At 43.0% G+C, this 72089-nt stretch overlaps 1 protein-coding gene across 1 annotated transcript; it reads right to left on the reverse strand.

Moving 5' to 3' along the window:
- Positions 1-3117: 3117 nt before the first annotated feature.
- LOC133561981 (metalloreductase STEAP4-like) lies at positions 3118-55552 on the reverse strand. The gene is made up of 9 exons (XM_061915741.1): positions 55340-55552; positions 55150-55257; positions 50158-50228; positions 45598-45682; positions 23999-24277; positions 20087-20181; positions 19859-20012; positions 19440-19610; positions 3118-3392 (listed from the first exon to the last, which is right to left on the reverse strand). The coding sequence occupies exons 1-9, from the start codon at positions 55550-55552 to the stop codon at positions 3126-3128; spliced, it is 1443 nt and encodes a 480-aa protein (XP_061771725.1). The 3' UTR covers positions 3118-3125.
- Between the last annotated feature and the right edge of the window lie 16537 nt (positions 55553-72089).

The following is a 72089-nucleotide window of genomic DNA, read 5'->3' on the forward strand; positions in this document are numbered from 1 at the left end:
TAAGTAGGCATGGTGACGAATGTAAATAAGGAAGTGCGCAAACAAAGGGATCGGCAGAGTCCAGAAGTAAACAAAACAGGATTTGACATGAACACAAGATGTGATCCGGAACCGGATCACAACACTATTCTATTCTATTCTATTCTATTCTATTCTATTCTATACTGTTTCTGTTAGGGTTGTCCTGATACCAATATTTTGGTACCGGTACTTTTATCAAAATGTATTTCGATACTTTTCCAAATAAAGGGAACCACACAAATTTGGATTTCTTGGCTTTATTTTGACATAACATTTTATGATACATCAAGCGTATGTTTTTTTTTATTGTAATCAAAGAGTAATTTTGTTATGAAATAAACTAGTGAACATGCTGGACAACTTCTATTTTAGTAGTAATAGCAAACAGGTTACACAGGCTCCCAATGTGACTGCTGATGTATGCAATAACACATGTTATTTAGTCCAAATTATGAGGGACAATCGGTAGAAAATGGATAGAATATTTTTGTCTACGTGTTCATTTACTGTTAACATCTTGCTTACTTTCTGTGTTAACATGTTATATCTACAGTTCTGTTCACATGTAATGATCACTTTGTATTCTGTTGTTTAGATACTTTACATTAGGTTTTGGCGATACTACAAATCTGGGTATTGATCCAAAACCAAGTAGTTACAGGGTCATACATTGGTCATAATTAAAGTTCATCCGTGTCCAATGATACATTTCCTGAGTTTATAAACAATAAAAAATGACAAAGGATTTTGTGTTAATAAGAAATATTGATGTAATACTGTAGTATCGGCGATGTATACAGGTCTTGGACTTAGTATCATTACAGTGGATGTCAGGTGTAGATCCTCCCATGGCATTTGTTTACATACAGGAGCGCTAGCTTGTTGTTAGCGGTGAGCTATTGTATCCTCCAGTGTGTAGTGAGGCATGTTTGGCTACTCTTTGTCCTGCAGGGAGGATTATAAGTAATATAGTTTATTTTTTGCCATGGAGGCAGGGATTAGGGATTCAGAAGTAGCTAAAACACTGCCGAGAGCGGTTAATCGTTAGCCGCTAGCCAGCTAGCCGTTTTTTAAAGCACCTCTTGCTGACCGGCGCTTCAGTATTATATCTTCAACTTTATTGTTAGTTTTTAAGTCAAAATGCGCCCATTCTCCCTTTTCTGTCTACACACTATGTCTGCTCGTAAGTACTCCGTGTGTGGGTGTTGCCTAATATGCACCTCTGCTCATAATACCAGCAATGTCACAGCGTCACAGCGAAGCCATTATGTCCGTAAAAAAAAAAAAAGGTACCAAGTCAGTATAATACCATTTTTGATTTATTACTACCGCAGTACTTTATTAGTACCGGTATATGGTACAACCCTAGTTTCAGTTTATTCTTATTGCTGCAATTAATAAAGGCGAACCAGAAATACATCACCACTTGTCAGTCCACAACTTATTTATTATCCATTTCTGCAATACAAACTATGAAGTACTTGTGAAATGTAATCCTGGCAGGCACAAGATATTACAACAAAGTTGAGAACTTGTTCGATTAGGTCCTGATGTTGAGCAACTCAAACCTAACGTTGGAACAAAATGCTTTTGACAATGTTTAATCAATGTTGGATTCTGACATAAAATTGACCATTAAATTTGATCACGTCCCAACCAATATTTTACAACGCAAATACAACTTTGAAACAACATGCTTTTCGACGACATTTATTCAAAGCCAGGTTGTGACGTGAAAATACCAACATAATACCAACAGATACGACAATTAGTGTCGTATCTGCTATGAAAACTTAACATAAAGCGCTCCAACAGGAGGAAGAAAACATTGAATATAAACATTTCCACACTGATCTTAGTCTAATAAAGATAAACAAAAAATCACTCAAAAACTTTGAGGAAGGAAAGATTATTAAGAAAAAATCAAAACTCAACACTTCGGTTGAACAAAGGCTAGATAAACAAAGTCGCTCCGAAGAGGAGAAAAAAATTCAACTCAAAATTACAGTGTGGGAATTCTGGATCCAAGGGAGTAGACGTGGGAGGAGGCAAGGCACAGACATGAACATGAACATGGACACTAGACAGGCACAAAAGCTCGAGACTATCTGACACAGAACAAGGGGAGGCATGGGCTAATATGGAACATGAGATTAATGGGAAACAGGTGGAAACAATCAAGGGTCAGGGATGACGTCAGAATGGTGACACAAGAAGAAGGGCCCGTGATCTGAAACAAGAGGAGTTGCTTTTCAAAATAAAACATGCAAATCACAAGACATAACAAAACAAGACAAGACATCCCTCACGGCGGTCTTACACTAAGTAACTGATATATTTTTATACAGAATTAATTTATATATCATAGCATAATATACCATTGTCTAGCTTTATCATATTGGTTTTCTCCCATCATTATGTCGCTACCTATGGGGGAAGACAGAAAATAGTGGATTATTTGGGGTTAATCACACTGAAAGACGACTGGAGGAGAAAATGTACTTATTAAAACTCATCATCGCTGATATTCTGTAAGCACAACACAATGTATTATTTGTGATGTTTTGACGCTCTGTTTGCTTGCACACCGAACCTGGTTCTGCTCGTGTTGCAACCAATTTAGAGCGTGTGAAGTGTGTTTAATCACACCGGCTGAGGGAGTGTGTTACACTACGCTGAACACTTTATTCTAATTCTGTGTGAGTGCCTTTGAGAGGGAGGCTGATTTAGGCAATGAGACACACCCAGAGACGAGCACCGCTTCAGGGATGCTCCATTTGGAGGAAGAAGAATGGAAATGATTGCTTCTGTTTATCAAAACAATGTGTGCCGTCAGGGGATATTTGTCTATTTTTTGACACGTTCAGCGAATCATACAGCACTTTCAAATCTCAGGAAAAATAGACATTTATATCCTGGAAAGGCCTGCATGATGGCTTACCTTATTTTGCTCACTATTGCATAGTCCAGCTGTTTCAAATATTCGTACTGTTGTCACGTAAAAGTGCGACACTTATCAACATTACTCATCAAAAAAGTTGCTAAAAGTATTTTTTTCTTTCCATTAACTAATCTCCCGAGTTCACCTCGGTTGAAGTCAGAGATCACAGGTTGGTGGCCTTGATCCCGCCCGTCTCCTCCTCCGACGACTGGGTCCGCTCCCAGCCCTGTCGAATGCGGGTGAGAGTGCCATCCACACACGGCAGCAGGATGAGCATTTTGAGCACCAGCACCACCGAGGGCACCACCAGACACAGCATGTAGCCTGGTGGTGTGTACCACTTGTACGTGGAGAGGCGCAGGAATTTATTCCAGCCGTAAATGTAACCATGAACAGTGCATATGAACAGGGTCACATGGCCCAGTTTGGACTGTGGAGGATAAAAAAAAAAAAGATGCATTCTCATTAGAAAAGTGGGTACATTAAATCAAGTTAATTAGATATACTTAAGAGTAGTCAATGTATTTGTCACTTCCTGTCAATGGGAGAAGACACACAGAAAATGGCTCCGCTTTGGCTACGGGGGCTTTTTTAAATATATTTTTAAAGCTTTTTTGACCACTGATTGTGATCACCGACACAGGAGAGCCGGCATCTTGGAACTGCATTTGGTCCGGTGGGAGGCACAGATTAGCTGACATAAGGCAAATTGAAAGAGCCGTTAGCCTCAAGCCAAAGGCCCAAAAGACAATTCAAATTGATTGCCTAATAACCAGAAACTACACTGAGATTGTACGGAGAGTTTGAAGCTGTTTTAAAGTGTTACCGACCACACAGAGTGATCTCAGTTGACGGGCTGACACCTCCAGTTGATCTTTGAATGGCGCAAGGTACACAATTGTTGAAATAAACAAGTTACAACTGCCGCAAGTCGCTGAAGGGGCAACTGCCATCAACAAGCTGCTACGATGTTAAAAGCTAAAAAAAAAAAACAATTTAAAATCCCGGAAACCTTCAGTGTCGTCTGGATTGAATGAGTTTTTGGACACGGTGGGAAGCAAATATTAAAGTTAACACTGCTTCGACAACGACAATGATAATAAAATCTGAAAGAAAACCAACACCTACATTCCACACAAATACTAATAAGTAGTAAGAGCCAGGATTTTGAGCATAGTATTAATGCAGGCACAATTTTTTTCTCCAACATTGGTAACAATTGTTTTTATTACACAGATGAATAAAATATTTGCGACAATAAATATAGTTGCTATTAGTGTTGTCCCGATACTAACATTTTGGTACCGGTAGCAAAAGTATTTTGAAAATTTTCGGTACTTTTCTAAATAAAGGGGACCACAAAAAATTGCACCATTGGCTTTATTTTAACAAAAAATCTTACGGTACATTAAACGTATGTTTCTTATTACAAGTTTGTCCTTAAATAAAATAGTGAACATCCGAGACAACTTGTCTTTTAGTAGTAAGTAGGCAAACAAAGGCTCCTAATTTAGCTGCTGATATATGCAGTAATATATTGTGTCATTTATCATTCTATTATTTTGTCAACATTAGTAAGGACAAGGTCATTTTCAGAGGCGGTATAGTACCGAATATGATTAATGAGTAACGCGGTACTATACTAATACTCGTTGTGGAGAGGCGGAGTCGGCAGTCCAACCCGCAAAGCAGGGCGCACTGTAGCCCGCTGCAAGATGGCAGCGAGGAGGTGTGGCCGGCTGTCTGACAGCGAGGCAGGCCCAAAATGGTGGTGAGGAGGCGTGGACTGCGAGTAAGCAGCAAGGCAGGGTGCGCCGGAATCAACCCTGCAAATATTATCAGGTGCGTGGGTCGCTCAGCTGGGCACAATTTAAATCTCCTCTCGCACTGTATAAAAGGGGAGGGGCCGTAAACGCCGACGAGAGAGCCGGAGATCACAGAAGAAGCCAAAGAGAAGCGGATACTGAGCGAGAGCGAGAGAGAGCCACAGGAAGACGAAGATGTACGCGACTGAAAAGGTGGAGCGGCAGTGAAAGCAGGACACGGCAAGGCTGAAAAGCAACCTGTAGAGACTTTTCACGTTTGAAAAATAATTCAATCAATCAATCAATGTTTATTTATATAGCCCCAAATCACAAATGTCTCAAAGGACTGCACAAATCATTACGACTACAACATCCTCGGAAGAACCCACAAAAGGGCAAGGAAAACTCACACCCAGTGGGCAGGGAGAATTCACATTCAGTGGGACGCCAGTGACAATGCTGACTATGAGAAACCTTGGAGAGGACCTCAGATGTGGGCAACCCCCCCCCTCTAGGGGACCGAAAGCAATGGATGTCGAGCGGGTCTAACATGATACTGTGAAAGTTCAATCCATAGTGGCTCCAAGACAGCAGTGAGAGTCCCGTCCACAGGAAACCATCTCAAGCGGATCAGCAGCGTAGAGATGTCCCCAACCGATACAGGCGAGCGGTCCATCCTGGGTCCCGACGAGCGGTCCATCCTGGGTCTCGACTCTGGACAGTCAGTACTTCATCCATGGTCATCGGACCGGACCCCCTCCACAAGGGAGGGGGGGACATAGGAGAAAGAAAAGAAGCGGCAGATAAACTGGTCTAAAAAGGAGGTCTATTTAAAGGCTAGAGTATACAGATGAGTTTTAAGATGAGACTTAAATGCTTCTACTGAGGTAGCATCTCGAACTGTTACCGGGAGGGCATTCCAGAGTACTGGAGCCCGAACGGAAAACGCACTATAGCCCGCAGACTTTTTTTGAGCTCTAGGAATCACTAATAAGCCGGAGTCTTTTGAACGCAGATTTCTTGCCGGGACATACGGTACAATACAATCGGCAAGAGAGGCTGGAGCTAGACCGTGTAGTATTTTATACGTAAGTAGTAAAACCTTAAAGTCACATCTTAAGTGCACAGGAAGCCAGTGCAGGTGAGCCAGTACAGGCGTAATATGATCAAACTTTCTTGTTCTTGTCAAAAGTCTAGCAGCCGCATTTTGTACCAACTGTAATCTTTTAATGCTAGACATGGGGAGACCCGAAAATAATACGTTACAGTAATCGAGACGAGACGTAACAAACGCATGGATAATGATCTCAGTGTCTTTAGTGGACAGAATGGAGCGAATTTTAGCGATATTACGGAGATGAAAGAAGGCCGTTTTAGTAACGCTTTTAATGTGTGACTCAAAGGAGAGAGTTGGGTCGAAGATAATACCCAGATTTTTTACAGAGTCACCTTGTTTTATGATTTGGTTGTCAAATGTTAAAGTTGTATTATTAAATAGAGGTCGGTGTCTAGCAGGACCGATAATCAGCATTTCCGTTTTTTTGGCATTAAGTTGCAAAAAGTTAACGGACATCCATTGTTTAATTTCATTAAGACACGCTTCCAACTGACTACAGTCCGGCGTGTTGGTCAGCTTTAGGGGCATGTAAAGTTGGGTGTCATCAGCATAACAGTGAAAGCTAATACCGTATTTGCGTATGACGTCACCTAGTGGCAGCATGTAGATGCTGAAGAGTACAGGGCCAAGGACCGAACCCTGAGGAACTCCACACGTTACCTTAACATAGTCCGAGGTCACACTGTTATAGGAGACGCACTGCATCCTATCAGTAAGATAAGAGTTAAACCATGACAGAGCTGAGTCTGACATACCAATTCGTATTTTGATACGCTCTAATAAAATATTATGATCGACGGTATCGAAAGCAGCGCTAAGATCGAGGAGCAGCAACATAGATGACGCATCAGAGTCCATCGTTAGCAATAGATCATTAGTCAATTTTGCGAGGGCTGTCTCAGTCGAGTGATTTGCCCTGAAACCGGATTGAAAGGTTTCACATAGATTGTTAAACGCTAAGTGCTCATTTAGCTGCTCTGCAACAATTTTTTCGAGGATTTTCGAAATAAAGGGAAGGTGAGACACCGGTCGGTAGTTTACCATGAGGTCAGGATCGAGGTTAGGTCTTTTAAGAAGAGGATGAATAACCGCTTTTTTGAATGCAACGGGAACAGTGCCCGAGGAAAGTGATAAGTTTATAATATTTAGCACTGATGGACCTAATAATACAAAAAGCTCCGTGATAAGTTTCCCAGGAAGTGGGTCAAGTAAATATGTTGTTTGTTTTATTCCATTTACACGTTGTAACAATCCTTCTAATGTTATTTCATCAAAACGAGAGAAACTATTTTGGATATTTGCAGTATCCGCCGTATATACAATCGTATCTGTGTTACTATAACCCCGTTGTAACTGGGACGCATTGTCTTTAATCTCCTTTCTAATAAGTTCAATTTTCTTATTAAAGAACTTCATAAAGTCATCTGCCGAATGGGTGAAGCTACTGGAAGGAGTCCCTTGTTGGGTTAGCGATGCTACTGTACTAAACAAAAATTTTGGATCGTTTTTATTAATGCGGATGAGATTTGAGTAATAATTTGTTTTAGCTAAGGTAAGCATGCGTTTATAAGTTATTAAACTATCACTCCATGCTTGATGGTGCACCTCAAGTTTAGTCGTGCGCCATTTGCGTTCCAGCTTTCTACATAATAATTTCTGAGCTCTAGTTTCTTCAGTAAACCATGGCGTACGCCTTTTTGGAGCCTTTTTTAACTTCAGCGGTGCTATACTATCAATGGTTTCGCGCAGGGCGTTGTTAAAGTTATTAGTGAGGTTATCAATAGAGCCCACATACTTTGGGAACGGTGCCATTACCGAGGGCAGTAGGTCCGCAAGAGTCGTCGTTGTGGCAGCATTAATGTTGCGGCTGCTATAGCAGTTATTATTATTATTAGCTTGCCGAACATGAGTCTGAACTTCGAATTTTATAAGGTAATGATCGGACATTACTTTAGTATACGGGAGTATCATAACTTTGGAGACGGTGATACCTCTGACAAGCACTAGGTCTATCGTATTACCGCTGCGATGCATCGGTTCATTTATTATTTGTGTAAGACCACAGCTATCAATTATAGTCTGGAGCGCCACGCACGGTGGGTCCAATGGGGTATTCATATGGATATTAAAGTCCCCCATTATAATTATATTATCGGCGTGCGTCACTAGATCAGCAACAAACTCTGAGAATTCTATAATAAAGTCCGAATAGGGCCCTGGGGGGCGGTAGATAACGGCCAGGCACAGAGGCAGAGGTGTGGCAGACTTCATAGAAAGCACCTCAAACGATTTATATTTATTATTTAAGTTAGGACTAAAGTTAAAGTTTTCGTTGTATATTAGTGCGACACCCCCTCCCCTTTTGAGGTGACGGGCAATATGCGCATTCGTATAGTTAGGAGGGGATGCCTCATTTATCGCAAAAAAGTCGTCTGGTTTAAGCCAGGTTTCCCTAAGACCGATGACGTTAAGGTTGTTGTCTCTAATGACCTCATTGACTAATAACGTTTTGGGAGACAAAGATCTGATGTTTAGAAAGCCCATATTATAGGTAGTGGGCTGTTTTAAGGAGTTGTTGATAAAATTATCCGTAGTAGCAATATTAATAATGTTGCGTTTATTATGCGCAGTGTACTTAAAGTAATTACGACCATATCTAGGAATTGATATGACGGGAATTTTCAGATTGTCTACTTGGCGCTGCGATAAACTGAACGCATCATAATTTGCCACCTCAGTAGAACGCATGTCTAACTCTGACGTAGTCATAGACACAGTAGAAAAAACATTTTGTGAGTTGTGTATTATTCTACGACAATTGCTATGTGTACAGGGATCATCCAGCCTGGCGCTGGCTAGTTCTAACTTAACTGACTCCATACCCAGGCTAGCAGGCTCTGTAATTGCCTGTGACCGGGCTTGCTCTAGTGCAGTTAGTCAAATGTGGCTCAATGCGAAGTCTATGTTCCGAGACAAGAGGATAGCGCCTTCCTGGTTAGGGTGAAGGCCGTCTCTCCTCAGCAAGCCTGGTTTGCCCCAGAAAGAGGGCCAATTATCAATAAACGTAAATCCCTGTTGTCTGCAGAAGCTATCCAGCCACCTGTTAAGAGAGACTAATCTGCTAATCTGCTAAAGTCTACACCTGCTTGACAGAATGTCATTCCTTGGTGGTCCTGAGAACCCGCACGACAGCAAGAGACTGTCACACTGGTATACCGTACAACCCTAGTTGCCATATAGTTAATTATTCATTTCAATGGCACGTTTGTGCGGAAATGTCCATGGCATGAAGTCCTTTTCAAAAGAAATCCACAAGCCTTTCATAGCGATCACTGTCAGAGAAACATGCATGATAAAAATGGAATAGATTTTGACCTCCAATGATATGAACTAAAATACATCAACAGACCTAACAAGAACGGAGGAGACGTAGAGGTGTACGTGATGAAGAACCTTAACTACAAAGTGGTAAAAAAAAGAAGGAATTTGCTACTGATAATTTTTCAGAATGCAGTACCAATGATGGAAAAGCTACTTGGAAAATGTAGTTATCCAAGTTACTCTTGATTAAGGCCATGTCCACACCAACACGGATACTTAATAAACGCATAATTATCTCTGCGTTTAGGCCTGTTGTCAACACGAAGACACATACAGTAAATGTGTCTTTAAAAATGCAGACTTTTGCAAACACTGGCCAAAGTGTCGGAATCCAAAACTCTCCGCTTAGCGTATGCTTGTACACGGCACACATGCGGACTTGTGATGACGTCACGGTTGTGTGCTGTCATTTTCAAAGCTCAACAACACTGCCTTGCTGGCTTTAATCACACTACACGATGACTTACTGTATGTTTGAATGTAAACATGCTGCTCTTTTCACTCAACATTAATAAAAAAGATGCATCAAAATTAACTTTGCGACACTCCTGGCGACGCTAATGACAGTCAGCTGTTTCAGATACGATCGCTCTCCAACCTCCACCTGATGGGACAACTTTTACTAGCAAGACTTTTTGCTCTGTGTCATAAGAAAAGTGCAACCTTATCTTACATTTTTAGTCCTTATTTTACGACAAATCATGAAGTTAGCTCACGTGTCTTGCTTCTGTTTTTGTAGACCGTGCAGGCGTGTAAAAAGCGACCAAGCAAATAAAAAAAAACATTACGTGGCGTCCTCCTTGTAGTGTGTACTGATGTTAAAGGGGAACATTATCACCAGACCTATGTAAGTGTCAATATATACCTTGATGTTGTAGAAAAAAACCCATATGTTTTTTAACCGATTTTCGAACTCTAAAAGGGTGAATTTGGCGATTTAAACGCCTTTCAATTGATAGCCTGTCGGAGCGATGACCTTTCACCCGTGACGTCACAAAATGAAGCGATCCGCCATTTTCTCAATCCTATTACACACACCAAGTCAAATCAGCTCTGTTATTTTCCGTTTTTTCGACTGTTTTCCTGTACCTTGGAGACATCATGCCTCGTCGGTGTGTTGTCGGAGGGTGTAACAACACGAACAGAGACGGTTTCAAGTTGCACCAGTGGCCAAAAGATGCGAAAGTCCCTCGTTTGTTCTGCACACTTTACCGACGACAGCTATGCTACCACAGAGATGGCAAGAATGTGTGGATATCCTGCGACACTCAAAGCAGATGCAGTTCCAACGATAAAGTCAAAGAAATCTGCAATATTGGAAAATAGACCACCACTGAAACTGCCGGAGTGCGTGAGCTATTCAGGGACGACGGAGCACGGCAAGCGATTACGGCAGCGAGGTAAACCCCCTGGATGTCTTGGCTAAAACGTGATTTATACCACTTCTTTTTCCGTCTCATTTTGTCCACCAAACTTATAACGTTGTGCATGAATGCACAAAGGTGAGTTTTGTTGATGTTATTGACTTATGTGGAGTTTGCTAATCAAACGATGCTAACATGCTATTCAGGCTCGCTGTATGTACATATTGCATCATTATGCCTCATTTGTAGCTATATAAGCATCCAGCCTTTCCTTCCACCCACATTTAATGCCAAACAAACACATACCAATCGTTGGTTAGAAGGCCATCGCGGAATTCTTCCTCGTTTTCTCCCGTGCTGCTCTCTGTCGTGATATGGCTCAATAGCTTCAGTTTCTTCTTCAATTTCGTTTTCGCTACCTGCCTCCACACTCCAACCGTCCGTTTCAATACATGCGTGATCTGTTGAACCGCTTACGGGGCTGAAATCCGAGTCTGAATTCGAGCTAATATCGCTATACCTTTCTGTAGTATACGCCATGTTTGTTTCTGTGTGGTCACGCTGTGACGGGTGGATATAACGACGGTTAAAATCAGGCACTTTGAAGGCGTTTTTCGGGATATTGCGTGATGAAAAATAAAATAAGCCACTGGGAACTGATTTTTATTGGTTTCAACCCTTCAGAAATTGTGATAATGTTCCCCTTTAAAGACAATACACATTTCATTGCACATGTACTATATCGCTATATAGATGATTAAATGCTTTATAATTCCACAACAGTTTTGCAGCGGCACACATCTGTGTGCTTTATACAGGTATTTAAACATGCAAAATGTTTTTCGTGTTGCTGAACATATTTTACCTCTATGAGTGTTAGGGTTTCAGTAGCACAGGCGTGCATTCGCTCTTTAATAATGTTCCCAGGGCACTGTGTACGTGCAGGTTGGTTTTAAAGATAATGTACATGTCATTGTACGTCTGAAGTATATCAAAATACACATAATAGGAGGTGTGATGCCACCAAGTCAGCTATTGCTGCTTTTTCAGCCATCCGATTGGACAAAATGTGCATGACAGCAGGTGTATGTGTTTGTGTGTAGACATGGACCGTTTTGAATCTACACTTGTGTGGATGGAGATTGTTTTAACCCCAAATATGTGTTTTTGAAACTCTGTGTTTGTGTAGACATGGCCTAAATGTAGCTGAACTAAAGGGGAAGTTATCCCCGGAGAATTGTAGCGAGCTACACGGCAAAAGTAGCTTGCTACATCAAAGTTACATTATATAAATATATAACTTAAAGTACAACTTTTCATCAAACAACAGAAAAAATGCTTAGTTTGATTGTTTGATTGACAACAATGCGTGATCTGATTGGCTATCGCAACTGTCTATCACTGTATGTGTCCGTTCACTGACAGTGCACAGACGCCCACATTGCTGAATCTGAAGGCCTGTGGCAAATTTGGTACAACATTGCAACATAAACTACACAAATTCAGTTTGGATAAAAACTCTATAAAATAAAAAACAACAGTGCTGGAAGGAGTATAATATGACATGAAGAGAATATGAATAGTTTTAGATATTGAGGGAAAGTAAATTAAAAAAATACGTTTTATCTTTACTTATGATCATGATTGTTAGGCCAGCAGAGAAGGCATTGCTGGCCCTGACGGCACACCACTGATATATATATATATATATATATATAGTCAGGTGAGGGTCGTATCTTTATGCGGGACTGTTCTGCCGGAAAGCAGAACGGACGGCTCCGGACCAAGGCGTAAGGTAACACATGATTTATTTATCATAAATCATAATACACACACGACAAACAAAAACGGATGCGTGCCGGTCGCACGTGGAAGCTAAGGCTAATCACTTAGCACAGAAAACAAACAAGACTAACTAGTCAAAACACTTGGCAAAAACTAAAAACAAGGCAGAAAACTGACGTCGACAGGTTGCAAGCAGCAAACACAATGAAGGCAGAACGAGTGATAACAAAGGTAGGCTTAAATAGAGTCTCTGACAAGTATCAGGTGTGCGTACAAGGCAGGTTAAAATCAAGTAACCATGGTGACGAAACAAACTCACAGGTGCACAAGGAATAACAAAAGGGGTCCAAAACTAACTGAAAACACAAAAACATGATCCGGACCACAGATCATGACATATATACAGTATATATATATATATATCCATCCATCCATTTTCTACCGCTTATTCCCTTTCGGGGTCGCGGGGGGCGCTGGCGCCTATCTCAGCTACAATCGGGCGCAAGGCGGGGTACACCCTGGACAAGTCGCCACCTCATCGCAGGGCCAATATATATATATATATATATATATATATATATATATATTCGGGATCAAAAGTTTACATACACTTATAAAGAACATAATGTCATGGCTGTGTTGAGTTTCCAATAATTTGTAGAACTCTTATTTTTTTGTGATAGAGTGATTGGATTACATCCAAATTCTACAGAACAACCAAAAATAATCAGCCCGGAGGTTGGGTCTTGGGCGCAGTTGAGTGTTCCAACAGGACAATGACCCCAAACAAAAGTGGTAAAGCAATGGCTAAATCAGGCTAGAATTAAGGTATTAGAATGGCCTTCCCAAAGTCCTGCATATACAGCTTATATAACACCATATAATTACTATACACTGAAAATGAGTCCACATATCCATTATTGTCTAAGATAGATAGTTGGCAACACAAGTGAATAGCAAGACACGTGTGTCATGGTGCTTGAGTGCTGCCTATAGCCTACTAACACCTCCGAGATGACAAGATTCTTGTTGGGGAGGGTGAATGTGAATGTGATGGAGTAGACATGTCATAATGAAAAATAAAAAGCAAAAAATAATCTCTGTTAGAAATGTATTTTCTCTATAATTATATATGGATTTTAACATTTACTTCAGTAAAAATCACAACATTTACACACAAACTTAACATGAGGCTACAGAGTATCTTACTTTTAATTAATTATTGGCTGGTCTGCTGGTCACAATGTCGCCAAAATAGTGTTTGCATTGACTTTTTTACACCATGACAATGTAGTTTGTAATCTACAGTCTGTTGAATATTTTGATGTATATGTGAAATCATTATTCTCTATAAATAAAGCTGTAAGCTCTGTATTGGAGTGCCACTTGTATTACTCTGACTCACCACACTGTGAAACGTGGTTGTGATTTTGAGCTGGCAGATATGTGTCTTATCAGCAAAATAAATCAGCATTTGTGTTTGTTTACGTAAAATGTGAACAGGTGTTTTAATTCTCTACTCTTTTTTCAATTCCACATATAAAGAGGTTTTAATTAGTGCTTTTTCTGCATTTGTTACCATTGAACTGCTTTTTTGTATTTAATAAAGAGGTTTTAATTAGTGCTTTTTCTGCATTTGTTACCATTGAACTGCTTTTTTAAATTTCCTCTTTTTACCATCCTTACCATTTTTGTAATCTTTTTTCGTAACCTCTAGTCTTTTAGGATGTCCTGATGGCAATCAGGCAATGTTACTTTACATAAAATGTGTTATTATTATTTATTAGTACTACTCTGTATTAGGGTTGTACGGTATATACTGTACCGGTATTAGTATAGTACAGCGATACTAATGAATAATATTCGGTACTATACCGCCGCTGAAAAGTACCGGTCAGTCATTTTCTACCACTTATCCCTAATGATTTTGACAAAATAATAGAATGGAAAATGACACAATATGTTATTGCATATGTCGGAAGCTAAATTAGGGGCCTTTGTTTGCTTACTTACTACTAAAAGACAAGTTGTCTTTTATGTTCTATATTTTATTTAAGGACAAACTTGCAATAAGAAACATTTGTTTAATGTACCTAAAGATTGTTTGTTAAAATAAAGCTGTGGAGGGAGATGGGACCAGCGCTGCCTGCAGGATCAAAGGTCACCGCCTCTGTCCATGGTGCTGAAGACAGAGCACCATCAGACGGGGGGGTGGCAGTGCTGACGGCGAGACACAACTGGCAGGAAGCGGCTGAGAGCAGGAGGGGAGAGAGGATACGGATGTGACTGAAATGTCACGTTCTGCAGGAGAAAGACTTGCAGAAAAATCTATGCACATTAAAAAGTTTGTTCAAATTTGCACACCTGGCTCCTGTGAAGTGTCTGTCAGTGGGACCGCTAGGAAGCAAGTTCCACAAAAGCCAATAATAAAAAAAATTGTGGTCCCCTTTATTTAGAAGAGTTCCAAAAAGTACAGAAAAGTATCAAAATAATTTTGGTACCGGTACCAAAATATTGGTACTTGGACAACACTACTTTGTATCTATACAGCCCTTAATCAAAAGTGTCTCAAAGGGCTTTACAAATTGTTATTAATGTGTGTTAATTAAATGTATATTTGAATAGTATTTTAAATCAAAGTATAATAGTTTTGTAAATGTATCGTTAGGTGTTTTCAGTAGATTATGCTTGTGTAAGTTACTTCTTTGAAACTTTCATTTTGTTAGTGAAGTCACACCGGATGTTGCGCACAGTGTTGTTTTTGTGAGGGGAAAGGAAGTGTGTTGCTGTTCTGAGCTTCAAGCTGACAAATTGAGGCTGTTTGAGAAAATAAAAAAACAGCCACTCAATTTGCCACTGCTGTCCTGTTTGTACATTAATCTTACATCAACGATGTCGTTCACAACAACACAAGCAGGTGAGATGTGTTGTGGGTGTATGAATTATTCCTGCTAGCTTTAGGTTCGATGTTCGGGCTGTGTTTCAAGCGGCTGTCTCCACATTGTTTGTCAAGGACGAGGCGTTTAAGGGTTTCAGGGATGAATGAGCATTATCGGACACATTGTTTTCTCAAACAAATGTTCCTTCTCCTCATAGTGACAATTGACTTACAGTAATGACAATTTCTGTGATATTCTGCATTTAACAGCGGATTCCGTTTTATTTGCCAATTCTGCAGTTTTCTTAATTCAGAGATCATATGGCCTTACTTTTTTTGATGAGTTCTGTGATTATTGATTGGACGTACCAGTGCGGCATCAAATACAAAGTAGCAACCGTGGTGAGATCCCAAACTTCTAGTAGACGTATTCTTTTTTTTCACTCATACGCTCATTCATCCCTTTCACTGTTACAAGCTCAGGAATTTGGACGCATTTTTTATTATAACAGTCTTATGATTGTGAACAAAACTAAATGGAAATCGAGATTAAAATTCGCTAATTGTCCAGCCATTAATGGCCAACTTTTTTAATTTATCAAAAGTTAGCGGTAAGCCAACACATTCAGTATTTTTGCCCGGTCCTCAAAAGGCGAGAAAAATCTAATCACGGTGTTTACACTTGTTTTAAAAAGCTGGTTTCAACAAAAATCATACAATAACACTAAATATTGTCGCCATGAACGCAGTTTGGACATATTCACTGAGATGTACTCACTTGTAATTTTTTTTTTTTTTTGTGAATAGTAAATACAGTCGTGGTCAAAAGTTTACATACACTTGTGAGTGTATGTGAGGGATGTCATGTCTTGGTTTCTTTTGTCTTGTGAATTGCACGTATTATTTTGAAAAGTAACTTGTTTCAGATCACTTGCCCTTCCTCTTGTGTCATCAGTCTAGTATCATCCCTGATCCCTGACCCCTGATTGTTTCCACCTGTTTCCCATTACCCTCATGTGTCATATAAGCCCACGCCTCCCCTTGTTCTGTGCCAGATTGTCTCGAGTTATCGTGCCTGTCTTGCCTCCATGTCCATGTCCATGCCTTGCCTCGTCCCACGCTTATATTTCTGGATGCTGAATTCCCATGCTGCTATTTTGAGTTTGACTTTTCCCCTCCTCAGTAGAGTGATTTGTGTTATTTATTTTTTTTCGATCGAAGTGGTGAGTAATTATTTTTTTCATATGATTCTTTCTTTTCTCAAATTTCTGAGTGAATTTTTCTTAACCATTATTAGATTAAGATCAAATGTAGAAATGTTCATAGTCATTGTTTTCTTTCTCCTGTTGGAGCGTTTTATGTTAATAAGTTTTATAGCAGATACGGCGGAAATTATAGTTCGTCTTTGTTTTTGTGTTCTCCTCCTTTTAGGAGTGATTCTCGGTTGTTCTTTTTGTTTTTGGAACCTTTTTCGCCGATAGTTTTTGTTATTTGTAGATATTGTTTTACTCTGACTCTGGAGGTAAAAGAGCTGTCAAAATAAAAGCCTAACGATGTATCCCTTCTGTGAATCTGAGTTCAATTCTTTGTCCAAGCCTGACAGTGAGGGACATAATTTCATGGGTGTCTTGAGTTTCCAATAATTTCAACAACTCTTATTTTTTTGTGATAGAGTGATTGGAACATATACTTGTTTTTCCACCAAAAAATTATGAGGTTTGGTTATTTTATGAATTTATTATGGGTCTGAAAATGTGACCAAATTGACTGGGTCAAACGTTTACGTATATACTGCTATACAAGCTCTACACTGACTACTCTAAATTATAGCCAAGTTTTACTCCATAGTTATTACATAATTATGTATTATGCATGTCACAGGTTGAACAGAAGGAGTGAACAAAAGTGATATTAGTTATTGTGAAACTGAGAAGGGTTAGGATAAAATGAACTCTGCTTCTTCCTACTCCTTTTCAGATATGCTGAAGTGTGAAACAAACTATGTGACGTACCAGAATTTAACCTTGAATACATGTTCAAAATAAAGTAAAACCATAACCATAGCCAGAGTTGTATCCCTCGAGAGGACGTTTGCTAAATATTTGGAAGGACCAACCTCAACAAGAAGAACACATGCATAAACCTTTAGGCATAACATATGTCACATAGCCAATGTTGCTTTGGACTAACGTGATTTGTTTTTGTAGATGGATCAGACTACTCTCCCGCTGACTTCATGAATAGAAATAGTCACATTGAGTTTAATAGTGAAATAAAAAATCCCTTCTTCCCAGCTGTTGCAGAATAATTGGTGTTGTGGCCTGTGTGTCCTTTGCTGTTTGGTTATTGTTAATCACTTAGTCTTGTGCGTCCTTACACTACGCTCCTGCACAGCAAACAAATATAATTGCAGTACAGTTGTGTCCTAAGACGGTCATAATGATATTATTTTACTCACAAATGCAAGTCAAGTGAAAAACAAACACACTTGCATGATGAATATTCAAATCCGAAACATCCTCTTGTTGGCACGTGTGATCACAACAATGATCTATGCAAATCCACCTCACTCGTCTTGTTTCTTTTCTTCTCTTCTCAAAGGATCAATTATTTTGACCTCTCTAAAGGAGCCACTTCCTCGCTATCGCTCCATCTGTGCACATGACCTTTACCTGTGACCTGTATTAGCAGAGGGTGGGTGTGGGGATTTTACCTGCGATCATAATTCAGTCTAATGAATAACTTAACATTTCAAATGCAGAGCTAAAAGTAGCCAAGGCATTCACTATGCGTGCCCGTGTTCGGGAGTTAGTTAACTAGGCTCTGGGGAGCAAAGAGCCCATGACGCATTGCTTTTACAGCACTTTCATAACTCTGATAAGAAAAACTTGGAAGTTTAATTGCAAATGATCATAAAGGCTATTAAAAGAGAATTTGCTGATAGTAAGCGTAGGATAAGAACAATAGCACTAGGGTGCGCGTCATGACTACAAAAACTTATCTTTTTTTAATTTAATATTTTAGTCCTACAGAATGGTCTCTTATCTAAAAAAATGATAACTCATCCCTTTTATCTCTGCTTCTTTCTGATGCTTGTCACAGTCTTTCTTTTAACATTAGATAAATTAAACTTCAAGATACCCATGACAATTATTTTACTACAACAAATTCAAATACTATTATAAAAATAGCCCTGTAATGAGGTAGCGACTTATCCAGGGTGTACACCGCCTTCCGCCCGAATGCAGCCGACATATACACACACGCGCGCACACACACACACACACACACACACACACACACACACACACACACACACACACACACACACACACAAACAGTCATTAAATTGAGAAATACATTTTTAAATTGTATAAAAAACTGACTTAATAAAAAACATTATTTGTATTTAGTCTGAAAATAACACACCAAAATAACTAAACACAGAATAACACATATCTAGATACAGTATATGCACATTTTGCACAGCCTCTGTTTGTTGTTATTCCTTGGAAATACAGGAAAACAACTACATACTTAAATAATAATAAATGTTTTAACATGTAGTACTATACATTTTTGTCAGTCAATTTTTAAAAGTATGGGTGCCGATAAACAAACACATTAAAAAAAAAAAAATATATATATATATATATAAAAACATTATACTTACAACAACATCGAAACAATATTTTAGTCATTTCTAACGCTGCTCATGTATTTCCACATCTGGTATAGAACAGGGGTCGGCAAACCGCTGCTCTTTTGCTTCCCTGTTGTGACTTTATTTTCAAAGCTGATATATATTTTTTAAACACCACAGTGGGGGAAATGTACATTTTCTAAAATATTTTTTAATTTTCTGGTGACAATGTACTGGCTGAGTCCTGATGAGTTATTGGATGAGTGCAAAGAAAGACATGGGAAGGAAAAGCGTGTGTTTGTGTGTACGTGTGTGTGTGTGGGTGTGTGTGTGCATGCGTGTGCGTGTGTGTGTGTGTGTGTGTGTGTGTGTGTGTGTGTATGCGTGCGTTCGTTCGTGCGTGCGTGTGTGTGTGCACGTGTGTGTGCAGACGTTGCCTTCTTGAGTGTGTGACAATGAATTCATCAATATGTGAAAACAAAATATGTGCAAATATGCTCTGACCTGAATGAAGCTGAACTCTCTCCAGCTGAGTGAGCCTCCAACAGAGGGCAGCGACGTCAGGCCAAGCAGGACATAAAGAAAGAAACCAAGGATGCCAAGTACGTAGAAGGAGTCAGTTCCCCATGCTTCTGTGTTATCGAAGTCAAACGGGGTAGTTTTGTTGTTCTTCATCTGCAAAGAGGGAATCAATCAATAAATCAATGTTTATTTATTTAGCCCTAAATCACAAGTGTCGCAAAGGGCTGCACAAGCCACAATGACACCCTCCGTTCTGAGGGCAAGAAAAAACTCACAACCCAGTGTGATGTCAATGTGAATTACTATGAGAAACCTTGGAGAGGACCGCAGATTTGGGTCACCCACATCTTAACTAGAATATACCTCTTGTAAATCTATTGATCAGCTGCTAACACAAGTACCTCGTCCACCACACGAGAGATGAGTTTATGCCTGACAGCGTAGCGAATAGGAATGATGAATGTATAGATTGCATGGAGAAAGGCAAACCCCAGCGCAATCAGGCCCATCTGCTTCCTGCACAACATCCAACGGTCCAGCCAGTTAGGGAAACGCCTGCATGAAGAAGTTAGTTTTGGTTTTAGCCATGCACATCCTGCAGCTTGCTTAGTGGACTTTTAAATGATTACCTGTACTTTGTGCCTCTGTATAGCTGAAGGAAGGCGGCGATAACGCCAGGCAGGTAGCATAAGGACAACATGACAAGTGAAACGATCGGGAAAACCTAAAGGATGAAATTAAACACTATTATAGGAAAGGGGACTTAAAGGTGACTGTAAGAAGTTAGGTTAAACGTGTGTGTTTAAATTTAGTTGAAACTAGACATCATTGACAACATCTAAATATTGTTGATTGAGAAAACTTAATATGTTGCACAATTCCTGGTAAGGATCCTGGTAAATATCAAAAGATAAAACATTCAGATCAACTATTTACAGTATTGAGATATGCCTTTATTTATGAAAAGTACACAGTATCTTTTGGATTATAAATCGCTCCGGGGTAAACATCACACGGGCCGAAAATGCAAAATAAAGAAGGAAAAAAAACATATATAAGTCGCACTGGAGTATAACCTGCATTTTTTGGGGGAAATTTATTTGATAAAATCCAACACCAAGAATAGACATTTGAAAGGCAATTCAAAATAAATAAAGAATAGTGAACAACAGGCTGAATAAGTGTACGTTATATGACGCATAAACAACCAACGGAGAACGTGCCTGGTATGTTAACGTAACATATTATGGTAAGAGTCATTCAAATAACTATAAGATATAGAACTTGCAATACGTTTACCAAACAATCTGTCACTCCTAATCGATAAATCTGATGAAATCTTCTTCCTTGATGTCACTTCTAAACAACTCTGCCAACTCCAAAGGTATGCGCCGCTTCCTCTTGTCATTTTCTGCTGCATATTTCACGACGTCCAGCTTGTAATCTGCAGTACAACATTTCCTTTTCGGTGCCATTTTTGTTCAGCCCTTCTCAGTTTTTATAAGTTACCGCCAACGTTGAAATGATCCATTTCAATAGCTACTGTATGGCAGTAACATATAGCATATAGCAGTTAGCATCCCATGACCCACAATGCACTTCTGCCATGACCCTCCCCCGCCAAATTCTTATTGGTTGACGTGTGTGTGACGATTGCTGACATTTTCTTCATCTCCTCCGCGAATGAGATAAATAATATTATTTAATATTTTACGGTAACGTGTTAATAAATTCACACATAAGTCGCTCCGGAGTATTTGTCGCACAAATATGAAAAAAACTGCGACTTATTATCCGAAAAATACGGTATACAATATAGACCACGATATTACCATTCTACCAGATGAGAAGGGAAAATGCATTTTGATCCTCAACAGTACGAGGGAAAGCTGATTGCTGAGGAGGGATCCAACTACTGAACACACAATAATATCATTGACTCTATTCAGAAGCTAGAGAAAGAGGAAGGAATCGGCCACCACATGTACTATCACCTGTACCCAAGAGAAGCAACATTTTGCATTGATGGCCTTCTGGAAATTCACAAGAAAGCAGCTCTGAGGAGCACTCAGGGTTATGGCCAGCAGCAATAACTTTGCCACCATTCTTACCCCACTGGTTGTAAACATCCCAAACCATATCCCCTACTTATCCACAGACTTTACCAACAAAATGTGAGACTTGCTGAAGATGAAGTCTTGAAGTGGTCATGGAACGAATGAAACAAGAAGACAGTCTTCAGGAGAGAACCAACCTTACTCTCCAGTTTAGGTATGTGACCCAATTCAACTTTTCCTTAGCACCACTTACTTTTAACTTTACAAGAAAAACATGGCTGTAGAAGTACCAGGTAGAGCCACTGGTTCATACTGTTGACAACACATGGGCTAAGACAAAATCCTGAAAAGGTAGATTCACCTTGGAAGACATCAAAGAAGACACATTGCCTTTTTTAGAGTGCCAGGTGCAGGCATAGAAGCCCCACACAGACCAGTACCTCATCTTTAACTCCTATCAAAACCCTCACGGATAGAGTAAAAAAATATACTCACCACTTACAAGGAAGACATAAAAAGCAGATACAGACAGGATGGCTATTTTTTGAAGGTATACTAACTGGGCCTTTGTCAAATCCGAAATGACAAGAAGGGCCACAACTATCGACCCCGAAGTGAAATATGGCGGTCCCAGATGTGGCATACCAATGCATTTTAAACCTACACAGTCAGAGAAAAGCTGCTTCACCCCAAAGACAAAATTCCTCGAAGCAAACTAAGCAATGTTGTCTGGATATGAACTCTACATTGGACAGACCAAACAACTCTTACACAAATGCATTGCACAGGCACAGGAGCCATTTCTTCGGATACAGAGTCATCAGTTTATTTTAATCTTGAAGGGAAGGAACATTACTTTGAATTTCCAAATTTTGAATAAAGAGGACTGCTGCTTTTAAAGATGTGTCAAAGAAGACATCTATGTACTAGGGGCCCTTGCTAAAGAGAAGGCTTATGTCATCACCTGTCATCTGTTTTGTAGCAGTGTCCTGACATCCCTCCCCGAGAGATTGCCTTCTTCCACTGTAGAAAGGACCACTAATGAGATGTTTTGCCACTAAACAGATCAATGGCTCATTGCCATGCAGAACTGTCATTACCATACTTGCCAACCCTCCTGGATTTTCCGGGAGACTCACAAAATTCAGCGCCTCTCCCGAAAACCTCCCTGGCAAAATGTTCTCCCGAAAATATCCCGAAATTCAGGCGGGGCTGGAGGCCACGCCCCCTACAGCTCCATGCGGACCTGAGTGAGGACAACCGGTTTTCACGTCCGCTTTCCCACAACATCTGCCCATTGACGTTATTACTGTAGAATGATCGAGGGCGAGTTCATGGTTTCTTATGTGGGTTTATTGTTAGGCCATTTCATTAACATCTTCCCAGCACGGTAACAACACACAACAACAGCAGTCCGTTTTCGTCTACCGTAAAGCAGTTCGTCTGCCATAAACAGCAATGTTGTGACACTCATAAAGAGGACAATACTGCCATCTACTGTACGTGCATATGGTCAGAAAGACAAGGATGGAAAATTCAACCCTTAACTCAACAATGAGTAAATGAGTGTTATGTGTGTGTAAATTTGTAAAAAAATTAACACTTAAATTCAAGTTTTCCTTTATATATATATATATATATATATATATATATATATATATGTATATATATATATATATATATATATATATATAATGCATATAGCTAGAGTTCACTGAAAGTCAAGTATTTCTTATATATATATATATATATATATATATATATATTTATGAAATACTTGTCAAAGTCAAGTATTTCCTATATAGTGAAGTGAAGAGAATTATATTTATATAGCGCTTTTTCTCTAGTGACTCAAAGCGCTTTACATAATGAAACCCAATATCTAAGTTAGATTTAAACCAGTGTGGGTGGCACTGGGAGCATGTGGGTAAAGTGTCTTGGCCAAGGACACAACGGCAGTGACTAGGATGGCGGAAGCGGGATCGAACCTGCAACCCTCAAGTTGCTGGCACAGCCGCTCTACCAACCGAGCTATACCGCCCCAATATATACGATATACTTGTCAAAGTCAAGTATTTCCTATATATATATATATATATATATATAGGAAATACTTGACTTGGTGAATCTAGCTGTAAATATACTCCTCCCCTCTTAACCTTCGCCCCCAACCACGCCTGCCCCACACCCAACCTCGCCCCCGACCCCCCACCTCCCAAAATCGGAGGTCTCAAGGTTGGTAAGTATGGTTATTACCCAAGCAAATCCAAATGCCACACCTAAAATGTAGAACTGAAGAAAACTTGTGGATTAATGGTGGAATGTTTTCAAAAAGCAATAAGGCTCCACTTGTCTCGGTTTGATTGTTGCTGATTAGTAAAAATGTTAACCGTCAAAAGCATACTGGCTAAACTGAACAAATCAACATCAAAAGGACATGTTCCTACGGACATTTCCTAGATAAATGGATGGCAAAATATTTACCTTGTTAGCTAGTGACACCATGATTCTGTAGGAGATGTCTTTCCCTTGCTCCACATATGCGTAGATGACATCTCTGATGAGCAGATAGAAATAGAAGAAAGCGGTGAGGCTGACAGCAATTCGGAGAGGCAGTCTCCACTCTGGGAACAGCCGCAGGGGGAAGTCCTCTAGGTCTCTGGCAGCAGAGAGAGAACCTCTGTCCAAAACCGTGAGACCCATCTTGGTGGCCACCTCTGCTACGGCCTGTTTTGCTTCTGCGCTGTTTCCACACAGGTAGACCTACATGGAGTTATTGTACATTACACCATTATGATATAATTTTAGAAAGGTTCATAGAACAGACATACAGAAAATGGCATTACTTCTAATCATCAACCCATTTAAAAAAAAAAATCTTAAAGGTGATATCTGCATTTTTTCACAGAGTAAAACAGTTCCTTGATGTCTTAAGGTACATTGCCGATTTCTCAAAAATTTGGATGAGAAACTCTCTCATCACAATTTGAACACGGCACCAATGCAGACTGCCACGATAATACCACGGATCTACAGAAAAACCCTCCACTCCACTCCAACCGCAGTGCCCTCATTTAACTCCTTGATGAGCCTGTGATGCTTCCGTGTTTAACGCTGTCACCTCTGGGGAGTTACCGTGTTCACATTGTGACGATCCAGAGGAAAAATGTGAGTGGCCGACACAATATTATGATGAATATTACTGTGCAAAAACAGAGGCTGTCTTTCTTTACACAGTGAAATGCGTTTTGAACATTGCTCCCTGCGGTTCTCAGGGTTTATGGCAGAGGAGTGACGGTTGACCAGGTTTTAATGATAGGTGTTAACACAGTCTTTGGCGCAGACTGTCAATTTCTAAACTGCCATTCAAACCGTAATGTGTAAACACCTTCTTAAATAACTTGTCTGTAATATGTATTGCTCTCTCTCCCTGTGACAATAACTACAGCACTATTAAAACACCCATGCCCAGAAAAGCCAGTTTTGGAATTTGTGAGTGTTCTGTTAAACAAACCATGTCACCCACCTTAAGCAGTCAGAAGCAAGCGGGCAACTCTCACTACACAACGCATGTTTCACTCACAAAATTCGGAAGCAGATTCGCCCTAAAGTCCAGACATTATAAACTTAAGCTTTGGAACAACATAGCTGTAGATTCCTAATGTAGCCCAAGCTTGACGCTCCTCTACTTTCTCCTGCTCCGCTTGCTGCGGCAACAACAAACAAAAACTCCAGACGCTCCTCTTTGTTTTGTTTAGTTTACTTATCAACTTAAAAAACGTAAAACAATAACGATGTGAGGACAAATGAATGGCAAAATAAAGCTAGTTTGTTACAGTAATGAAGAGTTAGAAAAAGTAAGAGTAGGAAAAAGAAAGAGTGAGTTCAAAAAACTGTGTGGCTCGATTCCACCGCACTTGACTGCCATTACCCATAACACCTTGTGTCCAAAAACCCCCTTACCACACAGATCCTCCCAATTTATGCAATTAAAATAGTTATGTCATCAAATTATTTAGACAAATGTAATGATTACAAATAAAGTGAGCCTTATAATTACTCTACACCAGGGGTGCCCACACCTTTTCTGCAGGCGAGCTACTTTTCAATTGACCAAATCAAGGGGATCTACCTCATTCATATATATCATTTCTATTTATTTATTTATAAAAGAGACATTTTTGTTAACAAGTTGAATGTGATTAATGATAATACAAGCATTTGTAACACATAGAGGTCTTTCTTTCATGAAGACACGAATATAAGTTGGTGTATTACCTGATTCTGATGACTTGCACTGATTGAAATCGGACAGTAGTGATGATAACGTCCACATTTTTGAATGGAGGAGAAAAAAAGTCCTAATTTCTGTACAATACCACATGAAAGTGGTTGGTTTTTGGCATCTCATTTATCCAGTTTCCATATACTTTACAAAAAAAACATAGGCGGCAAATTCCGTAGCTTGCTTGCTTGTGCACGCCAGCTTTCCGAGACTCTTATTTTGTTAGCGGAGGGAGCATGACGCAGCGTTTTTATTGTGAAGATAGGAAATATGCAGTCGGTCTTTTGAGTTTTTACGGAAGGTACGGCGCGACAGTCTGTTGAAATATAAAGTGTTTCTCGCCTTCCTGTCGGTCATTTTTTCTTAATAATGAAGCCTGGCTGGCGATTGACTGACACACCCTCCGCGGTCGACCGGTAGCGCGCGATCGACGTAATGGGCACCCATGCTCTAAACATTCAATAAATACATTTTCGTATAATGCTAAGAAAGTAAATCGTCCCCCTTTGGCTAAGTAAACATAAAGCGCCTTCCATAAAATGTAAATTAACTTAAACAGCATTTAGGATCCTACATTACCGTCCCCTAATTGTTATCATTGTCCTTGAAACAATTTCTTAAACGTGTTAACTCAAATTCAAGATGCCTAAAAAGCCTTAATACTTCTCAAAGAAGCTCGTAGCCCTTTGCCCCATTCAACTCATGGTCTTTGCTTCATCGCCATACTTTATTTATCTTCTGCTTCCTGAAGAAGACATAACTTTGTAATAGGGCGATGAAGCTTTTTAGTTTTAGTTTTCACTTTAACTTGACGAACAAGTCCGTCTCTTCCAGGAAAAGTCTGAGAACTCTTCCATGTGGCCAGGAATTTCTGGGGGAAGTATCATCCACAATCAGCACCACGTCTCCAACACGAAAATTTCTTCTAGGTGAAGACCATCGCTGACGTTCTTGAAGTTGCGCTAGGTATTCCTTACACCAGCGTTTCCAGAAGATATCCGCAAGCCATTGTACTTGCTGCTTGTAGTTGTTCGGCATTGCTGCGCGACTCAACCTTCCGCCAACTCTTTTAACTCCATCTTGAAGAATTGGATTTAACTTGAAAAGTGAAGTACTTTTCTTTACTCTTTGATTATTCTCTAGCATCGCCCAATCTTCTTTGAAACTTTGTCATTGACAGAACTTCACAATTTCTGTTTCTGCTCTAGTTATGTCATCGTAAGTCAGACACTTTTTCCTTCAACGTCTTTCTTGAATTCAAGCATCTTACTTTCTTCTCCTAATGTTCTTAGTTCTTTTCTCTTTTCCTTCAGCTCTTTCAGCAAATCTGTGAGTTTTAGAAACCAGGCTACAGCCCGCTTCAATGCTGTCCAAGAAGAATAATGGTTCATCCACTGATCCACAAAATCTTTGGCTTCTTGTGTCTGAATGACGTATGCATGAGTCAATCTTTTGACCTCTAGGTCGTCCATATCCAGTATTTCAGGATCTGGATTTTTAGGCCACTGATTTTGTAAGCTGAGCAAGAAACTTGGTCCTGAAAACTAATTTTTCAAAAATGCTTCCACGGTCTGTCCTCTTGAGACGTTATCAGCGGGAATCAGAGTGGTGTTAATATATCTCCACTGAGATGCCTGAGATTGCTCCAGGATTGCTGTGACCCTATTTGCAACGTCTTGTATCGGGTACACTCGTATCAGGTACACTCACTGTTCAAGTACTTGAGCACCGCCGTGCTATCTGTCCAAAAGCTAGACTCCTGGATCTCCAGCTCAAGCTGTTCTCTCAGAAGCTTATCCATCTTTGTAGCAACTGTGGCTGCAGTCAATTCAATTCCACTCGAGGAATAGTCAGAGACTTTATGGGCGCCAGCCTCGTCTTTGAAAAGCGCGTCAGCAAACAGCTTGTGGTTCCATAGGCCTCTTCACTTGCGTCAGCAAAGTGATGAAGCTGTGCAAAGGCTGGCACACCAAGCTGCTTTAACGTGACGCATCTTTCAACTCCAAAAATTTAAAGCTTTGACAGACTTGAGATCCACTTTTTCAATCTCTCAATCACTGTGTCGGGCAGGTCTTGATCCCAAATATATTTCTGCCGACATAGAGCTTGTAGAATTATTTTAGCAGGCAATATTACAGGAGCCAGAAAGCCCAAAGGATCAAAAATTTAACTTACTATGGAAAGCAATCCTCTCCTAGTGTATGGTCTATCGTTGAGGTTGATCTTGAACTTGAATTGTTCTTGGATTTGGCACACTACTGGATGCCTAATGTTCTCTCCACTCATCCAAGTCCTGATCCTGAAAACCTTGTGCTTTTTCCTTTTCTGGGATCCGGTTAAGCAACTTCCTGCTGTTGCTTGACCATTTTGTCAGCCGAAATCCTCCTTTTCAGCCGAAATGTTCCTCTCTGAGCTGCCACCTTATCGTGGTATAGGCGTTTGCGTGTCCCAATGATCCTAGGAGCTATGTTGTCCGGGGGATTTATGCCCCCTGGTAGGGTCTCCCAAGGCAAACAGGTCCTAGGTGAGCGATCAGACAAAGAGCAGCTCGAAGACCTTTATGAAGAAGACATATCGAGGAGCCAGATTTCCCTCGCCCGGACGTGGATCACTGGAACCGTCCTCTGGAGCCGGGCCCAGAGGAGGTGGGGCACGATGGCGAGCGCCTGGTGGTCGGACCTGTTACCACAGCCCGAAAAGGGAACGTGGGTCCATAGCAGGGGCCGTAGAAGTCAGGTGTGACGTGAGCTGGGCGGCAGCTGAAGGCAGGGAACTTGGCGGTCCGATCCTCGGCTACATAAGCTAGCTTTTGGGACGTGGAATGTCACCTCACTGGAGGGGAAGGAACCTGAGCCAGTGTGCAAAGTGGAGAAGTTTAGGCTGGATATAGTCGGACTCACTTCAGTGCACAGCAAGGGCTCTGGAACCAGTTCTCTTGAGAGGGGCTGGACTCTCTTCCACTTTGGCTTTGAGACGGGTGGCAATTCTTGTTGCCCCCCATCTCAAAGCCTGCACATTAGAGTACAACCCAGTGGATGAGAGAGTAGCCTCCCTCCACCTTCGGGTGGGGTGACGGGTCCTGACTGTTGTTTGTGCACTAAACAGCAGTTCAGAGTACCCTCCCTTTTTGGGTATACTCGAGGGAGTACTGGAGAGTGCTACCTTGGGTGAGTCCCTTGTTCTGCTGAGAGACTTCAACGTTCATGTTGGCAACGACAGTGAAACCTGGAAAAGCATGATTGGGAAGAATGGGCGCCCGGATCTGAACCCTTGACTGTTAGCCACTCCATGTCTTCTGTTATGTAGGCTTCGGCTATCTTTAAGTAAATCACCAAAATCTCCTTTAACATTTGCTTTGCTTTAGTGTAGCCTGTTGAAGATTCCATATGGATGCAGCTCTTGACCAACTCATTTGGGCATCCATTTGTTTACTGTAGCAAAAATTGAAGACGATCCCGGTTGTCACTAGTGCGGCTTTCAATTCCATGTTCTATGGCCCCAATAAAGGATTTTTATTCCAGGGGGTTCACCCTTGAATGTTCGAATGGAAAGATCTGGAAGTAGAGATGCCTTGTTGTGATTCCTCACAAGATACTCCGTGACATTGGCTTGCTGAGAAATTGCTTGGCAAAGCCCATCAAGTGTTTGTGCCTGTTGTTCTTTAATTTCAGTCTTTGGTGCAAATGCAGTCATTTGAATAGCTGTGGGGGGAGCATTATATCTAATGCTACGGGTTGGTAAGGTGGGTGGTGGTACTTGAGTGTTGGGGCTAGTAAGTCTTCTAAAATCCTTCTCATCAGCTGTATTGAGATTGTCTTCTTTTTGTGTGTTTTTGTAGTTTTTTAAAACCTCCATTTTAGCGTCACATTCAGCAAGTGCGGTTTGCATTGCATACATTTCCTTTCCAGCTTTTATTGCAGCTTCTGGCTGTTTTATGGCCAACTTCTCTTGTAAAGCTGCCGCCTTTGCTTTCAATGATGCACACTCCATTTCCGCCTTTATTTTGACAAAAGATGATCAAGAACGAGAACTTCTGCCTGCGATGAGGTAGCGACTTGTCCAGGGTGTATACCGCCTTCCGCCCGATTGTAGCGGAGATATGCATTAGTGCCCCTCGCAACCCCAAAGGGAATAAACGTTAGATAATGGATGGATGAGTGAACTTTTGCTCGGTGATGCAGCTTTACTTTGACTTCTAGCTGTACGCTTTGTTGATGTAGATCGACTATCTGCAGGTGACACTTGTTTATTGCATTCTTCCGCTTGCTCAACACGCTTAAAACATATATCCTCCATTCCCCACATTTCCTGAAAAAGTCCTCCATCATTGTATTTTTTTGGATCAAACCAGTTGTTTTGATCTTCCACAAATTCCTCATCAGACATGAATTTCTGAACATAAGAATTAAGATCCCAAAATTCTTGCTGCAAGCCACTAAAGTCCACAAGAAGCTGATTTTTTACAGCGTCCACATTAGCATCCTCCTCCATTAAGTGCTCAATCTGCGTCATCAAGCGAGTCAACTGAGGCAGTACGCTCCTGCATCTTTCTCGCCTTGTGCTCTTCTACAGCCTTCTCTGTCATTTGTACTGTCCTTTTTCCACTGTCTTGTGCATCCATAACAAGCCAAGATTTCCACAACGAGTCAATAAAAACGCCGCACCGGGATGAGCTTCTCTGTCTCTCGTTCACTTTCAATTGGCGTGCACTCACGTAGGTTTGTTCCTATGAGTCCCTTCCAGTATGTAGTTCCACGAAGAGCAATTTTTTGGACCAAAATGTAGATTCCTAATATAACCTTAGTTCACACTCCTCTACTTTCTCCTGCTCCGTTTGCTGCGGAAACAACAAACAAAAACTCAAGACGCTCCTCTTCGTTTTGTATAGTTTACCTATCAACTTCAAAAACGTAAAACGATAACGATGTGGGAACAAATGAATGGCAAAATAAAGCCAGTTTGTTACAGTAACGAAGAGTTAGAAAAAGTAAGAGTAAGAAAAAGTAAGAGTGAGTTCAAAAAACTGTATGGCTCGATTCCATCGCACCTGACTGCCATTACCCATAACACCTTGTGTCCAAAAAAAAACCTTACCACACAGATCCTTCTGCCATATATGCAATTTAAACAATTGCGTCATCAAATTAGATACATGCCTACTCAGTGGCCTAGTGGTTAGAGTGTCCGCCCTGAGATCGGTAGGTTGTGAGTTCAAACCCCGGCCGAGTCATACCAAAGACTATAAAAATGGGATCCATTACCTCCCTGCTTGACACTTAGCATCAAGGGTTGGAATTGGGGGTTAAATATTCAGAAATGATTCCCGGGCGCGGCACCGCTGCTGCCCACTGCTCCCCTCACCTCCCAGGCGGTGATCGAGGGGATGGGTCAAATGTAGAGGACAAATTTCACCACACCTAGTGTGTGTGTGACAGTAATTAGTACTTTACTTTAATTACAAATCAAGTGAGCCTTATAATTACTCAATGCATTCAATATATGCATTTCAATATAATGCAAATAAAGTAAATAGTCCCCTTTTGGCTGAGTAAACATAAAGCACCTTCCAAAAAATTTAAATTATCTTAAACAGCCTTTAGGCTCCTACAATAGCTTCCCCAACAGGAACCACCAATAATTGGAAAATAAAATGGATCTACTGTTTTCTGACGAACTTTGCAGCTCTGCTCAACTTTGATATGATGATAAGTCTTTGTCGTTTCTTGCGAAGGAAGAATATGACGGCTCTTTACCAAGGTAGTTGCAAAAGACATTTTCTTACATAGGCTGCTCACAAAAACATTGACTTGGCTGTGTAATTTTCAACCGATCACAACTGAACTGTTCGGTTTGTCTTAGAAGAAGTGTGGCATCTCATCCATGTCAAGCTGAAAATACAATGACCTGGATGAATGAAAACATCCATAGAAAAAAATACTGTATGCCTACCAACGTTTTAAAAACTTTGATTTTCCATAGAATGTTTTCCTAATGTGTTGAAATGCAAATCTAAATTTATGAGCATAAAGTGATGAAGCCTACAGTACTTCTTGGACGTCTTCTTGGACAAACCTGAACAGTCCAGTTGTGATCGATTGAATGCCCTGAGAATACAATTACTTGGATAAATGAGAACATCCATAAACATTAACATAAATAGTTTTTTACAAATGTCAATTCTTTACCCAACAGCCATACATGTGTATAAACGGGCTAAAACATTAAAATGGCTCTAAAAGTCTCCTCTTCTGTTGTTTCACACAAACCAAGTAAAAGTAGAAGTGATTTTTAATCATGTTGCACTCAAACGTTTTGATGAACTTGTTTGGCTGTTCCTGAAGATTATAGGATGGCAGTTAGATTGTAAATAATCAAATTTATTTACTTGTTCTCATGCTTTCTGAACTCATTATGTTCACTGCTCGCTGTACATATTCTACGAAGTCAGACCTGCGCTGTTTCAATGTACATTTCTCAGATGATGCAATAGTTGATGACGGATGTGCTGATATCAACCAAACCTAATCCCCTGCCCCCTCTCCACATCCCACCCCCCGGATTGTAAATCATGTAAATATTTCAATGTACCGTATTTTTTCGGACTACAAGTCGCAGTTTTTTTCATAGTTTGGCCGGGGATGCGACTTATACCCAGGAGCGACTTATGTGTGAAATTATTAACATATTACCGTAAAATATCAAATAATATTATTTAGCTCATTCACGTAAGGGAATAGACGTATAAGATTTCATCGGAGTTAGCGATTAGGAGTGACAGATTGTTTGGTAAACGTATAGCATGTTCTATATGTTATAGTTATTTGAATGATTCTTACCATAATATGTTACGTTAACATACCAGGCACCTTCTCCGTTGGTTATTTATGAGTCATATAACGTACACGTTTTCAGCCTGTTGTTCACTATTCTTTATTTATTTTAAATCTCCTTTCTAATGGGTTTGGGGTTTTATCGAACACATTTCCCCAAAAAATGCGACTTATACTCCAGTGCGACTTATATATGTTTTTTTTTCTTCTTTATTATGCATTTTTGGCAGGTGCGACTTATACTCCGGAGCGACATATAGTCCGAAAAATACAATATATTGTAGCGGTTGATTTACGGTTATAATTCGCCACACCTAGTGCTTGACTTTATTGTTATTATTCACTCTACTGTTCGATTGTGCACATGACAATGTTGTTCTGTTTCACTGTACTGTTCAATTAGGCACATGACAAGGTTGTTCCGTTGCAGGTAATTCGGTGCGGCCCCTTTAAGTGGCCGTCAGGAGATTCTCCCAAAGGGGGTGGGTGTTGTTGTTCCCGCCATTTTGAGTGTTTAAGATTCATTCTTGTTTGTTCTGAAAGATTAAAGGACGCACACGTGTTTGTGTGTCAACGATACTCGAAGTTGTCTTGCTTTCACGCTACAAGCACAACACTGGTGACCCCGACGCTTCACTGAACGAATTCAGTGAATTTTTTTTCGACCATTACGGCGAATGCAGTTTCTCTGAAGCTGCCCGAGTTCTGGGAATATTCCGCGACTGTATGGTTTGCCCAGGCCGAGTCACAGTTCACCCTGCGAGGTATCACCGAAGACGACACTAAGTTCAATTATGTCGTGTCCTCCCTCGGGAGCGAGACGGCGTCCAGAGTGGCTAGCGTCCTTACGCACCAACCGGAGAGGAACAAGTACCTGACGTTGAAGGCTCACCTGTTACAGACATTTGGACTTACCGACGCGGAGCGAGCTCGCCGCCTTTTTTCGTTGCAGGGGCTTGGCGATTGCAAGCCCTCTGAACTCATGGACAAAATGCTAAACCTCTTGGGTGAGCACAGACCAGGATTCCTGTTCGTGCAGCTTTTCCCGACACTCCTACCTTCTCAGGTGCGGGCTGCTTTGGCTAACACCGCCATTTTGGACTGCCGCGAACTAGCTGCGTAAGCGGATACGTTTTTTGTAGCCACCCAACCGACCTATGTGGCTGCATTTCTTCCGGCTGAGGCAGATTCATCCACTATCGCTGCTGCCGCTGTGGTAGCGGCGCCCCCCAGGCGGCAACCGGATTCTGGATTATGTTTTTTCCATGCAAAGTTCGGGACAAAAGCCAGGCGGTGCCGCCCCCCCGTGCAGTTTTCGAGGACCGCCGCCGGGAAACGCCGGGGCCGGCGCTCAGCAGTAGCCATGAGTGTCGGCAGTACTGGCAGGCTGCTCTTCATCCAAGACTCCCCCTCTGGACGTCGGTTCCTGTGTGACACGGGCGCGCAGAGGAGCGTCCTGCCAGCATCAAGGTTGGACATGCTGTCTAAGTCACATGGGCCCCCCATGGAAGCGGCCAACGGCAGCCCTATCCGCACTTATGGAATACGGTACGTGGAAGTGTGTTTTGGTGGACAGCGTTTCAGGTGGAACTTTGTGACTGCTAAAGTGACAGTGCCGCTCATCGGTGCAGATTTTCTCTGTGCTTTCGGCCTCCTTGTGGATGTTAAAAACAGGCCTTTGGTGGATGTAATTACGTTCTGCTCCTACAAGTGCAGTCTCAGCGCGACAGACTCAATCAGACTTTCCAGCATGCTACCCACAGCAGACATTTTTCTGTGCCTCCTCGCCGATTTCCCCACCCTGGTGCAGCCCACGTTCTCGTCAGCTACCACCAAACATGGTGTGGAACACCACATTATCACCACGGGCCCCCCTGTGCACGCACGAGCCCGGCGCCTGGACCCCGCTAAGCTTTCCATCGCCAGAGCTGAATTTGAGACCATGGAATGCCCCGGGATAATTCGCCGCTCAGACAGCCCGTAGGCGTCGCCCCTCCACATGGTGGAGAACCCCAGAGGTGGTTGGCGGCCTTGCGGGGATTACCGCAGACTCAACGAGGCGTCTACCCCGGACCGTTATCCGGTCCCCCACATACAAGACTTTTCCGCCAACCTGGCTGGTAAAACTGTAAGGTAGATCTCGTCCGGGGCTATCATCAGGTGCCGGTCCGCCCCTCTGATATTCCGAAGACAGCGGTAATTACCCCATTTGGACTGTTTGAATTTTTACGCATGCCTTTTGGCCTTAAGAGCGCCGCACAGACTTTCCAGCGGTTGATGGACTTTGTTTTGCGTGATTTGGCGTTTTCGTTTGTCTACTTGGACGATATCCTGGTAGCGAGCACCTCTCAAGCCGAACATGTGACCCACCTCGGGACTCTTTTTCAGCGCCTTAGGCAACACGGGCTCATTGTTAACCCGGTGAAGTGCCAATTCGGGGTGTCTGTGATCGACTTCCTCGGTCATCGTGTCATGGAGTGCGGGGCAGTTCCCTTCCCAGTGAAGGTTGCTGCCATCGCAAACTTCCCCCGCCCACTCACGGTTAAGGCTCTTCAGGAGTTGCTTGGCATGGTAAATTTTTACCATCGTTTCATTCTCCGGGCAGCTGACCTCTTGCGGCCGCTGTATGATGCTCTTAAAGGAGCTGCTCCCAAGCACATGGTGGACTGGTCTGACACGCGGCACAGTACTTTTGTGGGGGTCAAGTCTGCTCTCGCTGACGCTACCCTGCTGGCACACCCATTACCCGATGCTCCCATTGCAATCACCACGGACGCGTCAGACTATGTCGTAGGTGCAGTGCATGAACAGTGGGTGGGCGGCACTTGGCAACCTTTGGCTTTCTTTAGCAGGCAGTTGCGCCCCTGCGAACGGAAATATAGCACATTTGACCGTGAGCTCCTCGGCCTCTATCTGGCCATACGCCATTTCCGTTCGTTGCTTGAGGGCCAGCCTTTCACAGCTTTTGTGGACCACAAACCGCTCACTTTCGCGATGGCCAAGACAGCTGAACCGTGGTCGGCTCGGCAACAGAGGCACCTCTCCTACGTCTCAGAGTTCACGACAGACATCCAACACCTTGCTGGTAAGAGCAATGTTGTTGCTGACTGCCTTTCCCGAGCCGTCGCTGGCGCTGTCCATGTCGGGCTCGATTTTGCTCAAATGGCAGTTGACCAGGCCGACGACCCTGACATCAACGCTCTGAAGGCTGCAACCACAGGGTTACGGTTGTCTGAGGTCCCTTTTGAGGACACAGGGGTTATGCTCCTTTTTGACGTCGCTACCGGTCGGCCACGGCCCCTAGTGCCCGCCTGTTGGAGGCGGCGCGTGTTCGATTCCATCCACGGCCTTTCTCACCCGGGGGAGAAACCTTCCCAGCGGCTAGTAGCTGCAAAATTTGTCTGGCGGGGATTAAAGAAAGATGTTAGGGACTGGGTTTCCACCTGTGTAGCATGCCAACGCTCAAAGGTGCACTGCCACACGTGGGCTCCACTGGCACCGTTTACGGTTCCGGAGCGTCGTTTTGACCATGTCAATGTGGAGTTGGTCGGCCCTCTTCCATCCTCACGCAGCTACACATACCTCCTCACGATGGTCGACAGGATCACCCGCTGGCCGAGGGCGGTACCTCTGACGTCCGCCACCTCCGCAGAGAATATGCCATAAGCAGCGTGCATATGGCATATTCAATATAGATTAGCATGGTGGTAGTGCATTTTGAAAAAATTAGCCTTACTTTTGAGTGCTTTCTTTCAGGCTAAGTGTTAGAGCCTGTGCCGAGTCTTATGTACATCGGTGCCTGGTTGTACAGACAAAATTCGGTTGGTACTATGAAAGTAAAACGTTTGGTAGCCATTTCTGCTGTGTATTTTGCATTACTGTACTTTCCGACTGTTTTTCTATCTATCTCCAGTATCTGGATGCAGGAGGAAAGTTGAAGCTTGGGACACACGTAAATCTCCATCTGAATGTAAAGTGAGAGAAAGAGCGAGAGACAGAGAGAGAGAGAGAGCAGTACTATGGTTCGTACCCCTGTCTATTGACCGTCTATTTTTCTTAGTGATGGTGAATTCTGGGGGGACGTGTGTAGCGGTTGATTTACGGACATAATTCGCCACACCTAGTGCTTGACTTTATTGTTATTATTCACTCTACTGTTCGATTGTGCACATGACAATGTTGTTCTGTTTCACTGTACTGTTCAATTAGGCACATGACAAGGTTGTTCCGTTGCAGGTAATTCGGCGCGGCCCCTTTAAGTGGCCGTCAGGAGATTCTCACAAAGGTGGGGGTTTGTTGTTCCCGCCATTTTGAGTGTTTAAGATTCATTCTCGTTTGTTCTGAAAGATTAAAGGATGCACACGTTTTTGTGTGTCAACGATACTCGAAGTTGTCTTGCTTTCACGCTACAAGCACAACAATATACTCTAAAGATTAACTTGTGTGATGACTGTATTATGCTGATAGTATATATTTGTACCAGAAATTTGATTTACGTGGATCCCGACTTAAACAAGTTAAAAAACTTATTCGGGTGTTACCATTTAGTGGTCAATTGTACGGAATATGTACTGTACTGTGTAATCTACTAATAGAAGTCTCAATCAATCAATCAATCAGTCATAAGCGCATGACAGCACTACTGGTATATTGGTTCATGTGCAGGAATATTCCTGGAGTTTTTTTTCCCTTCACGTTGGAGAAGTGCAAAGCAGGTGATACAGTACAGAACACGCGCCACTCAATCACTAATCCCATTTCTAGAGCTCACCTTATTACTGAAGCTTATTACCACTCTTGCTGCCCGGTGATAAGGCGATTAAGATGTTGGGAGATGAAAGGGGAAAGTTTTTGTGTGTGTGTGTGTGTGTGTGTGCATGTGTGTATCTAAAAGAGATGGAGGTTTCAGCGAGCTGGTGGAGGATGGACGGAGAGGCCTACAGTTTGACAGGCGAGTCAACTGAGCAGTTTTCCCTTAGGTGTGTGTAAGTGGACCGGGCAGCCAGCCATGTCTCCTTACATTACGGCAACATAACAGCAGGGGACAGCCGACAGACTAAATCTCCATCTGAATGTAAAGTGAGAGAAAGAGCGAGAGACAGAGAGAGAGCAGTACTATGGTTCCCATCCCACTGCTGGTCACGTAATTGCCGATGTTCTTACACTTGTGGCATGTTTAGGTTGCTTTTTGAGAACTATAAGCCCTGTAATTTTCATTTGCAGTATCTGAAAAAAAGTCAGTACAGCCCTCACATTTTAGCAACTGAAACAAAACAGTTGAAAACTAGAGAAATAAAACTCAGAGGTATTAAATAGGGGGTCTGCGGCTTTTTAAGGCAAGGGTTATTTAACCGGTGGAATTACATCATACCGGAGTTCTTTTCAAAATGTGGACGACAAACATTTTTGCAGCGAATTCTGAAGAACAATATAGTACTCCTGTAAAACTTGGACCATTGTAAACATATTAGCAGATATTTGCATTGGAATTTAACCTTGCTAGCAAACATTGAACACTGGGGCCCAAACTTGTAATTGACATAGCTGAGACGTTCCTCAAGGCACCCTTTTAAGTCCTGTCCTTTTTGGAAGTTCCATTTTTTTTTTTATAATGTGATTTTTGTAATCAATGTGTTGCTCTAGCTTGTTTACTTTTGATGCAGTAATGAGTTGTTTTTTTTAAACTTTAGTTATACTAGTGGTGTTCCTCGATGTTCCATTTTAAGTCCTCTCTTTTTCATCATTTAAGCTTTCAACCGGTGCCTTGTGAATTCAGTTACAAAAACGTCTGAGAGTCTTACATTTTTGCAGCATATTCCTAAAACATTAGAGTGCCGTCAAAGAGATGATCTTTTACTTGCTTTTTTGCAAGAGGTCTCTGGCTCCCTATTTCTCCTACTTTGTTCCTTCATCTTGTCTTGCCTTAACTTTGTAAGAGCCTCTCTCCTAGCTGTTCTCTGAAATCTGAAATCTAAAACCTGGAATTAATAAACTGGTCTTTCAACTCACTTAACAAGATGTTATGAAGTTTTAGAACCTGTGTGCTTCTTCAGGACTCTTGGGAGAAGTAGAGTGTCATGTCCCGGGCAGTTCTTTCCGTCAAAGATATTGAAAATATCTATCTATTTGGAATAGTGATAACAGTTTATCTGCTGAGTGGATTGAGTGTTGTTATGGACCATCGACAAATTCGGAAGACAATGGTAACTGTTCAAGGAACCCAATGGTTGCCTTTCGTGATGGATTTGGATAGAGCTGTGCATGGACACTCAAACTTTGCTGATCTCGAAATTTAATTGCAAATTGGATAAGATCTCAGAGACGCGTTCGAAACTGGACAACTAGAGCAGACAAACCAGTGTAATGTGATTGCGCGCCCTGTCCAAAACAATCTACAATTCGGCTTCCTCTGCAATGGCCTTGGTAAGGCCATGCTATAACCCCCACCAGCGAGACCATTGCAATGAAAGACAGTCTGAAAATCAATTGATCCTTCTTCAAACACACCTGGGAAGATGACTGCTCCGGGACAGGACGCCGAGCTGAGCGACCTCCAGGCTTATAGACATGGACTACTAAACAGATTTGCACACATGCACCCACCCGCATGCTTTTGCCGTATCTACCTTTTTTAACCTTTAAGGCATTTTTTTTGCTTTATTATTGGTCATAACTCTGGTATTTTTTTCCCTGAAAGGGTTTTTTTCATGTCCTTTTTTAAATATGTTTTTCTTTCAAATTTTTATTAATAACTACAGTACACTGGGAACATTTTTTAATCCATTAGGGTAGTGGCAGGATGCAAAAGTCCAAAGAAAGTTAAACGTGTATAAAGAAAAAAAACGGACTTCGCAACAGTCAAACCTTGTGAGAAAAACTTCACCAAAATTTTGTGTCCGATATAATTCCTAACATCAATTAAAACAAAGTGTAATTTTATTCTACAAAATCAAAGCCTGAAATTAGAAACGGGAACAATGCATCAAATTAGTTTAATTGCTTATCGCATTTATATTAAGGCCTGCTCATTACAATTTTATACAAGATATACAATCTCTACAAACTAATGGAGGAATATCTCACTCCATTAGTTTGGGGTCCTTTGCTTCGAAAATGTTAGAATGTTAGGCAAAACATGGTTAATGTCTGCCTCAGTCACATTGAAATTCATCAAAATCATATAAAACACTGACAATAAAAATGAATTTAAGAAATATGTGCAGAGGGACAAGCACTACAAAATGGATGGATGGATGATTTCCCAACTATTGGGGCTGCGTCATGTGCACTTTGTCGGGTCTTTGCCATGATGAGGGTGAGTCTACGTGCTAAAACGCTGAATAAATGATTGTGTGAGTGTGTTGTATTTATGTAAAACAATGTACAGTATTTGTTCCATCGTGACCTGTTGGGCAATTTCATTAATACGATATGACAAAGCTAAATTTATCGGTGGCATGAGAAGCTTGTGAACCAAGTAAAATCCATCAATTAGCCACAACATTAAAAAAGTGCAGGGTTTAAATGGAAATAAAAAATGTGTGTCTTCTCGTCCAAAAAATATTGCATATAGGATAACATAGTCCGTCCAATCCATCTGTCCATATTGGCATACTATCATACAGTTGTATGATTCAACCAGTTTGACACTGGAATTCATTATTTTCTTTTGAGGAAAAGCAAACAAAGTCAAACAAATACATTGTTTTCGACCTCAGATGGTCCACTGTATTGAAATATACATATTTTTAAATTGGGTGAGGTACACATGTAATCATGGAGGGATTCCACTTTGCAGTTATTTTCAATAAAAATAGAGCACTGCAGTGGTACGAGCATGCAGAATGAGGTGTGTAAGTGTGTTTGTGCGCATGTGTGTGTGTGTGTGTGGGGGGGGGGGGGGGGGGGGGTATTTTTTGTGTTGAGAAAGATTTGAGGCAGATTCAGGTTTGGTCTCCAGAGGTTCCCCTCATGTTTTTGTTTCCCTTTGTAGCAGCGCAGTGGAAGCTCCAATAAACACTGGTCTTTCAACTTTGTAACATCACAAAGTGCATTAGTTTGTGTGTTCTTACAAGTACTGCCCTCATTTTTCTCATACCGGTGTGGAAACATGGAACAATCAATAACGTGCAAGACATAAGACTTATAACTTGTTTCTCATATTAGTGATTGACTTCTATGCAGGATTTTAGGTCCTAAAGATAAGAGATGATATTGGAACACGGCAACAATTTAATATGATGTTGTTGTGCTCGTAGCGTGAAAGCAAGACAACTTCGTGTATCGTTGACACACAAAAACGTGTGCGTCCTTTATTCTTTTAGAACAAAAACCCACTGACTTAAAACACTCAAAAATGGCGGGAACAACAAACCCCCACCTTTGGGAGAATCTACTGACGGCCACTTAAAGGGGCCGCGCCGAATTACCTGCAATGGAACAACCTTGTCATGTGCCTAATTGAACAGTACAGTGAAACAGAACAACATTGTCATGTGCACACTCGAACAGTACAGTGAACAATAACAATAAGGTCAAGCACTAGGTGTGGCGAATTATGTCCGTAAATCAACCGCTACACACGTCCCCCCAGAATTCGCCCTCACTAAGGAAAATAACGGTCAATAGACAGGGGCACGAACAGGTCTACCAGACCGGGTGCGCCGGACTGGTACCAACGCCGGGGAGTTAGCAGGGGGAACCGGAATGGAATCTGCACAGTCCAAGGTACCGAGGGATTGCTCAGAAGGATGCAAAAAGTCATTATGAGGCCCAGGCAACGCGGGCGGACGACCCCGGCGTGGGGGTACAGCTGTGGTAACCGGCTGACTAAGATCTACGTGGGCCGCTTTCAGCCGGTCCACCGTGATCTTTTCAGACCGACCCCCGATATCCAAGAGAAAATGTTTGTCCCCGCTCTCTAGGACGCGAAATGGCCCATTGTAAGGGGGCTGAAAGGGGCCGCGGTGGGCGTCGTGGCGGACAAAAACAAAAGCTGCACCCCTTAAAGAAGTGGGAACATGAGACGGCGTAAGTCCGTGCTGAGAAGTGGGGATGGGGGCAAAACCCTTGGCAGCATCGAGGAGAGCAGCTCGTTGCTCACCAGCGGACCAAGATGCCGTCGTGTTAGGAATGAAATCACCCGGCACACGCAGGGGCTGCCCATACACCAACTCTGCCGAGGAAGATTGCAGGTCTTCCTTGGGGACAGTCCAAAGGCCCAGCATTACCCAAGGGAATTTGTCTACCCAGGCGCTGTCCTTCAGGGACGCCCTAAGCGCTGCCTTCATGGATCTGTGAAATCGCTCACACATACCATTGGCCTGTGGGTGATACGCCGTTGTGTGGTGGAGTTTCACTCCCAAGCTCTCGGCCACAGCGGCCCAAAGCTCAGAAATGAACTGCGAGCCCCGGTCGGATGATATGTCCGACGGGGTACCGAAACGGGCAACCCACGTACCAATGAACGCGCGTGCCACCTCTGCGGAGGTGGCGGACGTCAGAGGTACTGCTTCCGGCCAGCGGGTGGTCCTGTCAACCATCGTGAGAAGGTATGTGTAGCTGCGTGAGGATGGAAGAGGGCCGACCAAGTCCACATTCACATGGTCAAAACGGCGCTCCGGAACCGTAAACGGTGCCAGTGGAGCCCGTGTGTGGCAGTGCACCTTTGAGCGCTGGCATGCTACACAGGTGGAAACCCAGTCCCTAACATCTTTCTTTAATCCCCGCCAGACAAATTTTGCAGCTACTAGCCGCTGGGAAGGTTTCCTCCCCGGGTGAGAAAGGCCACGGATGGAGTCGAAAACACGCCGCCTCCAACAGGCGGGCACAAGGGGCCGTGGCCGACCGGTAGCGATGTCACAAAGGAGCATAACCCCTGTGTCCTCAAAAGGGACCTCAGACAACCGTAACCCTGTGGTTGCAGCCCTCAGAGCTTTGATGTCAGGGTCGTCGGCCTGGTCAACTGCCATTTGAGCAAAATCGAGCCCGACATGGACAGCGCCAGCGACAGCTCGGGAAAGGCAGTCAGCAACGACATTGTTCTTACCAGCAAGGTGTTGGATGTCTGTCGTGAACTCTGAAACGTAGGAGAGGTGCCTCTGTTGCCGAGCCGACCACGGTTCAGCTGTTTTGGCCATCGCGAAAGTGAGCGGTTTGTGGTCCACAAAAGCTGTGAAAGGCCGGCCCTCGAGCAACGAACGGAAATGGCGTATGGCCAGATAGAGGCCGAGGAGCTCACGGTCAAATGTGCTATATTTCCGCTCGCAGGGGCGCAACTGCCTGCTAAAGAAAGCCAAAGGTTGCCAAGTGCCGCCCACCCACTGCTCATGCACTGCACCTACGGCATAGTCTGACGCGTCCGTGGTGATTGCAATGGGAGCATCGGGTAATGGGTGTGCCAGCAGGGTAGCGTTAGCGAGAGCAGACTTGACCCCCACAAAAGCACTGTGCCGCGTGTCAGACCAGTCCACCACGTGCTTGGGAGCAGCTCCTTTAAGAGCATCATACAGCGGCCGCATGAGGTCAGCTGCCCTGGAAATAAAACGATGGTAAAAATTTACCATGCCCAGGAACTCCTGGAGAGCTTTAACCGTGAGTGGGCGGGGGAAGTTTGCGATGGCAGCCACCTTTGCTGGGAGGGGAACTGCCCCGCACTCCGTGACACGATGACCGAGGAAGTCGATCACAGACACCCCGAATTGGCACTTAGCCGGGTTCACAATGAGCCCGTGTTGGCTAAGACGCTGAAAAAGAGTCCTAAGGTGGGTCACATGTTCGGCTTGCGAGGTGCTTGCTACCAGGATATCGTCCAAGTAAACAAACAAAAACGGCAAATCACGTAAAACAGAGTCCATCAACCGCTGGAAAGTCTGTGCGGCGCTCTTAAGGCCAAACGGCATGCGTAAAAATTCAAACAGTCCAAATGGGGTAATTACAGCTGTCTTCGGAATATCAGAGGGGTGGACCGGCACCTGATGATAGCCCCGGACGAGATCTACCTTAGAAAATACAGTTTTACCAGCCAGGTTGGCGGAAAAGTCTTGTATGTGGGGGACCGGGTAACGGTCCGGGGTAGTCGCCTCGTTGAGTCTGCGGTAATCCCCGCACGGCCGCCAACCACCTCCGGGCTTCTCCACCATGTGGAGGGGCGACGCCCACGGGCTGTCTGAGCGGCGAATTATCCCGAGGCGTTCCATGGTCTCAAATTCAGCTCTAGCGATGGAGAGCTTAGCGGGGTCCAGGCGCCGGGCACGTGCGTGCACAGGGGGGCCCGTGGTGGAGATGTGGTGTTCCACACCATGTTTGGTGGTAGCTGACGAGAACGTGGGCTGCACCAGGGTGGGGAAATCTGCGAGGAGGCGCAGAAAAACGTCCGCGGTGGGTAACATGCTGGAAAGTCTGATTGAGTCTGTCGCGCTGAGACTGCACTTGTAGGAGCAGAACGTAATTGCATCCACCAAACGCCTGTTTTTAACATCCACAAGGAGGCCGAAAGCACAGAGAAAATCTGCCCCGATGAGCGGCACTGTCACTTTAGCAGTCACAAAGTTCCAACTGAAACGCTGTCCACCAAAACACACTTCCACGTACCGTATTCCATAAGTGCGGATGGGGCTGCCGTTGGCCGCTTCCATGGGGGGGCCATGAGACTCAGACAGCATGTCCAAGTTTGATGCTGGCAGGACGCTCCTCTGCGCGCCCGTGTCACACAGGAACCGACGTCCAGAGAGTGAGTTTTGGATGAAGAGCAGCCTGCCAGTACTGCCGACACTCATGGCTACAGCTGAGCGCCGGCCCCGGCGTTTCCCGGCGGCGGTCCTCGAAAACTGCACGGGGGTCGGCAGCGCCTGGCTTTTGTCCCGAACTTCGCATGGAAAAAACATAGTCCAGAATCCGGTTGCCGCCTGGGGGGCGCCGCTACCGGGGCGGCAGCCGCGATAGTGGGCGAATCTGCCTCAGCCGGTAGAAATGCAGCCACATAGGTCGGTTGGGTGGCTACAAAAACTTTATTCGCTTCCGCAGCTAGTTCGCGGCAGTCCAAAATGGCGGTGTTAGCCAAAGCAGCCCGCACCTGAGAAGGTAGGAGTGTCAGGAAAAGCTGCACGAACAGGAATCCCGGGCTGTGCTCACCCAAGAGGTTTAGCATTTTGTCCATGAGTTCAGAGGGCTTGCAATCGCCAAGCCCCTGCAGCGAAAAAAGGCGGCGAGCTCGCTCCGCGTCGGTAAGTCCAAATGTCTGTAACAGGTGAGCCTTCAACGTGAGGTACTTGTTCCTCTCCGGTGGGTGCGTAAGGACGCTAGCCACTCTGGACGCCGTCGCGCTCCCGAGGGAGGACACAACATAATGGAACTTAGTGTCGTCTTCGGTGATACCTCGCAGGGTGAACTGTGCCTCGGCCTGGGCAAACCATACAGTCGCGGAAGATTCCCAGAACTCGGGCAGCTTCAGAGAAACTGCATTCGCCGTCATGGTCGAAAAAAAATCCACTGAATTCGTTCAGTGAAGCGTCGGGGTCACCAGTGTTGTGCTCGTAGCGTGAAAGCAAGACAACTTCGTGTATCGTTGACACACAAAAACGTGTGCGTCCTTTATTCTTTTAGAACAAAAACCCACTGACTTAAAACACTCAAAAATGGCGGGAACAACAAACCCCCACCTTTGGGAGAATCTACTGACGGCCACTTAAAGGGGCCGCGCCGAATTACCTGCAACGGAACAACCTTGTCATGTGCCTAATTGAACAATACAGTGAAACAGAACAACATTGTCATGTGCACACTCGAACAGTACAGTGAACAATAACAATAAGGTCAAGCACTAGGTGTGGCGAATTATGTCCGTAAATCAACCGCTACAATGTTCTATCTTCCAAGGGGCTCTGTTACAATACCCTTGGTAGCATTGTATTATTGCCACTTTGATTCTGCTCACATCTTTTTACTGTTTTCCCCTTCTCCCCTCTCACCTGTTTTCCTGTCAGAAGACCATTCTGCAGAGCCCAGGCAGACAGAGTGTTCAGGCCTTTCACCACAGTGGCTCCAGGGACCAGTCTGGCGAACACATAGCAAAGAATTTAGCTGACATTTTTTAACACTCCTCTCAAAAGAAGAGAAGGGGGCAACAATAGAACTTGAGGGGTCTGAATGTCACAAATCAATGTCTCCACTTCAACTAACTCTACAGTCAGTGAGCTGTCCTGGCACCAGAGGAGTGGGTTTTAGTTTCTTCAGGATTCATTGGGCACCTTTTGATGTCCCTCGTTCTAAAGCAGCCATTCAGAACACTTCTTTTCTATTTAACAATGACCTGATTAATATAACTGTGCTGTCCAGAATGCGAATCAGAATAAAAATTTAAAATTCGCTATACTGTTGTATCTGGTTGTCTTACACTTCTAAATTGGATTTGTAAGTATGCATTTATTTCAGTTTTTTCTCAGTGTGTCGACATTGTCTGGAAGTAGTCAATCGGAATTAATTTGAATGTCTTGTCTTTGGTTGAGCCACACCAAAATTACCAAATTTGGAGGTGTTGAAATCGCCATGAAAAATTTCTAATGCTAATAAGCAGCGTGCATATGGCATATTCAATATAGATTAGCATGGTGGTAGTGCATTTTGAAAAAATTAGCCTTACTTTTGAGTGCTTTCTTTCAGGCTAAGTGTTAGAGCCTGTGCCGAGTCTTATGTACATCGGTGCCTGGTTGTACAGACAAAATTCGGTTGGTACTATGAAAGTAAAAAGTTTGGTAGCCATTTCTGCTGTGTATTTTGCATTACTGTACTTTCCGACTGTTTTTCTATCTCTCTCCAGTATCTGGATGCAGGAGGAAGGTTGAAGCTTGGGACACACGTGTTGGTAATGACTAGTTCATCATAATAACTGATTGCACTCGCCTGATGTTGCAGATTCTTTCTCTGACGTCTTCCAGGCACATCTCCTCACTACTTATACTTTTGATAGGTATTTATTTTGTTACTTTGTATTTTTTGTTGTACCTCGATTCCCTTCTTTCTCCTTTTTTCCCTTAGCTAGTATTTTGTTTGTCTACCTGTTTTCTTATAGCATTGACTTTTCTTACCAGTGCCATTGTTTTGTGTTTTATCTTTCTGTGCTCATATTAAATACTTTGTTTGCACGCACAACTCCAACCCTTCTGCTTCTGTTGTCTGCTACAAGAACGTAACAGAAAGAACCAGCCAGACGGATAGACACATCTCAAGCGGTCTCAAGGGGGTACTCCATAACCAATCACTACGCCTACACCAAGCTTGGCGCCACTCTTCCTAGTCCTCCCGCCAAGATGTTAAAATGGAGGTTCTAGAAGCTCAGTTTTCTGCAGCACTCACTACGCCCCAGCCCGGCTCACCACCAACTTGCTGATTCCTGCCCTTTGCTGTCTCGACCTGAACGCTTTTCTGGAGACTCTGGCGATGTCCATCCATTTCTCATCTAGTGCCAGCTGCACTTCGAACCTCAGCCAGCAGCAGCGTTCCAATCCGAAAGTGTCCGCATGGCTTTCACTACCTCTCGCTTGTCTAGAAGAGCAGTAGCATGGACCTCGGCAGAATGAATTTGACAGTCAACGCTCTGTGGCTCTATTTCTGCATTTTCAAAGGCAATGGAAAATATCGTCAAGCGGACTCCAGCGGGAAGGGAGGCTGCTCGGGCTCTCCTACAGCTGCAACAGCAGCACCGAAGGGTGTCTGATTACGCCGTTAAACTCCGAACACAGACAGTTGAAAGTGACTGAATCCCTGCCGTCCTCTTTCTGCATGCCACCTTGGAGTCAATCGGGACTATGTTTCTTCTGGCGCAGCGTTTTTGGTGGCCCTCCATGAGGACCAACGTCAAGGACTTTGTTGCAGCCTGCGCAATCTGTGCACGCAGTAAGCCATTACACCAGAGGTGTAATGGCTTGTTTTGCCACATCCACGACATAGGGTTTCTCAGTTATGGCACGTCGCCCGGGGGCGCCCGATTGCTAGGTCATCCGACAGTTTTCCTTCCTCCCACGCCACTTTGGCTGGACCCCTAAGGCCACTGTCAATGTGGCACTGGATTTTGTCACAGGATTCCTTCCATCCAATGGCAACAGAGTCTTTCTCACAAAGTTGGACCATTTATCCAAAATGGTCCACTTCGCTGCATTACCTAAACTCCCGCCCTCCCTAGAAACTGCTGATCTGCTGGTCCAACAAGTGTTTTGTCTGCACGGGATTCCTGTTGGCGTTGTCTCAAAGAGAGTGAACCCATTTGCATCAGCTTTGTGGAAGGGGTTTTGCAAGTTGTTCGGGGTCTCAGATAGTCAGGGGCGCTGAAAAGGGGGGGTAAAGGAGACAGATTCTAGGGGCCCATGATGGAGGGGGGCCCTAATGATGATGAAATTGTATGAAATTATGTGTTGGGGGCCCTGTAAAGATTATTTTCATGGGGCCCAAAATCCCTAGCGGCGCGCCTGCAGATAGTCTCTCATCTGGCAAATATCCACAGTCGAACAACCAGACACATCGAGCCAACCTAGATCTGGAGGCAACCATACAACCTGTTTCCTGGGCTCTGAACCTTTCCTGGATCGAATATGCCCTTATCAGCCTTGTTCAATACCGCTTACGGTTTTCAACCGCCTGCATTTCTATCATTGGAGTCGGAGTCTGCCGTGCTGTCTGTTGCCGCCCACCTGCTTCGGGCTCGCCTGGCCTGTCGCAATATCAGAGCTGTACTGTCCCTCACCTTTGAGTACAATCAGAGACTGGCAAATCGTCTCCAAGTTCCTGCACCGCAGTACAAACCATGGGAATATGCACAGATTCACGCAAGCGCCAACCCAGATTCCCACCAACTTTATAGTCACTATTTGTTTTGTTACTTTGTGTTTTTGTTTAGGCCTGATTCCCTTCATCTTCCTCTTAGCTAATATTTTTGTTTGCTACTTTGTCTACCTGATTTTTTGTGGCTTTTCCCATTTGTGCCATTGATTTATGTTCTACCTTCCTGTGCTTATATCAAATATTTAGTTTGTACGCACAACTCAGCCTCTTCTGCTTCTGGGGTATATATATATATATGTATATATATATATATATATATATATATATATGTATATATATATATATATATATATATATATATATATATATATATATATATATATATATATATATACATATATATATATATATATATATATATATATATGTATATATATATAGTGACTGAAAATCCTTGTGACTTACAAGAAAAAAATATGTGCTTTAGGAGAATAAAGTCAATGTTATGCTCAGTAAACCAAGAGTATTAAATTTAATGGGAAACTTAATGAGAAAAAAACTATGGACTACAACTAAACTGCATTTATGTTATTATGGGCATTTAAATATTTGATATTTATGTAATGGAATGGAAAACTTTTCTTTGCAAGACCATGACTGTTTGAAATCACAATACAGTATTACTTTGCTTTGTTTTTCATTAAGTCTCTAATAATCATGTGTGGACTCGTGGAATATAGTACTGTATAGTATAGCATGTATAGTACTGTCATATAATATTTAAAATACATATGAGGAAGTATGATATAGAAAACTAAGTCTTCACATACACTTCCAATTATTCCACTTGGCTACTTGGTCAACTATAAAGTTTGGTTGCTCAGTTTTAGTCACTGGTTCATAATCTCTTTGACCTTGGGGCCCAACTTTTTTACTACCCAGGGGAGTGGTGCCCATTTAATTATTAACATTGGAATTTGTAATTTTACTCTTGATTTTAATCATATGCATCAATTATATCTAACATAATTACAGTTTAACAGGATAAACCTTGTCGAATGATTTGAAAGCATGTGTTAATCACAAAGTTTATTATAAAGTTTTCGGTCAGACCGATTACAACAATAAATACTGCCAAAACTGACAAAAAAAATTGGTACAATACATTTACACACAATTATGTAGTACTAAAATAAATACATTCCAACTAAATGAATAATAAATAATAATTGATATGTTGCTTAAACATTATGTCATTGGAATTTAAGTCCATCCATCCATCCATTTTCTACCGCTAATTCCCTTTGGGGTCGCGGGGGGCGCTGGTGCCTATCTCAGCTACAATCGGGCGGAAAGCGGAGTACACCCTGGACAAGTCGCCACCTCATCGCAGGGGTGGAATTTAAGTGAAAATGAAAATACAACTTCACCACTTTAGTCGGAATTTTGGCACTCAAGGAACTTATCTATGACTTTAGCTCCAGATTTCTGCTGCTCAAAAAGTGTATTACATCTGAGTACCACTGCCGCCCATACGACCCACAGCTGACAAACAGATTATTTTGCCGGCCTTTTAGAAGGCGGTGGCGTCCCAACAATGGAACAATGCCCTATGTTTAGGAAACACTGGTTTAAGTGATAAAAGAGGCAAATTAGGGGGGAAACTTCCATTTATCAAACACAATTTGAATACAATGATTAAATATTTATCAAGAACATTTCACTCATCTTTTTTCTTCATGAGAGTCTGTTACCTCTGCAAGTAGACAGCGTTGGCTTCTGGGTATATGTCTTTCTTCAGGTTGTTACTGAGGTCCACCAACACCTGCAATAAACAGGTGCAAGGATCAGACGGAATTAAGACATCAAACTAGAGATGTCCTATAGTATCGGGCTACCGATATTATCGGCCGATAAATGCTTTTAAATGTAATATCGGATATTGTCGGTATCAGTTTCAAAGTTATCGATATCGGTTTCAGAAAGTAAACTGTATGATTTTTTAAAACTGCGCTTTATAAAGGGACATAGGGAGTAATACAGAGCACCATTAAACCTTACAGGGACTGTCTTTGCATGCCAGCCCAGTCACAATGTAACTACGGCTTTTCACACACACTAGTGAATGCAAGGCATACTTGGTCAACAGCCATACAGGTCACACTGAGGGTGGCCGTATAAACATCTTTAACACTTTTACAAATATGCGCCACACTGTGAACCCACACCAAACAACAATGACGGACACATCCGCACCGTAACACAACATAAACACAACAGAACAAATACCCAATATACACCCCCGCTGCCCCCTACGCCCCTCAACTCAACCTCACCCCCCCAACCCCGCCCACTCAACAATGCATGTCCCAAATTCCAAGCTGCTGTTTTGAGGCATGTTAAAAAAAATAATGCACTTTGTGAATTCTATAATAAATATGGCAGTGCCACACTTGAGTTGATTTTTTTTTTTTTTCGGAAAACCTTGTTACATTGTTTAATGCAGCCAGCAGGGCATCACAATACAATTAGGCATAATAATGTGTTAATTCTACGACGGTACATATCGGTATCGGTTGATATCGGCATCGGTAATTAAGAGTTGGACAATATTAGAATAACAGATAACGGCAAAAAAGCCATTTACGGACATCTCTAATCAAAACCTCTTTTTCACTTTGCAAGAACTCATAACAGATTTCAGAATTTGACCAAACCCATGAGCATGCTTTGACTAACAAAGTGGAAGTGAGCGCAAAAGCCCTTTGTGGATGGTAGGAAGCATTAGTTGTATCAGAACTTGAAATCTTTCTTCAGTAAAAGAAAACAAAATGTGACCAATAAAATGCTCTTTTTGTGTGTAGTATTTTCAAACATTTAACCTCAATATTATCATTAGTCTCAATTCAGCTCTAGGAGGAACAATAGTTTTGTAGTTCTAATATGACCCCTTTATTTACGTATGTTACAAATTATTCTTAATGGTACAATGTAACCTCACATTGGACACTTATTACGGTGCACAATCTAGAGAGAGCTAGTGCAAAAGCTGTATGAATAACTATGTTATTTATATGTAAATTTATTTTATAATCATTACCATTTGACATTACGGTTTGAGCCTGATCCACAATAACCTACAATTATAAATAATTTACTGTCAGGCTTGTCCCTGACAGTTTTATTTTGTTTTAGTTTTTCCTCTGTGTATGTCTTTGTTTCCTGTCAGCGCTTTTATTTTGGTAATTTCCTGTTTTTTTCCCTGAGCGCTGTTTCCATTCCGCTGCGGCTGATTGGCACCTGGCCGCACCAGGTGTCAATCAGCCCGCTCTTATTTAAACCTGCTTTGTCCTCCAGTCAGGGCTGGATTATTCTGTCAGGTTGAGTTTGTGACGGACCCCAAGATGCAGAGAGGGCGGCAGGCATTGTGCAGGTAAACATGATTTAACTTAACACTAAAACAAGAACAAACAAAAGGGTACAAACAAAAGGCGCGCACAAGGCGGAGAACAAACTTGGCTATGAACAAAAACTAGCACAAAGGCTAACTGTGGCCTAGAAACAAAAACACTTACTGTGACGCGAAGGAACTATGACATGATCAGAATGAACAGAAGTAGACACAGCTACAACGATAAGTATTAATGACATTGATAGGCAGTGGTGACAAAAAATCCAGCACTGACTGGAGGACAAAGCAGGTTTAAATAAAATTGGGCTGATTGATAACAGGTGTGGCCAGGTGCCAATCAGCCGCAGCTCAGGGGAAACAGCGCTCAGGGAGAAAAGGAGGAAATGACCAAAATAAAAGCGCTGACAGGAAACAAAGACATACACAGAGGAAAAACTAAAACAAAACCAAACTGACAAGGACAAGCCTGACATTCACAATGAATTCATTTACGTGGACCCCGACTTAAACAAGTTGAAAAACGTATTCGGGTGTTACAATTTAGTGGTCAATTGAACGAAATATGTACTGTACTGTTGAATCTACTAATAAAAGTTTCAATCAATCAAAAATAGAGTGTACTATTAGTAGGCGTGTTGCGGGTGATCTACTAAGACTGCATGTACAATTGATTGGTGCTGTCACAGTGCTAACACTCATTTCCTTCCACATTCATGATATCATGGTCCTACGTGTGGCATATTGCTATGTTTAAAAACAAACAGCAGAAAACTATAAGATGCACAATTTTTTCTTGGTATTATACAAGCAATCCTGCAGTGCATCTAAAATGGAACCCACTTTTTAGCATGCTGATGGTGCGCCCCGGTAGATGCTGGCTTTAATTCCAATAATGCGCAGGAATGATCGAGAGCAAGAAAATGCATATTGCGAGAATTTTATCAATAATAATCTCTTATATTACCAAACTAATACAATGCCAATAAAAACACCAGCATACACCAAAATTAATTAATTAAATGTGTTTTATTTAGCCCTAAAGTCACCCAGTTAGCTATGCAATTTGAAAATGATATTGTTGAATAGACAATGTCTATTATTTTATTTATTTCTGACAGTCCAAATATGACACGTAAATGTAGGAAGTTTTGTTGTCTGTCTTTGCAGCGCGATCACATCTTTTCCCCAACATTTAATACATAACAGTGCCAGTTTGCAGATACATATTTTAATGTGTCAAATAAAGATGTTAAACAGAACAATTTTATTCTTGATAAATCACAGTGTATGTGCTAAATTATTATATTTGCTTCTCCTCCTCTCAGTATTGTGGTCATTCTGATAATCAGCATACATTTCGGATTTACATGAAGACAGACACGCTTAATGAATTGCTGTCTCTATTTTGCTCTTTCTAAAGATGCAATCCTCTGCGCATTAGCTTATTAGATCAGCTTTGTTAGTCTTATCAAGTTTGCATGTGTTTTAATACTCGCAAACCTATAGTAAATCAGCCACTTTATTTTTTGGTGCGCTGTACTAAGGCTGGGGTTGGCAACTTGAAACGTTGAAAGAGCCATAATGGATCAAAAATAAAAAAAAACAAAAATGTCTGGAGCCGCAAAAAATTAAAAGCTGTAAAAAAGTGTTATAATGAAAGCAACACATGATGTAATTGTCTATATTAGCTACATTAGCCTAATTTCAAAATGACTATGTGTCGCAGGCTGAAGCAAATCTTTGTCGACAGAAATGTTGAAATTTTTAGTATTTATTTTACACATTTTTACAACATTAGACATCATAAGTAAATCAGAGACTACTCACAAGGTGAGCTTACTTTTGGAAATTAATGGCTTTTAATGGCCAAAGGTCTCCACGGAAATGGCAGGCTGTTTTCTTTTGATCTAATGATTAAAATCTTTGGCAAGCTAGGTAATGTTTGCTGTGGTCTGGAACAACATGGCACACAAACAACTATCTGAAATGCAGCCAATATTACATACGGATAATGTGTCATGAGACTTGCAACACTAAATTGTATACAAAGAGGATAAAAGGGAAGGATATTAAATGATCTCAAATATACCTACAAATGAGGCATAATGATGCAATATGTATTTCTAATCAATGCTATCCTAAATAGCATGATAGCATTGATTAGCTTGCAGTCATGCACTGACCCAATATGATAACAATAATAATAATGGATTAGATTTTATATCGCCATTTTTCTACTATTAGATACTTAAAGTGCTCACTACGAAGTGGGAACCCATCATTCGTTCACACCTGGTGGTGGTCGTAAGCTACATTTGTAGCCACAGCTGCCCTGAGGTAGACTGACGGAAACGAGGCTGCCAGTTTGCGCCTACGGCCCCTCCGACCACCACTTATAATTCATTTATCATTGATTCACCAGTGTGAGCGGCACCGGGGGCAAGGGTGAAGTGTCCTTCCCAAGGATACAACGGCAGCGATTTGGATGTCAAGAGGCGGTGAGCGAACCTGCAACCTTCAGGTTTCTGGCACGGCCGCCTACTCACTACGCCATATCTCCCCTTAAATATGCTTGATTAGCAATCCAACAAGTTGTTAACATCAACAAAGTTCACTTGTGTGCATTCATGCACAGTATAAAATGTTTGGTGGACAAAATGGGAGAGGGAAGGAGTGTAAGATTTTACATGTAAAAAAAAAAACTATTTGGTCACAGTCCACATTGTGGTGAGTTCAAGAACCGCCAAAATTAGTAGGACAAAACGATCTTCAACAAATGCTCTCATCAGTGAAGCATACACACACACATATTAAATAGTGGGCTTTGTAACAAATGGTAAGGTTTGTTTCATGTTTGTTCTCAAACAAAAAATACACTAATATATATATATATATATATATATATATATATATATATATACATTTTTCCCCATCTTCTTCCATTTTCAATCCTTTTTTTAAAAATGCTCCCCTAGGGGTGGCATTAAAGAGCCCCCTGCGGCTTTTGAGCCGCGGGTTGCTGACCCCGTACCAAGGGTAAGCATATTAAAAACAAATCTGGTGCACCGTGATGCAAAACAGAATATATTGTTTAATGGATGCATCTGTGGCAGCGGAGTTATTTTGCAGAGGAATCTTTTTTTTTTTTTTGACACATTAGTCTCTTATATACATAGACACACCTAATACTGTGGAATGTAGATTTTGCATCCTGGATGATTACAGTGAAAACGCTGCACATGAATCATAGTTGTTTGTGTTCAATGAAAGTTTGCTGTTCAGCCACTAACTCAATAGTAGGTGTATTGCACCATTAGAGACAACATCCATTTACCTTTCCTTTCAGATAAGTCGCCAGCGTCTCCATGAATGTGTAATGTTCTCTGTGAACACAAATGAAGATGAGTCGCGCCGCCCTGGCCGCCGCCTCATGGCTCATCACCTGCACGCCGCAAACAAGCGTGATTTACTTGCACAAACATCTATTATTGTTAATAGCCGCTAAGCACCCTTATGCGTTGTACCTCAGCTCCTTCGGGCAAAGGGCCGCAGCTGTGAGGTCTGCGGCTGCCATACACCACCCTGCAGCCCGTCTGCAGCAGGCGCAGACCCAGGGAGCGGCCCAAGTCCCCTGTCCCAAAGATGCACAGCGGCTCCTGTTCAACTCCTACTCTCAGGGGGTGGAGGGTCACCTGCACCGGCTTGGCCTCCTCTGATATACCACTCGCCACGGTCATGTTGATGATGCTGGCTTAGTTCCCTCTTCTGTTGTTATATAGCGCTGGAGTCTACTACCTGCCTCGCCCTCCTTGTCACGCAGTGTACACAAACGTGACAGCCAACCACAGTTGTGTATCATCGCTTGAAGATAAGGTCAACCAAGGCAAGGTGTTTATTACACAGCTAATCTCTCTTCATGTGTGTAAGAGTGTTTGTGAAGTCATTCCATGTGACTCGGCACTTCACCCTCCAACCTGTGTGTGTGTTTATGTTTTTATTGATGATTGCACATCAAGACTGTCTGACGTCGCCTGACTTTGAATGATTAAGGGTATGGAAACATCTCGATTGACCTCAGCTTTACAGACTCACCAGATGCTTCATCAAGAACTTTGTCTTCATTATATAGAGAGATTTATCAATAACTCACAAAGGCTGCAAAGATAAGAAGAGCACTTCAAGACTTGTGCCAATGTGTGGAAAATTTTTCATCAGCGTACTAAGAGATCAGATAAGATTAAACTTAATCTGAACATGTTAAATGAAATTACGAGGGCTGTGATATAAATCAAATTCAGGTGACACTTGTTGACATTGTCAAATCTGAACGGCCATTCATACATGTCCACTAAAAGAGAGATGTCTACCATTTCATTGTTTTTCATAGTAATTCTCCATTTTCCTACTGAACCCCAACACTAAACTGCAGACAGCTACTCCAAAACGACACACTAATAAGAAAACTATTTCATATTGAAGTCAGCCCTAATGAGGAAAAGCGCTGCGGGACGTGTACCATGCGGATCCAAGACAAATGCATTATTGGCAGGAAAAAATATGTGTACGTTAGTTTTTCCGTCGTTATCAGTCGTTCAAACTAAGCCAGACGTACAATATGTTGTGTGCCAAGTTGTCAAAACAAATGAGAAGGTTTTACAGCCATAAAACATGCTTGAAGTCTGGAGAAAACTGAATGCCGACCAACACGCTGGATTGTAGTCAGCTGGAGGCCATCTTAATGAAATTAAACAATGGATGTTCGATAATTTTTTGCAACTCAACGCTAAAAAAACGGAAATGCTGATTATCGGTCCTGCTAGACACTGACACCTATTAAATAATACCACCTTAACATTTGACAACCAAACAACTACACAAGGCGACTCGGTGAAAAATCTGGGTTTTATTTTCGACCCAACCCTCTCTTTTGAGTCACACATTAAGAGTGTTACTAAAACGGCGGTCTTTCATCTCCGTAATATCGCTAAAATTAGTTCCATTTTGTCCACCACTGACGCTGAGATCATTATCCATGCGTTTGTTACATCTCGTCTCGATTACTTTAACGTATTATTTTCGGGCTTCCCTATGTCTAGCATTAATAGATTACAGTTGGTACAAAATGCGGCAGCTAGACTTTTGTGGCGTCTGCGGTCCCCTCCAAGGTTTCTCATTGTATCCCATTGGGTTGACTTTTTTCTTGCCCTGATGTGGGATCTGAGCCGAGAATGTCGTTGTGGCTTGTGCACAACGACATGATTTAGGGTTATATAAATAATCTTTGATTGATTTGAATGATCAGAGCAATCGAACATTTTGTCCGTGTCGTGTACAATTATTATCAGGTATGAAATATGTTTTCCACACTACTATATCGTGTATTTCATGATCTGTCTTTTTTTTTTTTTTTTTTTTTAAATAACCTTATGAACTATTAACAATCAATCAAACAAACCAACAGCAAATAGTAAAAAAGTAAAACAAAAGAGAAAAAAAAAGACCCCCGGCATGGTTAACAAACTTTACTTTTGATGGAGAAGTACTGAAAGAATAATTTCATTATTGTAGTTTGAAGAGATGGAGAACATAATTGTATCATATTAAGAGGTGTACCTAATAATTGTACAATCTAGCGCTGTATCGTTAGACTACCATAACAATAACTATATTGTTAAGTTTGTACCAAAAGTAAACCTATTATACAGCTTTGTGTTGGATGTGATTAAAATTTGCTCATACACCAAATGAGTCTACATATTGGTTGTATGTTTTCTATTGTTACTTTATATGTCACTATAGTGACGACTGGAGTTTTTTTCCTCATTCGACGAAAAGGAATTCTGCTGTTATTCAGTGCCGCCTTCTTTTATACCTTCTCGTTTCCACGCTCCACACTTGTGACACGTGGGAGCTGCGGGCCCGCAGATTCATTATCATTTCAAAACCCACTCTTCCAACCAAGTGGCTGAGACAAGAATTTGTGCAAATTTAGTGCTCGTGTCCCCCCGGCAAACGCATTTGCAAAGTTGTGACACGAACAGATGCAACAGTGCAGAAATGAAGCGCCCGCACATATGTAACTGTTTTGTGTGAACACACACACACACACAAACACACACACGCGCACACATTACAGCACTTGACTGCGTGTGTGCGTGTGCACTAATGTGGATCGGAAGACCAGTGGCATTACAATATATCAAGTTTACTGACTATTCACTCCTTTCCACGTAGAGGCAGCTCAAACAGTGTATTTGCATACAAAGCAAAATGTATGCATTACCTCAGGAGCATTTACGCTCAAGTCCATAACAGAAGCATTAATGTGTACCTTAGGGGGTATCTTAGCAAAAATGAGAAATGGTTTAATGTTTAACCTGAAGGCACCAATTTACTTGTAGCACTGTTCTAGCACACCTAATAGAAAATATATCCATTCACTTAACTCATTTATTGCTCTGCCTTTGTGTCATCCGTCTTTTCCTCACTTACTCCTTACTTACTCAAAACCACAAAAGCTCTGCTTTTGGTTTGGTAGAAGTTTATTTCCAACAGTTTCAATATGATACATCACATATTTTACATATTTTAATTGTTATTTGTTTCTATAGAAAATGTCTGAAATTGCTTTTCCTTAATGTGAGTTCATTCTTGCTGTAAATGAACAAGGCTTTTACTCACTGAGCAAAATCAACAATCCCTCACCCGATTGCACTTTCCAATCAAGCCTTCTTCAAGGATCTATAGCGTCGAAATTGCTGAAATATCACAAAATTCTCTTAATGTAGATTTTGCACCTGAAAATTAATCTGGCAGTCAGTTCCCATCAGGAGACTGTACTATATATGTACCATTTATACGTGTACTGTATTAATAGTTCCTTAAAGCTACCCAAGTGCCATTGTCTCTGACATAACCAAAAGGCTACCTAATGTCCTGGCTAAACACTTCGGGTTTGTGCACAAGAATGCGGTGGACGTCAGAAACCTGAGATGTCTGAAATCCTAAAGAAATACTTTAATAAACTATTTGAGAGTGATGATGAAGTGGAAATATCTATATTCATCAATGGATCTCTCCCAAAGATAAACAGGAGGATAATTACATTCAGCTGCTTCAGCTAAATACATGACTACCCAGGTCTGTGGGTCCAGAGAACTGCATTTATTGACAACTTCAATCTCTCCGGCCAATGAGAGGATCTGTTTCAAGAGAAAGGCCCACACCTGGACATAGGTGGAGTGAGACAACTGATGGATAATGTCCTTCATGTTCTGAGACATCAGACTAGGCCTGGATCGGATCCTGTGCCGCCGCAGAGGGTAGAGATGGGGAGCGAAGGAACAACTCAGCAAAGATTTCAGCTATAGTACTTACAGCACCTTGATTTAATGGATGAGTCTGTCTGCCTCCCACGTGGCAGTCTAGCGCATCTGAAGACTATCCTCAGGGGCCTGCAGGGTTTCAACAACAACAACAACGAACACAGCACCTCTAGAATCTTCAACACAGGATTCCGATGCAGCAACTCTTCCATTATCATTACCACGCTCCTTACTGCAAATCTGACTCCCACATGCTGCATCTACACCCTTCAGAGATGCTTCACTGTCTTTTTCATTCCCATTTTTACCCACAAGACTTTAAATCTGGGATTAAAATTATGCCTCATACTCCGAACATTGTACGATCAAGGATACTGTCATCAAAAAAGTATTTTGTGATTGCTTGTTCTCTGCTATACCTATTTAATCAACCAAAGCTCCTCCAGATTGTTACTCGCCAGCGGTGACCGTAGCTGTTATTTCCAACAGTGTCATGTTGTTGTCTAGGATGCTAAGGCCCATCCATGAAGGGGCGACTCTCAACTCTCACTTTTGGCTAAAAGTAGCTGATGAAAATACCAGCGGCCACACCCCTATAAACCTTCTCAGTCGAGGGGCCAAACCAAATGAGGAGGCTAGAAGAGTTTTAGGAACCCACTGGCTTAAACCATTGCTTTTTCCACTTTCCAGGGGAGTCATGGAAGAAAAGCATGAGCAAGCAGAGATGGCCGGGGTCTTGGTACCTTCGGGAGATTCAACCCCGCCCTACTGACTACTAAAGAAGAGAGTGGTGCTGTCGTTATGAACCCGAGGACTGAAGATGGCATGTTGGACCCAAAACCACATTGGAACCCTGATGGCAACCATAATGGAAGGTCCAGCGCTGATGTTGGGGAAGTAACAGCAAGATCACTTTAAGTTTAACTCCTGTTGTCTCAAGAAGCAGCCACAAATGTTTTCCTACAAAGGGGTGAGTGACCGCATTCTGCTGGTGCGCATCATGGTATTCCCCTTCGACATCTACATGATACAGATATATGCTCCGACCGAAGATGATTCAGATGAGAAAGTGGAAATGTTCATAGAACAAATCCAACATCTACTGTTGGAGTGTCCAAGAAAGGACATTGCCATGGTCATGAGTGACAGCCTAGAAGAAGATGTTTATGGGCCCTATGGCCTGGGATCACCCAACGAGTGAGTGTAACCGTTGGGGGAGTTCTGCCAAGACTATAGTCAGTTTATCACAAACACCATGTGAGGCGGCGCTATACATGGATGTCCCCAGGAGGACTGTACAAGAACTAGATCGACTACATCCTGATTGGTAAGAGATGGCGGAACAGTGTCATCCACTGTCAAGTGTAGCCCTGATGAGACTGCTGATCAAACCATAAAAGTCTCAGGCTCAAGATCAAGAAGTGTGGGAGGAAGAAAAGGAGATCCCGCCTTAACGTAGATGGACTAGAAACACTAACATTACGGGAAATCTACAACAAATTTTAAACGATAACAATTCCCCAGGAAGAAAGAAAACCGGATGAGTTCTTAGTTGAAGACGCTGAGGCCATCAAAGCTAGCCGGAAAGCAAACCACACATAGATAACACAAGAGACACTTGACCTGATAGAAAGGAGACATGAGCTGAAAGTGCAGCGCAACACTAAAAGTGGTGATCAGCTCTAAAGGGAAGTAGACAAGCAAGTGAAACGGGATAAAAATGCTGACCAATGTGCTAAGATGGAGCAGGCACTAGCTCAACAGCTCAATCAGGAAGTCATTAAAAATCATCAAAAAGCTAAGGAAAAGCTTACAAACCAAGCAAAGAAACAGAAAAAACGAGAACAATCAGTAGTTACCGACCTTCAGAGCATCCTACAGCAATGGAGACAGTACTGTGAGCAGCTGAACGATGACAGCACACCACACGTCGATGCTGACGATGAGCAGGATACACATTGTGAGGGGGCAGAAAACGCCCGTTTTTCTGAAATTCTGGAATCGGAAATAGAACATGCCATCAAGCGTCTACCTAAAAGCAAAGCAGCTGGTGTTGATGATATGCCAGGAGAACTCCTGAAAACCAACAAACCTTAAGTAACAAAGACCTTGTGTTGCTTCTGCAACAAAGTACGGTCTGGAGAGAAGCCTACACACTGGGTAGCGTCTGTATTCTTCATTATCCCCAGGTACTATTGTTCAGAGTATCGTACCATCTACCTGATAAGTCATACCTGCAACATTCCACTGCACATCCTTTTAAATCGTATGAAAAAGGTGTCGGATCAAGAATTTGCAGAGGTACAGATGGGCTTCAGGAAGAAGGTCGGAACTACGGACCGGATATTTAATATCAGGATTCTAATGGAAAAAGCATGGCGAAGTAATGTAAAGCTTTATATGTCTTTCACAGACCAATAATTTTAACTAAGTAAGGTACAAAACCCTCTGGAGTGTCTTGGAAATAGTAGGAGTCCCCAAGTATATAGTCAACTCACAAAGTCAGCTCTACAGATGTCAACAGGCAGCAGTGAGAGTGGAGGATGAGCTGACTCACTGGTTAGACTTTACAAAAGGTGTACGGCAGGAGGCCTGGGCTCGCCAATCTGTTTCAACTTCTACTTGGAAGCAATGAAGACAGAGTCTGCAGTCGAATTCTCAGGGATTGGTGTGATCATCAACGGGAGGATCATTAACAACCTAAGATTTGCAGATGATATCTTAATCTTAATTGCAACCTCACAGAAAAAACTGTGAGAACTACTGGACCGAGTATATACTGTTTCAATGTATCACAATGTAGAGATCAGCACTAAGAAGACTAAGGTCATGGCAGCAAGGAAAGAACCTGTAGAATTGAAGATATTTTCCCAGGCAGTCCAGCTGAAACAGGTGTCAACCTTCAAATACCTGTGAGCCATAATCAACGAAACAGCGAGAAGCATCCATCCATCCATCCATCCATCATCTTCCGCTTATCCGAAGGGATAAGCGGGTCGTGGGGGCAACAACCTAAGCAGGGAAGTCCAGACTTCCCTCTCTCCAGCCACTTCGTCTAGCTCTTCCCGGGGGATCCCGAGGCGTTCCCAGGCCAGCCGGGAGACATAGTCTTCCCAACGTGTCCTGGGTCTTCCCCGTGGCCTCCTACCAGCCGGACGTGCCCTAAACACCTCCCTAGGGAGGCATTCGGGTGGCATCCTGACCAGATGCCCGAACCACCTCATCTGGCTCCTCTCGATGTGGAGGAGCAGCGGCTTTACGTTGAGCTCCTCCCGGATGGCAGCGCTTCTCACCCTATCTCTAAGGGAGAGCCCCGCCACCCGGCGGAGGAAACTCATTTCGGCCACTTGTACCCGTGATCTTATCCTTTCGTTCATGACCCAAAGCTCATGACCATAGGTGAGGATGGGAACGTAGATCGACCGGTAAATTGAGAGCTTTGCCTTCCGGCTCAGCTCCTTCTTCACCACAACGGATCGATACAACGTCCGCATTACTGAAGACGCCGCACCGATCCGCCTGTCAATCTCACGATCCACTCTCTCCCCACTCGTGAACAAGACTCCTAGGTATTTGAACTCCTCCACTTGGGGCAGGGTCTCCTCCCCAACCCGGAGATGGCACTCCACCCTTTTCCGGGCGAGAACCATGGACTCGGACTTGGAGGTGCTGATTCTCATTCCGGTCGCTTCACACTCGGCTGCGAACCGATCCAGTGAGAGCTGAAGATCCCGGCCAGATGAAGCCATCAGGACCACATCATCTGCAAAAAGCAGAGACCTAATCCCGTGGCCACCAAACCGGATCCCCTCAACGCCTTGGCTGCGCCTAGAAATTCTGTTCATAAAAGTTATGAACAGAATCGGTGACAAAGGACAGCCTTGGCGGAGTCCAACCCCCGCTGGGAACGTGTCCGACTTACTGCCAGCAATGCGGACCAAGCTCTGACACTGATCATACAGGGAGCGGACTGCCACAATAAGACAGTCTCTGAGCACTCTCCACAGGACTTCCCGAGGGACACGGTCGAATGCCTTCTCCAAGTCCACAAAGCACATGTAGACTGGTTGGGCAAACTCCCATGCACCCTCAAGAACCCTGCCGAGAGTATAGAGCTGGTCCACAGTTCCACGACCAGGACGAAAACCACACAGTTCCTCCTGAATCCGAGATTCTACTATCCGGCGAAGCCTCCTCTCCAGTACACCTGAATAAACCTTACCGGGAAGGCTGAGGAGTGTGATCCCACGATAGTTGGAACACACCCTCCGGTCCCCCTTCTTAAAGGGAGGGACCACCACCCCGGTCTGCCAATCCAGAGGTACCGCCCCCGATGTCCACGCAATGCTGCAGAGTCTTGTCAACCAAGACAGCCCCACAGCATCCAGAGCCTTAAGGAACTCCGGGCGGATCTCATCCACCCTCTGGGGCCTTGCCGCCGAGGAGCTTTTTAACTACCTCAGCGACCTCAGCCCCAGAAATAGGAGAGTCCACCACAGATTCCCCAAGCACCGCTTCCTCAAAGAAAGACGTGTTGCTGGGATTGAGGAGGTCTTTGAAGTATTCCCTCCACCGATCCACAACATCCGCAGTCGAAGTCAGCAGAACACCATCCGCACCATACACGGTGTTGATAGTGCACTGCTTCCCCTTCCTGAGGCGGCGTATGGTGGTCCAGAATCGCTTCGAAGCTGTCCGGAAGTCGTTTTCCATGGCTTACCCGAACTCCTCCCATGTCCGAGTTTTTGCCTCAGCGACCGCTGAAGCTGCACACCGCTTGGCCCGTCGGTACCCGTCCACTGCCTCCGGAGTCCTATGAGCCAAAAGAACCCGATAGGACTCCTTCTTCAGCTTGACGGCATCCCTCACTGCTGGTGTCCACCAACGGGTTCTGGGATTACCGCCACGACAGGCACCAACAACCTTGCGGCCACAGCTCCAATCAGCCGCCTCGAAAATAGAGGTTCGGAACATGGTCCACTCGGACTCAATGTCCCGCACCTCCCTCGTGACATGTTCAAAGTTCTCCCGGAGGTGTGAATTGAAACTCTCTCTGACAGGAGACTCTGCCAGACGTTCCCAGCAGACCCTCACAATGCGTTTGGGCCTGCCAGGTCTGTCCGGCATCCTCCCCCACCATCGCAGCCAACTCACCACCAGGTGTTGATCGGTAGAAAGCTCCGCCCCTCTCTTCACCCAAGTGTCCAGAACATGAGGCCGCAAATCCGATGACAACTACAAAGTCGATCATGGAACTGCGGCCTAGGGTGTCCTGGTGCCAAGTGCACATATGGACACCCTTATGTTTGAACATGGTGTTTGTTATGGACAAACTGTGATGAGCACAGAAGTCCAATAACAAAACACCACTCGGGTTTGGATCCGGGCGGCCATTCTTCCCAATCACGCCTCTTTCACTGTCGTTGCCAACATGAGCGTTGAAGTCCCCCAGTAGGAAAAGGGAATCACCCGGGGGAGCACTTTCCAGTACTCCCTCGAGTGTACCCAAAAAGGGTGGGTATTCTGAACTGCTGTTTGGTGCGTAAGCACAAACAACACTCAGGACCCGTCCCCCCACCCGAAGGCGAAGGGAAGCTACCCTCTCGTCCACTGGGTTGAACTCAAACGTGCAGGCTTTGAGCCGGGGGGCAACAAGAATTGCCACCCCAGCCCGTCGCCTTTCACTGCCGGCAACGCCAGAGTGGAATGGGGTCCAGTCCCTCTCGAGAGAACTGGTTCCAGAGCCCTTGCTGTGCGTCGAGGTGAGTCCGACTATATCCAGCCGGAACTTCTCTACCTCGCGCACTAGCTCAGGCTCCTTCCCCGCAGTGAGGTGACGTTCCACGTCCTAAGAGCTAGCTTCTGTAGCCGAGGATCGGACCGCCAAGTGCCCTGCCTTCGGCTGCCGCCCAGCTCACGATGCACCCGACCTCTATGGCCCCTCCTATGAGTGGTGAACCCATTGGAGGGATGACCCACGTTGCCTCTTCGGGCTGTGCCCGGCCGGGCCCCATGGGGACAGGCCCGGCCACCAGGCGCTCGCCATCGTGCCCCAACTCCGGGCCTGGCTCCAGAGCAGGGCCCCGGTGACCCGCGTCCGGGCGAGGGAAATCTGAGTTCATTTTGTTGTAATTCTATAGAAGTCTTTGAGCTGTTCTTTGTCTGATCACTCACCTAGGACCTGTTTGTCTTGGGAGACCCTACCAGGGCGCATGAAAGCCCCCAGACAACATAGCTCCTAGGATCATTGGGACACGCAAACTTCTCTACCACAGTAAGGTAGCGGCTCAGAGAGGAGAGAAGCAGCCCTGAGAAAAAAATCACGCTAAAGAGGAGCACAGACAGCCCTCGGTTCGCCGTATGTCATCTGGAGGGACAGAGCTCTACCAAGCTGAGGATCTTAAAGGCTTTGGTAAGGCCCATAGTGATGTACGGCTACGAAATTGGACTCTGCATTCGAAGGATATACAGAAGATACAAAACCCAAAACCAGTGAAGTTGGCACGTACTTCCCAGCCTATAAAAACAGAATAAAACTGTTTGCAATTCCTCTTCAACTTATATTCAGTTAACTGCGAAGAGAAGATATTCAATGTTCGAACTGAGAAACTTAATCTTTTTGAATTTACCGGCAGCAACACGTTGCAAAAAAGTTGGCACTGTGTGATATGGCTTTTTCTTTTAACAGCACTCAGTAAACGTTTGGGAACTGATGAGACCAATTTCTGGTGGAATTATTTCTCCAGATTCTCTGAACCTTTTGATGATATTACAGACCTTCGATGGTGAAATCCCTAAATTCCTTGCGCTAGCTCGATGAGAAATGTTGTTCTTGAACTGTTCGACAATTTGCTCACACATTTGTTTACAAAGTGGTGACCCTCGCCACATCCTTGTTTATGAATGACTGAGCGTTTCATGGAAGCTGCTTTTATACCCAATAAAGGCACCCGCCGGTTCCCAATTAGCCTGTTCACATGCGGGATATCCTAATTAGTGTTTGATGAGCCATCCTCAACTTTCTCAGTCTTTTTGATACTTGTGCCAGCTTTTTTGAAACATGTTGCAGGCATCAAATTCCAAATGAGCTAATATTTGCAAAAAATACCATTTTCCAGTTCAAACGTTTAGTTGCTTGTCTTTATAGTCTATTCAGTTGAATATAGGTTGAAAAGGATTTTGCAAATCATTAGATTCTGTTTATACGTATGATTTACAGATTTGAGTTTTGTACAATCCTTCGAGATGTTATAGGAAGCTACTGAGGATCAGCCGGACAGAACATCGCACTAACACCTCAGTTCTGATGGATTTGGGGACAGAAAGGATGCTGCTTACCATGGTGTAACAAGGAAAACTACAATACTTTGGAAATATCAACAGAACCCAAAAATATTTGACACAAATTCTCCAAAGAAAAAATATGTGGGTCAAGAATCAACATGGGAAATAGAGTGCCGACATAAAGAGCTGGACAGGGAGGTCTCTTGTTGAATGTACCAACACGTCCAAGGACAAGCAAAATTTAGAAAGATTGTGCTGAACGCTTTCACAGCCGCTGACTCTCGAGTCGAGGATGGGACAAGGTGAAGTTGAAGGATGTAGCTAATGACAGGAAAACTAAAAAACTCTGTTCTAACTCAGCATGTGAACAAGTTACACGCTACTATTATTACTAAGGAAGGAATTTTGCAATTTCAAGTGTAAATGTTGTCAATGCTGCTTAATCAAATCACTGTTTGGGTTTACTTCGACTTGTCTTTTAGTCCCAAACCAGTATTTGGGTCTGCAGTTGTTTTAACAAGATTCATAAATGACAGCATATGTACACTATTGTGAAAATTATTAGGTTTAAAACACCCTGTATTCTAATGTTGATGATCGATATTATTGATACCATTGCTCCTGTCAAGTTTAAAACGATGAAGGGTATGCAAAAAGCACTGAACTGAATTGTTAAAGCTCCAAATTTACTGTGCGATTTACAAAAAAAAAAGACAACTCCTGTATACAACTCCTGTATAATTTGCCGATATTCTGCTGTATCGGCCAAACCCCAGCAGTGCAGGTTGGATAGGCTGGGAAGTACATCATTGACAGCTTGAACCAAGAACTTGATGCGGTGTGGCTCTGCCCGGCAGAGGTCAGTCCACGAGTTCTTCCTCTCCGCAACTTGCTCCCATCTTGTCCAGGCGCCTTGCTGTCTCTTTCCCACTGCTCTGCTGGATCTCTCCTCATCCACAACTGCTCTCACCTCATTCTGATAGATAGATATATAGTACTTTATTGATTCCTTCAGGAGAGTTCCTTCAGAAAAATTTAAATTCTGGACTAGTTTCCTCTGCTCCTTTCCTCGAGCCTTGTCAAAACAAGGGGTGCGAGGGTTCATAGTCCAGCCCTTCCTCTGGCCAGTGTTCCCACCAGGACTCTGTGGCGTAGTTGTGACTCTACCTGCTCCACTGCAGCCTCTGCTCTCCACTTCCTTGACCATCTCTCGACAGCTACTCATGCCCCAGATACTTCTGGGTCTGCTAATTTACGGAATTGCAGAATCTTCCTTGCACGCAAGACCTTGAACTCCTCCTCAATTGGTTTCAAAGGGAGTGTCAGTTTGCAGGTGTTTCCATAGAGGGTGATGTTGCTCAAGCTCCTCGGCAGTCCTAACCATCTTCTCATGTGGCGACTGACTCTCCTTTCCAGATCTGAAACGGTAGTAACCGGGAACTCATAGAGAAGCAGTAGCCAAAGTATTCTTGGCAGAATCCTGTGCTTATACACCCACGCCTTGAATTTTCCTGGCATGCCCGTCTTTCTCAACACCCTTCAGCCATTCCTCTAGCTCCTCACAGGTGTTCTTGATGGAGGCTGAATCCTTAAGACTGCTTACGAAGGACTTTTCCAAGCTCTTTATCATCTTCTCAGAGATTGTAGGGATTGATGTTCCTGCGATAGAGAAGTGGAACTTGTCTTGCACTCTGCCCCTTTTCAAGACCAAAGATCTTGACATTGTTGGCTTGAATGACATCCTGGCCCATCCCATTTGCCTATCTAGCCCCGTTATGATCCATCTGCCTCCTGGCACAGACTCGGTGGTTACCGTCAGGTCATCCATGAAGACACAGATTGGAGATTAGCGGATCCCAGACTTGGACTTGGGACCCCTGCACTCCGGTTCTGCAGATTTCACCAATATGTATATCGCCAGAGTGAACAGGATCACTGAGATGGGGCAGCCTGTGTTAATTACAATCTCCAATCTATGCCACTCAGATGTTGTTGATCCAGCTGAGACTCTTAGGCTGAAATGGCTGTAGTAATCCAGGATGAGCTCTCTCACTGCAACTGGAACATGGTGACTCTCCAGTGTTTCGAGGACCAGTTTGTGGGGCATTGAGCCATAGGCATTGGCCAGGTCTAACCCAAGCCCCACCAGATCGCCCTTGCTCTCCCTGGCCTCTGTGAGGAGCTGCGTGACCAGGACAGTGTGCTCTAAGCACCCTAGTACACCAGGACTTCCGCTTTTCTGCACAGAAGTGTCGATGTATCAATTTTTGAGGAAGAAGTCAGCCATTCGCTTGGCTACAATGCTGAAGAAAATCTTCCCTTCAACACTAAAGCGAGATTATTCTGAAATGGGTGATGTTCTTGGATTCCACACTCCTTCTGCAAACCGCCACTGCTGTGCTGCTTTCCCTCTTCTCCAGATGACCCTCAAGATCTTCTAGAACTGGTGTAGCAACTTAGGACAGTGCTTATAAACCTTGTAGGATGTTCCGCTTGGTCCTGGTGCTGACCTGCACCTTGCTTTCCGCACCACCTCCTGAACTTCTTTCAGGAGTAGCTCCCTCTGATCGAAGGCCTCAGTAGGCTGCGGTGGTTTTATTACAGCCTTGCACTGTCCTAGCTCTTGGTCTCGGGTGGGGTCACTGAAGTTGTCGTGGAGGTGTTTGTCAACTTCCTCCTTCTATCAGGCCAGGCACCCATCACATTTCTGTCCGAGGAGCCCCTTCATAAAGCTGAATGGGTTGTTGATGAAAGCACTCCCTTCCTAGCCCTCTCTCTCCGTCGTCTCATGTGTTCTGCTCTGCGCAGGATTAGGAGCCTCTTCCTGAGCATGAGACAAAGCTCAGCCAGTGGTGCACACTCCTCTTCACTGGCTGCCTTGTGCCGTTTCGTCAAGGCTTTCAGTTCTTTCCTGATGTTGTGGATTTTAAGTTTTATATAGGCACTTAAACATTCAAAAGGGTTTCCTTGGCTCCTTAGTGCATGCTGATTTTGGAAATAATGTACTGCACATTATATATATTTGTATATATTTACTGTGTATATATATATATATATATATATATATATATATATATATATATATATATATATATATATATATATATACATATATATTCATCACAGACAGAATTATAATGTTGCTGAACACATTATAATTCTACGTGTGTTGGGTTTCAGCAGCACAGGCGTGCATCTGATCTTTAATAATGTTCCCAGGGCTCTGTGTAAAACTAATCCAGGCCTCTGTCTCCAGCAGGACTGTAGTGGCCTTCTCATTGGTTTCTCTAAACCAGTGGTCTACCGGGCCGCGGCTCAATTGGTACCGGGCCACAGAAGAACTTTTTATTATTATTATTATTTTATTTATTTTTTTATTTTTATTTTTTTATTAAATCAACATAAAAAACACAAAATACACTTACAAATAGTGTAACCAACCTAAAAAAAACTCCCTTTTTTATGCCTAAAAAAAACAAACAAAAAACAACAACAACAAAAAAAGTAATGGTTTTCATTGCTCATATATAAATTGATAAATGATAAATGGGTTGTACTTGTATAGCCCTTTTCTACCTTCAAGGTACTCAAAGCGCTTTGGCACTACTTCCACACAGACATTCACACACTGATGGAGGGAGCTGCCATCCAAGGCGCTAACCAGCACCCATCAGGAGCAAGGGCGAAATGTATTGCTCAGGACACAACGGACGTGATGAGGTTGGTACTAGGTGGGTATTGAACCAGGGACCCTCGGGTTGCGCACGGCCACTCTCCCTCTGCGCCACGCCGTCCCCATATATATGTATATATATATATATATATATATATATATATATATATACATATATATACATATATATATACAAACAAACCCTGTTTCCATATGAGTTGGGAAATTGTGTTAGATGTAAATATAAACAGAATACAATGATTTGCAAATCATTTTTAACCAATATTCAGTTGAATATGCTACAAAGACAACTTATTTGATGTTAGAACTGATAAACATTTTTTTTTTTTTGCAAATAATCATTAACTTCAGAATTCAATGCCAGCAACACATGACAAAGAAGTTGGGAAAGGTGGCAATAAATACTGATAAAGTTGAAGAATACTCATCAAACACTTTGGAACATCCCACGGGTGTTCAAGCTAATTGGGAACAGGTGGGTGCCATGATTGGGTATAAAAAAACCTTCCAAAAAAATGCTCAGCCTTACACAAGAAAGGATGGGGCGAGGTACAACCCTTTGTCCACAACTGCGTGAGCACATAGTCAAACAGTTTAAGAACAACGTTTCTCAAAGTGCAATTGCAAGAAATTTAGGGATTTCAACATCTACGGTCCATAATATCATCAAAAGGTTCAGAGAATCTGGAAAAATTACTCCACGTAAGGGACATGGCCGGAAACCAACATTGAATGACTGTGACCTTCGATCCCTCAGACGGCACTGTATCAAAATCGACATCAATCTCTAAAGGATATCACCACATGGGCTCAGGAACACTTCAGAAAACCCCTGTTACCAAATACAGTTTGTCGCTACATCTGTAAGTGCAAGTTAAAGCTCTACTATGCGAAGCGAAAGCCATTTATCAACAACATCCGGAAACGCTGCCGGCTTCTGCGGGTCCGAGATCATCTAAGATGGACTGATGCAAAGTGGAAAAGTGTTCTGTGGTCTGATAAGTCCACATTTCAAATTGGTTTTAGAAATATTCGACATCGTGTCATCCGGACCAAAGGGGAAGCGAACCATCCAGACTGGTATCGACGTATATTTCAAAAGCCAGCATCTGTGATGGTATAGGGGTGCATTAGTGCCCAAGGCATGGGTAACTTACACATCTGTGAAGGCACCATTAATGCTGAAAGGTACATACAGGTTTTGGAACAACATATGCTGCCATCTAAGCGGCGTCTTTTTCATGGACGCCTGTGCTTGTTTCAGCAAGACAATGCCAAACCACATTCAGCACGTGTTACAACAGCGTGGCTTCATAAAAAAAGAGTGTGGTACTTTCCTGGCCCACCTGCAGTCCAGACCTGTCTCCCATTGAAAATGTGTGGTGCATTATGAAGCGTAAAATACGACAGCAGAGACCCCGGACTGTTGAACGACTGAAACTCTACATAAAACAAGAATGGGAAAGAATTCTACTTTCAAAGCTTCAACAATACGTTTCCTCAGTTCCCAAACGTTTATTGAGTGTTGTGAAAAGAAAAGGTGATGTAACACAGTGGTGAACATGCCCTTTCCCAACTACTTTGGCACGTGTTACAGCCATGAAATTCTAAGTTAATTATTATTTGCAAAAAAAAATTAAGTTTATGAGTTTAAACATGGGCAGCACGATAGAGGAGGGGTTAGTCTGTCCGCCTCACAATACGAAGGTCCTGGGGTTCAATTCCAGGCTCGGGATCTTTCTGTGTGGAGTTTGCATGTCCTCTTCGTGACTGCGTGGGTTCCCTCCGGGTACTCCGGCTTCCTCCCACCTCCAAAGACATGCACCTGGGGATAGGTTGATTGGCAACACTAAATTGGCCCTAGTGTGAATGTTGTCTGACTATCTGTGTTGACCCTGCAATGAAGTGGCGACTTGTCCAGGGTGTACACTGCCTTCCGCCCGACTGTAGCTGAGATAGGCACCTGCGCTC

The sequence above is a fragment of the Nerophis ophidion genome, linkage group LG11 (assembly GCF_033978795.1).
Source record: "Nerophis ophidion isolate RoL-2023_Sa linkage group LG11, RoL_Noph_v1.0, whole genome shotgun sequence".
NCBI lineage: Eukaryota > Metazoa > Chordata > Actinopteri > Syngnathiformes > Syngnathidae > Nerophis > Nerophis ophidion.

What these genes read in the sequence shown, in the direction of transcription:
- LOC133561981 (XM_061915741.1), bottom strand. Translation starts at nt 55,552, where the DNA reads ATGACCGTGGCGAGTGGTATATCAGAGGAGGCCAAGCCGGTGCAGGTG. An exon ending in GTCTTCTGACAGGAAAACAG is followed by an intron (nt 24,278 to 45,597) that starts GTGAGAGGGGAG and finishes AACTCCATGTAG; the next exon opens with GTCTACCTGTGTGGAAACAG. An exon ending in TGGTGTCACTAGCTAACAAG is followed by an intron (nt 20,182 to 23,998) that starts GTAAATATTTTG and finishes TTCATCCTTTAG; the next exon opens with GTTTTCCCGATCGTTTCACT.